This window comes from Ranitomeya imitator, chromosome 4, assembly GCF_032444005.1.
Source record: "Ranitomeya imitator isolate aRanImi1 chromosome 4, aRanImi1.pri, whole genome shotgun sequence".
NCBI lineage: Eukaryota > Metazoa > Chordata > Amphibia > Anura > Dendrobatidae > Ranitomeya > Ranitomeya imitator.
Window position 1 is genome coordinate 154,578,036 of NC_091285.1, and position 72,089 is coordinate 154,650,124.

Genomic DNA, 72,089 nt, shown 5'->3' on the forward strand with positions numbered 1-72,089 from the left:
AGAACGCTGGACACAGAGGCAGAATGCTGGACACAAGGGGCAGACTGTGAGACACAGGGGCAGAATGCTGGACACGAGGGGCAGAATGCTGGACACAAGGGGCAGACTGAGACACAGGGGCAGAATGCTGGACACGGGGGGCAGAATGCTGGACACAGGGGCAGAATGCTGGACACGGGGGGCAGGATGATGGACATGGGGAACAGACTGCTTGACATGGGGGGCAGAATGCTGGATAAGGGGGACAAACTGCTGGACACAGGGGACAAACTGCTGGACACCGGGGGCAGAATGCTGGACACAGGGGGAGAATGTTGGACACGGGGGGCAGAATGCTGGACACAGGGGGCAGAATGCTGGACACAGGGGCAGAATGCTGGACATGGGGAAAGACTGTGAGACATGGGGCAGAATGCTGGACACAGGGGCAGAATGCTGGACACGGGGGCAGAATGCTGGACACGGGGCAGAATGCTGGACATGGGGAAAGACTGTGAGACATGGGGGCAGAATGCTGGACACGGGCAGAATGCTGGACACGAGAGGCAGTATGCTGGACACGAGGGGCAGACTGTGAGACACGGGGGCAGTATGCTGGACACGAGGGGCAGAATTCTGGACATGAGGGGCAGAATGCTGGACTCGAGGGGCAGACTGTGAGACACGGGGGCAGAATGCTGGACATGAGGGGCAGAATGTGAGACATGGGGGCAGAATGCTGGACACAGGGGCAGAATGCTGGACACGGGGGGCAGACTGTGAGACATGGGGGGCAGAATGCTGGACACAGGGGCAGACTGTGAGACACGGGGGCAGAATGCTGGACATGAGGGGCAGAATGTGAGGTACGGGGGCAGAATGCTGGACACGGTCAGAATGCTGGACACAGGGGCAGAATGCTGGACACGGGGCAGAATGCTGGATACAAGGGGCAGACTGTGAGACACGGGGGCAGAACGCTGGACACAGGGGCAGAATGCTGGACACGAGGGGCAGACTATGAGACATGGGCAGAATTCTGGATACAGGGGAAGAATGCTGGACACATGGACAGAATGCTGGACACCAGGGCAGAATGGAGATACAGGGCATGACTGGAGACACTGGGGGCATGACTGGAGACAGATGGGGCATAATGGAGACACAAGGGGCATGATTGGAGACATGGGGGCATTATTGGAGACATGGGGGCATTATTGGAGCCATAGGGGCAGAATGGAGATACAGGCATGATTGGAGACACGGGGTAGAATGAAGATACACGGTATGATTGGAGACACGGTGCAGGATGAAGACATGGGGGCATGATTGGAGACAGATGGAGCAGGGTTGGAGACAGATCGTGCAGGATCATGGGACAGGATGGATACGATGGCGACAGATGGGGCAGGATGGGGAGATCATATGGGGCAGGATGGATACTCATGAGGGCAGGATGAGTGAACATATGGCTGAAGCCTGGAATGAGACACATGGGGCCAGGGTGGGGGATATTATTTTTACCATAGGGGCTAATTAAGGGATATTATTACTGCAGTGATGTATTTATTTTATTTTTTGAGGACACTGTTTTAAATGGGGGGGCGGTCCTGTTACTGTGTAGAGTAACTCTATGTCGCCTTTTTTTCTTCATGTGGTGTAATGTAGAAGTTGGAAAAAATTAAGTAATGTGTTCTGCAAGCGGAGCTCGCGATAACTGTGTTATTTCCTGCAGAGATAAGTCCTGGCTGGATGAAGTGATGGCGGTCTGTGCTGGATGAAGGATGAAGGCCTTCACTTAGAGACTTCACTGGTGAGTCGGTGTGTTACCTATACACTGACACTATACACTGTATACTATATACAGAGCTCCTGTGCATAATGTCACCGGTGATCACTAGTGTTGAGCATTCCGATACCGCAAGTATCGGGTATCGGCCGATATTTGCGGTATCGGAATTCCGATACTGAATTCCGATACTTCCCGCGTATCGGATACCGGAATCGGAAGTTCCCAGAATTCAAATTGAACGCAGCAGCCAATGAGGAATGAATGAAAGTGTGGGCACATCCTGTTTAGCATGGTGGGCATGTAAGTACTGGCAAGGCTTGGATTGGCTGCTGAAATGATGTCACTCTGCACTATAAAAAAGCGCTGCCGCCATTTTGCGCTCACTCTGCTGTGATTTCAGTTAGGGACAGGACGCTGTGTTCTAACTGAGGGCCAGTTGAGCTAGCTAATTGCTTTATTTTCCTTTCCAAAGGCTAATTTAGCAAAACGCTGTGTGTTCTTCACTGTTCACCTTGCTCTTGCCTTGCAGCGCTGTTTTAACAGCGTTCTGCAAGGTCTCTGTGTGTGTGTGTGTGCAGCTCACTCTGTAGTCTGTGTGCAGCCATATACCCGGTTGTATTCAGCTCAGGGGGGGTTCACACTGCCTCACACAGTTGTTCTTTTTTGCTCTTAGTGCAGCCTGCTGCACATTTTTTCTCAAATTTCCTATTAGTGTTTTTCCACCAGTCTCCAGCTCTATTGTGGAAAAACACTACATAGGATAACCTAGAGGGGGGTTTTTGGGCCTTGCAGCGCCGTTTACGGCTGTCTGCACGGTCTCCGTGTGAGCCCAGCTCGCCCTGTAGTCTGTGTGCAGCCATAGCCGGTTGGATTCAGCTCAGGGTTCGTTACTGGCTCATACCTTGAGAAAAATTTTCCTTTTTTTCAAATAGTGCAGCCTGTTTAAAATTTGAAAAAAAAAATTCCTATTAGTGTCTTTCCACTCGTATCCAGCTAAATAGTGGAAAAACACTATATAGGATAACCTAGAGGAGGGTTTTTTGGCCTTGCAGCGCCGTTTACGGCTGTCTGCACGGTCTCCGTGTGAGCCCAGCTCGCCCTGTAGTCTGTGTGCAGCCATAGCCGGTTGGATTCAGCTCAGGGTTCGTTACTGGCTCATACCTTGAGAAAAATTTTCCTTTTTTTCAAATAGTGCAGCCTGTTTAAAATTTGAAAAAAAAAATTCCTATTAGTGTCTTTCCACTCGTATCCAGCTAAATAGTGGAAAAACACTATATAGGATAACCTAGAGGAGGGTTTTTTGGCCTTGCAGCGCCGTTTACGGCTGTCTGCACGGTCTCCGTGTGAGCCCAGCTCGCCCTGTAGTCTGTGTGCAGCCATAGCCGGTTGGATTCAGCTCAGGGTTCGTTACTGGCTCATACCTTGAGAAAAATTTTCCTTTTTTTCAAATAGTGCAGCCTGTTTAAAATTTGAAAAAAAAAATTCCTATTAGTGTCTTTCCACTCGTATCCAGCTAAATAGTGGAAAAACACTATATAGGATAACCTAGAGGAGGGTTTTTTGGCCTTGCAGCGCCGTTTACGGCTGTCTGCACGGTCTCCGTGTGAGCCCAGCTCGCCCTGTAGTCTGTGTGCAGCCATAGCCGGTTGGATTCAGCTCAGGGTGCGTTACTGCCTCATACCTTGAAAAACAATTTCCTTTTTTTCAAATAGTGCAGCCAGTTTAAAATTTGAAAAAAAAAATTCCTATTAGTGTCTTTCCACTTGTATCCAGCTAAATAGTGGAAAAACACTATATAGGATAACCTAGAGGAGGGTTTCTTGGCCTTGCAGCGCCGTTTACGGCTGTCTGCACGGTCTCCGTGTGATTTAAACTAGCTCTGTAGCCCGATCTGCACCAAAAAAAAGGTTAAGTTCACCAAACACAACTTACACTTGTGTAGGCCACATTTGAAAAATAATAAAGTTTAGTCCACAATTTACAACATTAGTGTTTCTTACACCTGTTAGGAGGAGCATTACAGGAATAAGCACACTAAGGCCTTAGTACTTTTCTGCTTATCTTTATCTGTCAACCAAGATGAAGAGGGCAGGGAGTAAGGCACGTGGGCGTGGGCGCGGAGCAGGGAGAGGAGCAGGGAGAGGACGTGGTGATTCTGTGCCTGCTGCGGGCGCCGGTGACTCGTCGTCACTCAGTTTCAGCAGGGAACAGTCCTTCATGCGCAGCTTTGTCGGAGAGCGCCGTGCACCGCTGCTGCGTGAAGACCAAATTGAAGCCGTTGTCGGGTGGATGGCAGCTAACGCCTCGGCATCGACTTCAGTTAGTGCCACATCCTCTCAGGCACAGAGCACTGGAGAGCAGCCATCTGTCTCTTCACCACCTGCCAAATTGGCCAGGCAGTCAGAGAGCCCAGGACAGGAGCCGTCTCTACTTCTGTTCTCTGAATCTCTTGGCTTGGAAACAGGGGGCCAGCCAAGCAGCATTGGAGAAATGGAAGAAGAGGCAGTGTGCAGTGATGCCCAACACCTTTTTCTCTCTGACTCTGAAGAGGCAGGTGGGCCAGTGCCTCCGGTGACCACAGCGCAGTACGCATCTGATGATGAAACTCAGGTGCCGCTTTCTCGTGCGTACTGTGCTGCTGAGACTACCCAGGAGGAGCAGTTGGTGGCAGAGGGTAGTGGAGATGATGAGGTCCTTGACCCATCGTGGCGTGAGGAACAGGAAGGTGGTGGGAGCAGCTCAGAGGAAGAGCTTCCTCTTACGGGCCAAAGAGGGAGAGGGAGGGGGAAGACTGCGGAGCCTGTAGCCTCCACTTTGGCACCCGTTAGGAGCCTGTCTCTTTCCAAAGCCAAAAAGGGCGCTCCCAAGACTTGCAGTGCCTGGTCCTTTTTTGACACAGTTGCAGATGACATTTGTTTTGTCAAATGCAAGCTGTGTCATCATAAAGTAAAAAGAGGGAAAAATGTCAGCAACCTCAATACCACAAATATGTGGAAACATGTGCGGACCAGGCACGCGGTGGAGTTACAGAAACACACTGAAGATGTAGGCCAACCAACAGCGGCAGCTACCACCTCTTCAGCTCGTGTTGCCTCTTCCTCCAGCTCACGCACAGCTGGTTTGGCTTCCTCCCAGAGACCTTGTGTAATTCCACCCACAGCACCACCTTCCCAGTCATCCTCACACTCCCAGTCTACTCTACAGCCATCGGTAGTACAGGCATGGGAGAAAAGGCGGGCATTCTCGGCCAACCACCCCCGAGCACAGGCTCTGAATGCAGGCATTGCCAAACTGTTGTCCCTGGAAATGCTCTCGTTCAGGCTGGTGGAGACTGACAGCTTCCGTGACTTGATGGCATTGGCAGTCCCACAGTACAAGGTGCCCAGCCGCTTTTACTTCAGCAGGCAGGCTGTCCCTGCCCTGCACAGGCATGTTGAGGCAAACATAAAACATGCGCTACTGAACGCCGTCAGTAGCAAGGTCCACCTCACCACCGATGCGTGGACCAGTCAGCATGGACAGGGGCGATATGTTTCCCTCACTGCCCATTGGGTTAATGTTGTTGAGCCAGGTACAGATCGTGCGAGTGGCGCAGGACGTGTCCTGCCCACTCCAAGGATTGCAGGAATCCAGTCTGTACGCATCGACTCCTCCTCTTACACCAGTTCCTCTGATTCCTCTCTGCAGGATCCGTCACAGTCCACCCCCACATGGACCCGTGAACGTTTACCTATGACCGACATGAGCACAGCCGTGGCCAAACGTCAGCAGGCCGTCTTGAAACTAGTTTCATTGGGGCATCGAAGCCACACAGCGCAGGAGCTCTGGAATGCCATAAAGCAGGAGAGCGATGTGTGGTTACTGCCAGCGAATCTCCAGCCAGGCATGGTAGTGTGTGACAATGGCCGAAATCTGGTGGCAGCTTTGGCCCTTGGCAACCTCACTCACATCCCATGTCTGGCACATGTGCTCAATTTGGTTGTGCAGAGTTTTCTGAGGGACTATCCGGATCTTGATGCCCTGCTGCACAAGGTCCGCCTAGAGTGTGCTCACTTGCGGCGTTCCAGCTTGGCCAGATCCCGCATTGCTGCTCTGCAGCGCCGATTCCGCCTTCCGGAACACCGCATCATATGTGACCTACCTACCCGGTGGAATTCCACGTTACATATGTTGGAGCGGTTGTGTGAGCAGCAGCAAGCAGTTATGGAGTACCAGCTGCATCAGGCGCAAAGAAGTCGCAGTCAGCGCCGATCAGACTTCACAACCACAGAGTGGGCCACTATGAAGGACGTCTGCCAGGTTTTGCGTCCTTTTGATTATTCCACGCGGATGGCAAGTGCAGATGATGCACTAGTCAGCATGACTGTCCCCCTTATCTGCCTGCTTCAGCAAACTTTGCAAGGGTTAAGGGATGATGTGGTGGAAGAGGTGGAGGATGAGGAGTCACCTTTTCCATCAGCTTCTGGAGAGTCAGCGCCACGTGGTTCCTCACAAAGGGGTACGCAGGGGCCAATTTGTGAGGAGGATGAGGAGGAGTCAATGGAGGAGGAAGAGCTCCGTCCAGAGGAGGGAGCGACACAATTGTCCAGTGGTCAGTGTGTACAGCGAGGGTGGGGTGATGACGAGCGGGCAGAGATCATGTCTCAAGCAGGGGACAGCGTTTCTGGGCCGGTTGGCACTCTGCAGCACATGGTGGATTTCATGCTGCAGTGCCTGAGAAACGACCGCCGCATCGACCACATTCTCAACATGCCTGATTATTGGGTGTTCACCCTCCTCGATCCTCGCTACCGGGACAACGTCCAAAACCTCATCCCTGCGTTGACCCGGGAGCGTAAATTGCGGGAGTACCACGACACACTGGTGAATTCCATCATCTTCTCCTGTCCAACTGAGAGGAGTGCTGCTAGTGCTTTACAAAGCAGCTCAGTGCGTCGAGGCAGTGGGGGAGGCTCTGCCCAAAGAGGGAGCAGAAGCAGTGCCTCTGCCCAAGGCAAGCCCAGTATGGCACAACTCTGGCACACTTTTGTGTGCCCGCCCCAAATGTCTACACCATCACCGGCGGCTCCAGTCAGCAGGAGGCAACGGTTCCGTCAGATGGTGACAGACTACATGGCTTGCCCTCTTACTGTACTCCCAGACGGCTCTTCCCCGTTCAAGTTTTGGGTCTCTAAGCTGGATACATGGCCAGAGCTAAGCCAGTATGCATTGGAGGTGCTGGCTTGCCCTGCGGCTAGTGTCTTATCGGAACGTGTCTTTAGTGCCGCAGGTGGTGTACTAACAGACCGTCGCATGCGACTATCCTCCGATAACGTTGACCGGCTTACTTTCCTGAAAATGAACCAGGCCTGGATCTCGCAGGAATTTGCCACTCCTCTGCCTGATTAAGTAATTGGGTGTCATCCAGGTCTCCTGCTGTGTTCATCTTTCTACCACCTGAACTGCTATTCCTGGGCTCCAACACCGCCAGTTGCGGCTCAGAAGTGCAGGCTGCACAGTAAAAACATACGACCCAGTGTTATTGGGTTTCAGTAACGTCAGCTGATCCCCAGCTGTGTAGCCGGCAATGTGTCCTGCGACCGCCACGCTGGCACAACAACCTAAATGTAAGGGAACCTGTCCCCTCCCCCCCCCCCCGTCGTTTGTTACTGAAAGAGCCATCTTGTGCAGCAGTAATGCTGCACAAGGAAAAGGTAGCTCTTTTTTTTTAGCTCTTTGCACACGCAGAACTTAACACTTATAAAATGTGTTCACTGATACCGTTATACCGTCCCGGAGCTGGGACTTTCCTTCGTAATGTGACGCAGCACAGCCGTCATTCCTACCCCCTTGGTGCCATGCGCTGCCTCCTCAGCGTTGTTTTAAGCTGTCACGGAGCCTGCGCTGTTCTGTTATCCCTTGGGCATGCCCTATTTGCGCTGCCTGTCTTCTGACATAATTTGGTGTCAGGCTGGCTGCGCCTGTGCGGCCGCGGTGCCCGAGATCCCGCCTCGCAGTGTCTTCTGATTGAGTCACACTGCGGGCCTGGGATCCATGGGCATGCGCAGTGCATATCTTCCCCTCGGGCTCTCGCTCATTTCCCTCCGCCTTCTTTAGACTGTGCGCCGTCAGCTGATCCCTAGCATGCCACGGCCGTGACACCGCACAGTCTGAAGAAGAGGGAAGGAGGGGAGTGAGAGTCGAGGTTATGCACTGTGCATGCCCATGGTTCCAAGGCCCGCAGTGGGATTACGTTAGATGAGACTGCGAGGTGGGATCTGGAGCAGCGTGGACGCACAGGCACTGACAGCCTGACACCAAATTATGTCAGAAGACAGGCAGCGCTAATTGGGCATGGCCAAGGGCTAACAGAACAGCGCAGGCTCTGTGGCAGCTTAAAACAACGCTGAGGAGGCAGCGCACGGCATCAAGGGGATAGGAATGACAGCTGTGCTGTGTCCCATTACGAAGGAAATTCGCACCTCCGGAACGGTTTAACGGTATAAAGGGACACATTTTTAGTGTTTACTTCGGTGTTTGCAAGGAGCATAATTAAAAGAGCAACCTTTTCCTTTTGCATCCTTAGTGCTGCACAACATGGCTCTTTCAGCTACAAACGTCTTGGGGGGGGGGGGTTAAAGGTTTCCTTTCAACTTGCTCCAATCAGGCTTCGGCCTACACTCTGTTCCTCTGCTCCTCCTGCTGTCCCTGGGCTCTAACACCGCCAGTTGGTGCCTGGAAGTGCTGTGTGCACAGTCAACAGTCGCTCCTCTGTTATTGGGGTTCAGTAACGTCAGCTGATCCCCAGCTGTGTGTGCGGCAATACCTCCAATCTGCTCCTCCTGCTGTCCCTGGGCTCTAACACCGCCAGTTGGTGCCTGGAAGTGCTGTGTGCACAGTCAACAGTCGCTCCTCTGTTATTGGGGTTCAGTAACGTCAGCTGATCCCCAGCTGTGTATCCGGCAACGTGTCATGCGACCGCCACGCTGGCACAACTAAAATGTAAGGGGACCTGTCCCCCCCCCCCCCTAGGCGTTTGTTACTGAAAGAGCCACCATGTGCAGCACTAATACTGCACAAGGGAAAGGTCGCTCTTGAAATTATGCTCCTTGCAAACGCTGAACTACACACTCATGTAATGTGTCCCCTCACACCGTCCAACCGTCCCGGAGGTGGGACTTTCCTTTGTAATGTGACACAGCACAGCCGTCATTGCTACCCCCTTGGCACCGTGCGCTGCCTCCTTAGCGTTGTTTGATTCCGTCATGGACCCTGCGCTGTTATGTTATCCCTTGGCCATGCACAGTTTGCGCTGCCCGTCCTCTGACATCATTTGTTGTCGTCCTGGCTGCGCCTGTGCGTCCACGCTGCCCGAAATCACACCTCGCAGTGTCGTCTAATGTGATCCCACAGTGGGCCTGGTATCCATGGCCATGCGCAGTGCATATACTAGCCTCTCACTCCCCTTCTTCACGCTTCTTCAGACTAGGCGGCGTCAGCTGATCCCTAATAGCATGCCACGGCCGTGACGCCGCACAGTCTGAAGAAGCAGGAAGGAGGTGAGTGAGAGGCGATGATATGCACTGCGCATGCCCATGGATCCCTGGCCCGCAGTGGGACTACATTAGATGACACTGCAAGGTTGGATCTCGGGCAGCTTGGACGCACAGGCACTGCCAGCCTGACACCTACATGATGTCAGAAGACGGGCACCGCTAACTGTGCATGGCCAAGGGATAACATTACAGTGCGGGCTCCGTGACAGAACCAAACAACGTTGAGGAGGTGGTGCCCGGCACCAAGGGGGTTGGAATGACGGCTGTGCTGTGTCACATTACAAAGGAAAGTCCCACTTCCGGGATGGTTTGACGGTGTGAGGGGACACATTATATGAGTGTGTACTTCAGCGTTTGCAAGGAGCATAATTTTCGGAGCCACCATTTTCCATGTGCAGTATTACTGCTGTACAAGATGGCTCTTTCAGCAACAAATGCCTGGGGGGGGGGGGTTAAAGGTTCCCTTTCAACTTGCTCCACTGCAGGCTTCGGCCTACACTCTGCTCCTCTTTGATTCCCTGGGTTTCAACACTGTCAGTTGCCACCTGGAAGTGTTGTCTACACAGAAAAAAACACTAGGTGATGTGTCAGTGGGGTTCAGCACCGCCAGCTGTTCCCCTGCTGTGTAGTCGGCAACGTGTCCAGCACAAGCCACGCTGGCACAACAGAACAAAAGCTGCCACCAGTGCAGGCTTCGGCCTACACTCTGCTCCTCTCCTCCTCCTGCTGACCCTGGGCTCAAACACCGCTAGTTTTTGCCCGGAAGTGCTAGCTGCACAGAGAAAAACACCAGCCAATGTGTTAGTGGGGTTCAGCAACGCCAGCTGTTCCCCTGCTGTGTAGCCGGCAACGTGACCTGCAAACGCCATGCAGGCACAGGAACTGAAATTAAAAGGGAACCTGGCCCCACCCCCCCAGGTGTTTCTATGTATAACAGCCACCTAGTACAGCAGTACTGCTGCATTTGTACAAGGTGGCTGACTTTTTCTCCTTGCCCACGTGGAACTCAACACGTACAAAATGTGTCTCATTGAGACCATTCCACTGTCCCTGAGGTGTGACTTTCCTTTGTAATGATACGCAGCACCCCCCTTGGTAGCGTTTCCCGTCTTTTGTCATCATGGTTAGCTGGCTGCGCCTGTGCATCCGCCCTGCTAGAAACAACGCCCCTCGTTGTCATATTTATTTTGTCAGCGAGGGTGTGGTTTATGGGCACGAGCAGTGCATATGTTCGCCTGTCTTAACTCATCTCCTTCCGCCTTCTTCAGACTGTGCGGCCTCCTGGCCGTGGTAGGCGATAAGGGATCAGCTGAGGCCGCCCAGTCTGGAGCCGGTGTAAGGACATGTGTAAGCGGCAAACCTATTTACTGCACAAGGCCACGAATCCCAGCCACGTAGTGTGATTGTTTGAAAACACACTGTGGGTCTGGGATTCATGTCCATCGCTAACCGCAACGGTCGACATGAAATGAGGTCAGAAGACAGGAAGCGCTCACAGCGCATGGCCAAGGGATCACAATAGCGCAGACTCCTGTACAGCAAATAACAACGCTCAGGAATCTGCGCCCAGTACCTAGGTGCAAATTTTGACACCTGTGCTGCGTCTCGTTAAAAAGACAAGTCACGCCTCCACAACTGTTTGACAGTATAATGGGCTAAATAGTGTACGTGTTTTAGTCAGCGTGTGCAAGGAGCAAAACAAATAGAGCAACCTTTTACTTGTGCAGCATTAATGCTGCACAAGGTGTGGCTCTTGTACCTTGCAACACCTGAGGGGGGGGTTAAAGGTAACCTTTGAAATTGGTTCAACTAGGCTTCGGCCTACACTCTGCTCCTCTCCTCCTCCTGCTGACCCTGGGCTCAAACAACGCCAGTTTCTGCCCGGACATGCTAGCTGCACAGAGAAAAACACCAGCCAATGTGTTAGTGGGGTTCAGCACCGCCTGCTGTTCCCCCGCTGTGTAGCCGGCATCGTGTCCAGCACAAGCCACGCTGGCACAACCGACCAAAAGCTGCCACCAGTGCAGGCTTCGGCCTACACTTTGCTCCTCTCCTCCTCCTCCTGCTGACCCTGGGCTCTAACACCGCTAGTTTTTGCCCGGACATGCAATCTGCACAGAGAAAAACACCAGTCAATGTGTCAGTGGGGTTCAGCAACGCCAGCTGTTCCCCTGCTGTGTAGCTTGCAACGTGACCTGCAAACGCCACGCAGGCACATGAACTGAAATTGAAGGGAGCCTGCCCCCCACCCACAGGTGTTTCTATGTATATCAGCCACCTTGTACAGCAGTACTGCTGCATTTGTACGAGGTGGCTGACTTTTTCTCCTTGCCCACGTGGAACTCAACACGTACAAAATGTGTCTCATTAGAGACCATTACAATGTCCCTGAGGTGTGACTTTCCTTTGTAATGACACGCAGCACCACCCTTGTTAGCGCTGCCCGTCTTTTGACATCATTGGTTAGCTGGCTGCGCCTGTGCATCTCCCCTGCTCGAAACAACGGCCCTCGATGTCTTATTTTTTTGGACAGCGAGGGTGTGATTGATGGGCATGTGCAGTGCATATGTTTGCCTGTGTTCACTCATCTCCTTCCGCCTTCTTCAGACTGGGTGTCCTCATGGCCGCGGCAGGCGATAAGGGATCAGATGAGGCCGCCCAGTCTGAAGCAGGTGTAAGGACATGTGTGAGCGGCAAACATATTTAGTGCACCAGGGCACGAATCCCAGCACCGCAGTGTGATTTTTTAAAAACACACTGTGGGTCTGGGATTCATGTCCATCGCTAACCGCAACGGCCGACATGAAATGAGGTCAGAAGACAGGAAGCGCTCACAGCGCATGGCCAAGGGATCACAATAGCGCAGACTCCTGTACAGCAAATAACAACGCTCAGGAATCTGCGCCCAGTACCTAGGTGCAAATTTTGACACCTGTGCTGCGTCTCGTTAAAAAGACAAGTCACGCCTCCACAACTGTTTGACAGTATAATGGGCTAAATAGTGTACGTGTTTTAGTCAGCGTGTGCAAGGAGCAAAACAAATAGAGCAACCTTTTACTTGTGCAGCATTAATGCTGCACAAGGTGTGGCTCTTGTACCTTGCAACACCTGAGGGGGGGGTTAAAGGTAACCTTTGAAATTGGTTCAACTAGGCTTCGGCCTACACTCTGCTCCTCTCCTCCTCCTGCTGACCCTGGGCTCAAACAACGCCAGTTTCTGCCCGGACATGCTAGCTGCACAGAGAAAAACACCAGCCAATGTGTTAGTGGGGTTCAGCACCGCCTGCTGTTCCCCCGCTGTGTAGCCGGCATCGTGTCCAGCACAAGCCACGCTGGCACAACCGACCAAAAGCTGCCACCAGTGCAGGCTTCGGCCTACACTTTGCTCCTCTCCTCCTCCTCCTGCTGACCCTGGGCTCTAACACCGCTAGTTTTTGCCCGGACATGCAATCTGCACAGAGAAAAACACCAGTCAATGTGTCAGTGGGGTTCAGCAACGCCAGCTGTTCCCCTGCTGTGTAGCTTGCAACGTGACCTGCAAACGCCACGCAGGCACATGAACTGAAATTGAAGGGAGCCTGCCCCCCACCCACAGGTGTTTCTATGTATATCAGCCACCTTGTACAGCAGTACTGCTGCATTTGTACGAGGTGGCTGACTTTTTCTCCTTGCCCACGTGGAACTCAACACGTACAAAATGTGTCTCATTAGAGACCATTACAATGTCCCTGAGGTGTGACTTTCCTTTGTAATGACACGCAGCACCACCCTTGTTAGCGCTGCCCGTCTTTTGACATCATTGGTTAGCTGGCTGCGCCTGTGCATCTCCCCTGCTCGAAACAACGGCCCTCGGTGTCTTATTTTTTTGGACAGCGAGGGTGTGATTGATGGGCATGTGCAGTGCATATGTTTGCCTGTGTTCACTCATCTCCTTCCGCCTTCTTCAGACTGGGTGTCCTCATGGCCGCGGCAGGCGATAAGGGATCAGATGAGGCCGCCCAGTCTGAAGCAGGTGTAAGGACATGTGTGAGCGGCAAACATATTTAGTGCACCAGGGCACGAATCCCAGCACCGCAGTGTGATTTTTTAAAAACACACTGTGGGTCTGGGATTCATGTCCATCGCTAACCGCAACGGCCGACATGAAATGAGGTCAGAAGACAGGAAGCGCTCACAGCGCATGGCCAAGGGATCACAATAGCGCAGACTCCTGTACAGCAAATAACAACGCTCAGGAATCTGCGCCCAGTACCTAGGTGCAAATTTTGACACCTGTGCTGCGTCTCGTTAAAAAGACAAGTCACGCCTCCACAACTGTTTGACAGTATAATGGGCTAAATAGTGTACGTGTTTTAGTCAGCGTGTGCAAGGAGCAAAACAAATAGAGCAACCTTTTACTTGTGCAGCATTAATGCTGCACAAGGTGTGGCTCTTGTACCTTGCAACACCTGAGGGGGGGGTTAAAGGTAACCTTTGAAATTGGTTCAACTAGGCTTCGGCCTACACTCTGCTCCTCTACTCCTCCTGCTGACCCTGGGCTCAAACACCGCTAGTTTTTGCCCGGAAATGCTAGCTGCACAGAGAAAAACACCAGCCAATGTGTTAGTGGGGTTCAGCACCGCCAGCTGTTCCCCTGCTGTGTAGTCGGCAACGTGTCCAGCACAAGCCACGCTGGCACAACAGAACAAAAGCTGCCACCAGTGCAGGCTTCGGCCTACACTTTGCTCCTCTCCTCCTCCTCCTGCTGACCCTGGGCTCTAACACCGCTAGTTTTTGCCCGGACATGCAATCTGCACAGAGAAAAACACCAGTCAATGTGTCAGTGGGGTTCAGCAACGCCAGCTGTTCCCCTGCTGTGTAGCTTGCAACGTGACCTGCAAACGCCACGCAGGCACATGAACTGAAATTGAAGGGAGCCTGCCCCCCACCCCCCCAGGTGTTTCTATGTATAACAGCCACCTTGTACAGCAGTACTGCTGCATTTGTACAAGGTGGCTGACTTTTTCTCCTTGCACACGTGGAACTCAACAAGTACAAAATGTGTCTCATTACAGACCATTACAATGTCCCTGAGGTGTGACTTTCCTTTTTAATGACACGCAGCACCCCCATTGTTAGCGCTGCCCGTCTCCTGACATCATTGGTTGGCTGGCTGTGCCTGTGCGTCCCCCCTGCCCGACACAACGCCCCCCGTTGTCTCATATATTTTGACTGCGAGGGTGTGATTGATGGGCACGAGCAGTGCATATGTTCCCCTGTTTTCACTCCCCTCCTTCCGCCTTCTTCTGACTGTGCGGCCTCATGGCCGCGGCATGCGATAAGGGATCAGATGAGGCCGTCCAGTCTGAAGCAGGTGTAAGGACATGTGTGAGCGGCAAACATATTTACTGCACCAGGGCACGAATCCCAGCACCGCAGTGTGATTTTTTAAAAACACACTGTGGGTCTGGGATTCATGTCCATCGCTAACCGCAACGGCCAACATGAAATGAGGTCATAAGACAGGAAGCGCTCACAGCGCATGGCCAAAGGATCACAAGAGCGCAGACTCCTGTACAGCAACTAACAACGCTCAGGAAGCTGCGCCCATGCAAAAAGGTGTTTTCGACACCTGTGCTGCTTTTCTTTAAAAAGACAAGTCACGCCTCCACTACTGTTAAACAGTATAATGGGCTAAATAGTCTACGTGTTGCATTCAGCTTGTGCAAGTAGACAAATTAATAGAGCAACCTTTTACTTGTGCAGCATTAATGCTGCAGAAGGAGTGGCTCTTGTTCTTTGTAACACCTGAGGGGGGGTTAAAGGTAACCTTTGAAATTGGTGCAACTAGGCTTCGGCCTACACTCTGCTCCTCTCCTCCTCCTGCTGACCCTGGGCTGTAACAACGCTAGTTTTTGCCCGGAAATGCTAGCTGCACAGAGAAAAACACCAGCCAATGTGTTAGTGGGGTTCAGCAACGCCAGCTGTTCCCCCGCTGTGTAGCCGGCATCGTGTCCAGCACAAGCCACGCTGGCACAACCGACCAAAAGCTGCCACCAGTGCAGGCTTCGGCCTACACTTTGCTCCTCTCCTCCTCCTCCTGCTGACCCTGGGCTCAAACACCGCTAGTTTTTGCCCGGAAATGCTAGCTGCACAGAGAAAAACACCAGCCAATGTGTTAGTGGGGTTCAGCAACGCCAGCTGTTCCCCCGCTGTGTAGCCGGCATCGTGTCCAGCACAAGCCACGCTGGCACAACCGACCAAAAGCTGCCACCAGTGCAGGCTTCGGCCTACACTTTGCTCCTCTCCTCCTCCTCCTGCTGACCCTGGGCTCAAACACCGCTAGTTTTTGCCCGGAAATGCTAGCTGCACAGAGAAAAACACCAGCCAATGTGTTAGTGGGGTTCAGCACCGCCAGCTGTTCCCCTGCTGTGCAGCTTGCAACGTGACCTGCAAACGCCACGCAGGCACATGAACTGAAATTGAAGGGAGCCTGGCCCCCACCCCCAGGTGTTTCTATGTATAACAGCCACCTTGTACAGCAGTACTGCTGCATTTGTACAAGGTGGCTGATGTTTTCTCCTTGCCCACGTGGAACTCAACACGTACAAAATGTGTCTCTTTGAGACCATTCCACTGTCCCTGAGGTGTGACTTTCCTTTCTAATGATACGCAGCACCCCCCTTGGTAGCGCTTCCCGTCTTCTGACATCATTGGTTGGCTACTTGCGCCTGTTCGTCCGCCCTGCCTGAATAAAATGCTCCTCGTTGTCTTAATTATTTTGACTGCGAGGGTGTGATTGATGGGCACGAGCAGTGCATATCTTCGCCTGTCTTAACTCATCTCCTTCAGCCTTCTTCAGACTGTGCAGCCTCATGGCCGCGGCATGCAAGAAGGGATCAGCAGAGGCCGCCCAGTCTGAAGCAGGTGTAAGGACGTGTGTGAGCGGCCAAAATATTTACTGCTCAAGGCCACGAATCCCAGCACCGCAGTGTGGCTTTATGAAAAGACACTGTGGGTCTGGGATTTATGGCCATCGTTAACCGCACCGGCCAACATGAAATGATGTCATAAGATGGGCAGCGCTAACAGGGCATTGCCAAGGGATAACACAAGAGCGCAGACTCCTGTACAGCAAATAACAACGCTCAGGAAGCTGCTCCAAGCACCAAGGCGTTATTTTGGACACCTGTGCTGCGTCTCATCAAAAAACCAAGTCACGCATCCACTACAGTTTGACTGTAGAATGGGGTAAATTGTGTATGTCTTTCATTCAGCGTGTGCAAGTAGACAAATTAATAGAGCAACCTTTCACTTGTGCAGCATTAATACTGCACAAGGTGTGTCTCTTGTACTTTGTAACACCTGAGGGGGGGGTTAAAGGTTTCCTTTGAAATTGGTTCAACTAAGCTTCGGCCTACACTCTGCTCCTCTCCTCCTCCTCCTGCTTCAACACGGGCTCTAACATCGCTAGTTTTTGCCCGCAAGTGCTAGCTGCACAGAGAAAAACACACGCCATTGTGTTAGTGGGGTTCAGCAACGCCAGCTGTTCCCCCAGTGTGTAGCCGGCAAAGTGTCCTGCAAACGCAACGCAGACACAAAGCTGCCTCCAGTGCAGGCTTCGGCCTACACTCATCTCCCCCTGCTTACCCTTTGCTCCAACACCGCTAGTTGGGGCTCTAGGAAGACAATCTTTAATAGGCAAGGCAACGCATCCGGGTTCCAGCACCGCCAGCTGGTTCTCGGCAGTGTTCTTGTCACAGGTACTCCCTCGTGCCAAGCCTGGTTTCAGCACCGTCAGCTGTTTCCGGGTTGTGTCAACTTCACTGAGACGCCTATGCTTGCCCCGTCGTGGTGCGGTCGAGTTAGCCAACTCCAGGGTGCCTCCAGTTTAGGAGCTTCCTATGTGGGCTGCGTGAACTGGTAGTCAAGGCTGGTTCTGTAGTGCCAGTAGGCCCAGCTCCCCCTGTAGGACTGTTGGGGTTCGGTAACTGCGGCTGCCTCGCGGCCTAGCTGTTCTCTCCTCTCCTGTGGACCTTCGGGTCCACCACCTGGTTTCAGCACCGTCAGCTGGTTCCGGGCCGAGCCTTTGGCTTAGGTGCCTCCTCCTGGGTATCCGAGTTCCGCCAACGCCAGGCGGTCCTTGGTAGTGCTTTTAAGCGCGGGCACCTACAGCTTAGTAACCGGGTTCCAGCACCGTCAGCTGGTCCTCGGTCGTGCCATTGGCTCTTGCACACTGGGGCAACGCATCCGGGTTCCAGCACCGCCAGCTGGTTCTCGGCAGTGTTTTTGTCACAGGTACTCCCTCGTGCCAAGCCTGGTTTCAGCACCGTCAGCTGTTTCCGGGTTGTGTCAAGCTCACTGAGACACCTATGCTTGCCTCGTCGTGGTGCGGTCGGGTTAGCCAACTCCAGGGTGCCTCCAGTTTAGGAGCTTCCTATGTGGGCTGCGTGAACTGGTAGTCAAGGCTGGTTCTGTAGTGCCAGTAGGCCCAGCTCCCCCTGTAGGACTGTTGGGGTTCGGTAACTGCGGCTGCCTCGCGGCCTAGCTGTTCTCTCCTCTCCTGTGGGCCTTGGGGTCCACCACCTGGTTCCAGCACCGTCAGCTGGTTCCGGGCCGAGCCTTTGGCTTAGGTGCCTCCTCCTGGGTATCCGAGTTCCGCCAACGCCAGGCGGTCCTTGGTAGTGCTTTTAAGCGCGGGCACCTACAGCTTAGTAACCGGGTTCCAGCACCGTCAGCTGGTCCTCGGTCGTGCCATTGGCTCTTGCACACTGGGGCAACGCATCCGGGTTCCAGCACCGCCAGCTGGTTCTCGGCAGTGTTTTTGTCACAGGTACTCCCTCGTGCCAAGCCTGGTTTCAGCACCGTCAGCTGTTTCCGGGTTGTGTCAAGCTCACTGAGACACCTATGCTTGCCTCGTCGTGGTGCGGTCGGGTTAGCCAACTCCAGGGTGCCTCCAGTTTAGGAGCTTCCTATGTGGGCTGCGTGAACTGGTAGTCAAGGCTGGTTCTGTAGTGCCAGTAGGCCCAGCTCCCCCTGTAGGACTGTTGGGGTTCGGTAACTGCGGCTGCCTCGCGGCCTAGCTGTTCTCTCCTCTCCTGTGGACCTTCGGGTCCACCACCTGGTTCCAGCACCGTCAGCTGGTTCCGGGCCGAGCCTTTGGCTTAGGTGCCTCCTCCTGGGTATCCGAGTTCCGCCAACGCCAGGCGGTCCTTGGTAGTGCTTTTAAGCGCGGGCACCTACAGCTTAGTAACCGGGTTCCAGCACCGTCAGCTGGTCCTCGGTCGTGCCATTGGCTCTTGCACACTGGGGCAACGCATCCGGGTTCCAGCACCGCCAGCTGGTTCTCGGCAGTGTTTTTGTCACAGGTACTCCCTCGTGCCAAGCCTGGTTTCAGCACCGTCAGCTGTTTCCGGGTTGTGTCAAGCTCACTGAGACACCTATGCTTGCCTCGTCGTGGTGCGGTCGGGTTAGCCAACTCCAGGGTGCCTCCAGTTTAGGAGCTTCCTATGTGGGCTGCGTGAACTGGTAGTCAAGGCTGGTTCTGTAGTGCCAGTAGGCCCAGCTCCCCCTGTAGGACTGTTGGGGTTCGGTAACTGCGGCTGCCTCGCGGCCTAGCTGTTCTCTCCTCTCCTGTGGGCCTTGGGGTCCACCACCTGGTTCCAGCACCGTCAGCTGGTTCCGGGCCGAGCCTTTGGCTTAGGTGCCTCCTCCTGGGTATCCGAGTTCCGCCAACGCCAGGCGGTCCTTGGTAGTGCTTTTAAGCGCGGGCACCTACAGCTTAGTAACCGGGTTCCAGCACCGTCAGCTGGTCCTCGGTCGTGCCATTGGCTCTTGCACACTGGGGCAACGCATCCGGGTTCCAGCACCGCCAGCTGGTTCTCGGCAGTGTTTTTGTCACAGGTACTCCCTCGTGCCAAGCCTGGTTTCAGCACCGTCAGCTGTTTCCGGGTTGTGTCAAGCTCACTGAGACACCTATGCTTGCCTCGTCGTGGTGCGGTCGGGTTAGCCAACTCCAGGGTGCCTCCAGTTTAGGAGCTTCCTATGTGGGCTGCGTGAACTGGTAGTCAAGGCTGGTTCTGTAGTGCCAGTAGGCCCAGCTCCCCCTGTAGGACTGTTGGGGTTCGGTAACTGCGGCTGCCTCGCGGCCTAGCTGTTCTCTCCTCTCCTGTGGACCTTCGGGTCCACCACCTGGTTCCAGCACCGTCAGCTGGTTCCGGGCCGAGCCTTTGGCTTAGGTGCCTCCTCCTGGGTATCCGAGTTCCGCCAACGCCAGGCGGTCCTTGGTAGTGCTTTTAAGCGCGGGCACCTACAGCTTAGTAACCGGGTTCCAGCACCGTCAGCTGGTCCTCGGTCGTGCCATTGGCTCTTGCACACTGGGGCAACGCATCCGGGTTCCAGCACCGCCAGCTGGTTCTCGGCAGTGTTTTTGTCACAGGTACTCCCTCGTGCCAAGCCTGGTTTCAGCACCGTCAGCTGTTTCCGGGTTGTGTCAAGCTCACTGAGACACCTATGCTTGCCTCGTCGTGGTGCGGTCGGGTTAGCCAACTCCAGGGTGCCTCCAGTTTAGGAGCTTCCTATGTGGGCTGCGTGAACTGGTAGTCAAGGCTGGTTCTGTAGTGCCAGTAGGCCCAGCTCCCCCTGTAGGACTGTTGGGGTTCGGTAACTGCGGCTGCCTCGCGGCCTAGCTGTTCTCTCCTCTCCTGTGGGCCTTGGGGTCCACCACCTGGTTCCAGCACCGTCAGCTGGTTCCGGGCCGAGCCTTTGGCTTAGGTGCCTCCTCCTGGGTATCCGAGTTCCGCCAACGCCAGGCGGTCCTTGGTAGTGCTTTTAAGCGCGGGCACCTACAGCTTAGTAACCGGGTTCCAGCACCGTCAGCTGGTCCTCGGTCGTGCCATTGGCTCTTGCACACTGGGGCAACGCATCCGGGTTCCAGCACCGCCAGCTGGTTCTCAGCAGTGTTCTTGTCACAGGTACTCCCTCGTGCCAAGCCTGGTTTCAGCACCGTCAGCTGTTTCCGGGTTGTGTCAACTTCACTGAGACGCCTATGCTTGCCCCGTCGTGGTGCGGTCGAGTTAGCCAACTCCAGGGTGCCTCCAGTTTAGGAGCTTCCTATGTGGGCTGCGTGAACTGGTAGTCAAGGCTGGTTATGTAGTGCCAGTAGGCCCAGCTCCCCCTGTAGGACTGTTGGGGTTCGGTAACTGCGGCTGCCTCGCGGCCTAGCTGTTCTCTCCTCTCCTGTGGGCCTTGGGGTCCACCACCTGGTTCCAGCACCGTCAGCTGGTTCCGGGCCGAGCCTTTGGCTTAGGTGCCTCCTCCTGGGTATCCGAGTTCCGCCAACGCCAGGCGGTCCTTGGTAGTGCTTTTAAGCGCGGGCACCTACAGCTTAGTAACCGGGTTCCAGCACCGTCAGCTGGTCCTCGGTCGTGCCATTGGCTCTTGCACACTGGGGCAACGCATCCGGGTTCCAGCACCGCCAGCTGGTTCTCGGCAGTGTTTTTGTCACAGGTACTCCCTCGTGCCAAGCCTGGTTTCAGCACCGTCAGCTGTTTCCGGGTTGTGTCAAGCTCACTGAGACACCTATGCTTGCCTCGTCGTGGTGCGGTCGGGTTAGCCAACTCCAGGGTGCCTCCAGTTTAGGAGCTTCCTATGTGGGCTGCGTGAACTGGTAGTCAAGGCTGGTTCTGTAGTGCCAGTAGGCCCAGCTCCCCCTGTAGGACTGTTGGGGTTCGGTAACTGCGGCTGCCTCGCGGCCTAGCTGTTCTCTCCTCTCCTGTGGACCTTCGGGTCCACCACCTGGTTCCAGCACCGTCAGCTGGTTCCGGGCCGAGCCTTTGGCTTAGGTGCCTCCTCCTGGGTATCCGAGTTCCGCCAACGCCAGGCGGTCCTTGGTAGTGCTTTTAAGCGCGGGCACCTACAGCTTAGTAACCGGGTTCCAGCACCGTCAGCTGGTCCTCGGTCGTGCCATTGGCTCTTGCACACTGGGGCAACGCATCCGGGTTCCAGCACCGCCAGCTGGTTCTCGGCAGTGTTTTTGTCACAGGTACTCCCTCGTGCCAAGCCTGGTTTCAGCACCGTCAGCTGTTTCCGGGTTGTGTCAAGCTCACTGAGACACCTATGCTTGCCTCGTCGTGGTGCGGTCGGGTTAGCCAACTCCAGGGTGCCTCCAGTTTAGGAGCTTCCTATGTGGGCTGCGTGAACTGGTAGTCAAGGCTGGTTCTGTAGTGCCAGTAGGCCCAGCTCCCCCTGTAGGACTGTTGGGGTTCGGTAACTGCGGCTGCCTCGCGGCCTAGCTGTTCTCTCCTCTCCTGTGGACCTTCGGGTCCACCACCTGGTTCCAGCACCGTCAGCTGGTTCCGGGCCGAGCCTTTGGCTTAGGTGCCTCCTCCTGGGTATCCGAGTTCCGCCAACGCCAGGCGGTCCTTGGTAGTGCTTTTAAGCGCGGGCACCTACAGCTTAGTAACCGGGTTCCAGCACCGTCAGCTGGTCCTCGGTCGTGCCATTGGCTCTTGCACACTGGGGCAACGCATCCGGGTTCCAGCACCGCCAGCTGGTTCTCAGCAGTGTTCTTGTCACAGGTACTCCCTCGTGCCAAGCCTGGTTTCAGCACCGTCAGCTGTTTCCGGGTTGTGTCAACTTCACTGAGACGCCTATGCTTGCCCCGTCGTGGTGCGGTCGAGTTAGCCAACTCCAGGGTGCCTCCAGTTTAGGAGCTTCCTATGTGGGCTGCGTGAACTGGTAGTCAAGGCTGGTTATGTAGTGCCAGTAGGCCCAGCTCCCCCTGTAGGACTGTTGGGGTTCGGTAACTGCGGCTGCCTCGCGGCCTAGCTGTTCTCTCCTCTCCTGTGGGCCTTCGGGTCCACCACCTGGTTCCAGCACCGTCAGCTGGTTCTCGGCAGTGTCTTTTGCTCTTGTACCTTCTGCTCCCCATCCTGGTTCCAGTACCGTCAGCTGGTTCCGGGCAGAGCCTTTGGCTTAGGTGCCTCCTTCTGGGTATCCAAGTTCCACCAACGTCAGGTGGTCCTTGGTAGTGCTTTCAGGCACGGGTACCTCCTGCTTAGTAACCGGGTTCCAGTAACGTCAGCTGGTCCTCGGTAGTTCCATTGGCTCTTGGACCTTCGGCTACCCATCCGGGTTCCAGTACCGTCAGCTGGTTCTCGGCAGTGTCTTTTGCTCTTGTACCTTCTGCTCCCCATCCTGGTTCCAGTAACGTCAGCTGGTTCCGGGCAGAGCCTTTGGCTTAGGTGCCTCCTTCTGGGTATCCGAGTTCCGTCAACGTCAGGCGGTCCTTGGTAGTGCTTTTTAGCACGGGTACCTCCTGCTTAGTAACCGGGTTCCAGTAACGTCAGCTGGTCCTCGGTAGTTCCATAGGCTCTTGAACCTTCGGGTAGCCATCCGAGTTCCAGTTCCATCAGCTGGTTCTTGGCATTTTCTCAGCCTTCTTGTACCTTCTGCTACATTTCCAAGTTGAAGACCCTAACGTCGACGACCCGGAAGACCACCACGATGACGACGACACGGAAGACCACCCCGATGACGACGACGACGACGGCGGAGATGACGACACTGGAGACGACGACCCTGGAGACGACAACATGGAAGACCGAGAAGCAGAAGAACAAGAGGCTGCAGAACAAAGAGCAGAAGAACATTAAGCATAAGACTTAATATCAGAGCAAAAGATATTATCTAAATTATATGCAGAAGAAGACTAAGCAGTGTATGGGGGTGAGTCCGTTCCTCCTCGTGGTGCCCCTGGATAAAGCCTGATGCTGCAGGCCAAACTGAACGCGGACAAATGTAACTTTTGTGACTGGCAGAACGGAAGGTGTAATCTTCAAACTTTTATAGATAACAACTACGGGAATGCCTGTCACAAATGAGAATATGATGAAGAAGTAGAATAGGAAGAATAATAACAGTGGAATAAAAAGAATATGTAGAATAAGAAGAATAATAATAGTTGAATAAAATGAATATGAAGAATGTAATAAAAAAAAAAAAATAGGTAGAAGATGAAGAAGAAGATGAATAAGGTGAAGAAGTTGATGTCAAAGATGCTGATGATGATGAAGATGAAAGTGTGGGAAAAGAAAAAAAAAAAGAAAAAAAAGAAGGGGAAGGGCGTGGAATAGTGAAACATCAATATCTGACAAAATAAAAAAAAAATTTACATAGTCAATATCTTTGTCACTCCGAACGTCTTAAAAAAAAACAAAAAACATGCTATTCTATTTGATTGGGATAAACCTCTATGACTTTAATGTCTCCGCCACCTCCCCAAATACATCCGGCATTATTCTTAGTTGTTTTCCTTCATGTAGAATGAACCTACAAGGAAAGAAAGGGTTTATTTTAATTCCGATATTTTGGTCCCATTGACTTGCATTGGGATCGGGTATCGGTATCGGCGATATCCGATATTTTTTGAATATCGGCCGATCCAAACCGATACCGATACTTTCCGATATCGGAAGGTATCGCTCAACACTAGTGATCACTGTATAACCTGTACACAGACACTGCATACTAAGTACACATCTCCTGTGTATAATGGCAATGATGGTGATATTAGTATTGTGTTTTTTTTTTTATTACTGATCAGTATTGTATTCAGTCACTATGTGGTGGTAATATGGGGTCTGGTCATCGTGCGGTGGTATTTGTTCCTTGTATGTGATATTATTTGGTCACTTTGTGGTGGTAATATGTGGTCTGGTCATGGTGCGGTGGTATTTGTTCTTTGTATGTGATATTATTCGGTCACTGGTGGTAATATGTGGTCTGGTCATGGTGTTGTATTTGTTTCTTGTATGTGATATTATTGGTCATTTTAAAAATTGAAAAATATACCTAAATTGTATTGCATATTTTAACAAATATTTAGTAGGTTACAGCAGAGTAGGGCCCAGCCAAAAGTGTCTACCGTGTTATGGTGGTGGTGGCTTAAAAAATCCTTTGGTCATAACAAAAGCTGCTGGCTATATGTGTGATCTGGTGATGGGAACTGTTAATGTGTGATAGGTGAGAAGTAGAGTTTTTCCAAGAGAGAGCGGTGAGACTGTGGACAGTTCGAAGGGTGGAGGCGGGGCTGGGGTGGAGCCTAGGAGGAGTCTCAAGGGGGCCCGAAAAATTTTGCCAGTATGGGGCCCCAAAATTTCTAGTGGCAGCCCTGTTGCTACCATTTTAAATATAAGAACAGACAGCAACAGCTATAATAGAATACTAATGCTATGGACTCAATCCAGTTTCTGAACAGTGATTCAAGAACATTGCTTTTACGAAATCAACAAATATATTCTCTATGGGATAAGATGACATGCACACAGTCTTCAGCTACTGCTGTCTCAAAGTAAAAATATCAGTGGTGGTTTATGAAAGCTAGCCATGCTTCGTTATAAACTTTAGTTTTTATAGGCACATATGCTACTTCTGATTATTACCCAATTCTTTAAAGCAAAATTGTAACAAATGACAAATGTGTCCATTGGGCTCCTTCGTTGTTCTCTGAGCCTAGCTTATTTTCACTGATTTTCCTTTCATGTCAAAGCCTCATTAACGTGTAGCTTAATGTGACTAATGAAAACTCTTGTACACATATTATTGACCCATATAAAGTGCAATATATTTTCAAAACAATCTTATCAATTTGTTTCACACAAAGAAATTAGATAAACGTGCATAGTGTGTTTAATTCCAGCAGTATAATATTATGTTTCAATTGTTAAATCGTTATGAGACGTCCAGATTCATAAAGATTTACCAGCTCAGGATAAGGAATCCAATATAATGTAATTAGGGTAAAATGATATATCAATAATTTATACATCTAATTAATTAAGACAAATTTATTATGCTGTTAATGGTTACAAATACAAAATATTTTCCTTCTCTCATAGAAATCTGTGGCAACAGTTAGACTAGATAATGTCTCCATACTTCACATCTCTATGCTCAATTAATAAAGAGTATCTCACTATACAAACTGCAGGTTCTATTGTACACTCCTCAACATTATGATTGGAACTTCAAGAAGGAAAAGTTGCAAAGTTATGGAAATAAAAAGTTTGAAAAGCATAGTCATGATATGCAGATGGTCATAGAATCTTAGAATAATTGAATGTTTGAGTTATAGTGGAAAAAGCTTATTTGGAGGCTCTTCCCTCTAGTAGCTGGAATCCCAAAAAGACCTTGATTCTGGAACAACCTCCGAGTGCCTCTGAATAGGCTTTTTCCACTATATTTCCAGTTAGAGCAGTGAATGGAACAGGACTAACACTTCTCCACCCTATTCGGATGAGTAGCAAGCCACAAAGTTGGAATCCAATGCTTAACAAAATCATGTCATTCATAGAGTTGTGCCTAGTCTGCACAACCCCCATACAGGTGAGCATATACAAACATATCACCCTTGTCATTTTAAAGTTTTGTACTGCTCTTAGGTAGTGCTCTTGTTTTCTCTTCCCCCCTCTTCAGCTTCCTGATTTCATACAGAATGTTTGAGTTGGAAGGGACCCCAAGGGTCATTGTGCCCAACCTCTTGTTCAATGCAGGATTCATTAAACCATCTCAGATAGATGTTTGTCCAGCCTTTGTTTGAAGACTTCAGTTGAAGGAGAACTCACCACCTCTCGTGGCAGCCTGTTACTCTCATTGATCACCCTCACTGTAAAAAAGTTTTTTCTAATGTGTAATATGATTCTTCTCCTTTCAGTTTCACTCCATTACTTCTCGTGTCTCCTTGTGCAAATGAGAAAAATCCCTCTACACTGTGATATTCCTTCATATATATTTGCAGACAGCTATTAAATCTCCTCTAAGGGTATGTTTCCATGTGCAGGAAACGCTGCATGTTTGACGCTGCATAGAGCCGCAGCGTCAGACACGCAGCGTCCAGATGTTACAGCATAGTGGAGGGGATTGAATGAAATTCCGTCTCCACTATGAGTGGTAACACGCACGCGGCGGCCCTGCGACTCCGGACATGCTGCGCATCTTTTCAGATCGCAGCATGTCCGTATATCTTGCGGCGACGCTGCGTCGCCGCAAGATATAGCACAGGGCCCTATGCGATGGGTGCGATGATGCCGGATGTGTGCTATGAACACATCCAGCATCATCGCGTCCCAGAAGGGGGCGGGGCTTACCGCAGAGCGGCAAAGCTGCTCCGACGATACCGCCTGCCATCCTGAAAGTGGACACATACCCTTAGCCTTCTTTTTTGCCAGCTAAACTTCCCAGATCCTTTAACCATTCCTCGTAAGCCATATTTTGCAGTCTGATCATAATCCTTCATATGATCTAGACTCTATGCTTCTCCTATCTCATCCTAGAACTGTATGTGCCTTTATTGCTGCTGCATCACTGTTAGGGCTGGCGGAACACACCAAATAATATAATGAGTGATAAGAGGTACGTTCGCAGCCTGGGGTCCACCGTGCAGAGATGGAACCTGCTGATGAGTAATGGCGGACACAATATGGCGGTATAATGTGTTCACACACGGGTTAGTTTCACCCAGTATGAAAAGGGAGACAAACCCTGTTGCTTCACAGAGCTGTCGAACAACAGAGTGAGCACTAGAGTGAGGTCACAGAACTCTACCCCAAGGACAGGGGGAAGAGTCCCTCTAGACCACTAGTGCTGGGCGCCGCCACCACGGTGCCAGGGTAAAACGAACTATTATTTACCGCACGAGACTGAGTACAGCGCCGCACTGGTGGACGCCACTAACCACCCTGTCTAGGGCCAGGAAAGCGCACTGATTGCGCATGGCGCCACACTGGCGGTCGCTACTGGACAGACACTGTAAGGATTGTGCTCTTGTGCTTGGATAGCACTGTCTGGCACTAGATTACTCCATCATTCGCGAACAGTCAACAACTCTAGGGATGGGAATGATTCTGAGCTTTCTTCCATTGACAGGCATACATCCACACACACATTAGTAAGTTTACAGTATACTAGCGCATAGCCGTGCAGCCATGTGAACCTTTTATAGAGGAAGCTCTCCGGGACCTTCCTAGTGGTCCAATAGGAGCTGCTATAGGATCTGAGCATGTAACCCCGACCTCCAATGAGAGGTCGTCCCTTGGGCATGCTCAGAAGAAGAAAACCAGGACTTTGTCCCAGGGACACCTGCTCACTGCTGATCCATACTGGTTACAATGGCAGAGCCTGGAAGGACAGCAGTAGCCAGCCGCACAGTATCAGCTTGAGCCAGATGCTGGGACCGACTGTTATAGCTAGCGGAATGCACCAAATAATTAGAGAAAAGGAATAAGGTGTGTTCGCAGCCTGGGGTCCACCGTGCAGAGATAGAACCTGCTCCTAAGCAATGACGGACTATATGGCAGTACAATGAGAATACACACAAGGGTTAGCTTCACCCTGTGTGAAAGAAGCGAACCCTGTTGTGTCACAGGGCCGCAGTACCGCACATAAGGGAAATAATAATAAAGTAGCATGAGAGTGCACGTGGTGCCGCACTGACGGACGCCACTAACCACCCAGACTTGGGTTGGGAAAGCACGGTGATAGCGCATGGCGCCGCACTGGCAGTCACAGCAATAGACGCTGTTTGTGTACTATGTTGGTGAAGTCGGGCGATAGATTACAATCATCCTCCTTACGTGAGCATTCAAACACAAGGGAGGGATGATTAAAGAGCGACTTTCACTCACAACACACACACATAAACAAGAGTATACTAGCGCATGGCCGTGTGGCCATGCGAACCTTTTATAGCTGCAGCAAGTTCAGGACCTTCCTAGAGGACCAATGAGAACTGCTACAGTAACTGAGCAACTTCAGGACCTTCCTAAAGGACCAATAGGAGCTACTGCAGTACCTGAGCATGTGACCCCAGACCTCCACTGAGAGCTCTTACTTTGGGCATGCTCATAAGGGGAAAAGCAGGACTTAGTCTCAGAGACGTCTGCTCGCCGCTGATCAGTACAGGCTACAATGGCAGAGCCTGGAAAGGCAGCAGTAACCCTTTGCACAGAACCAGACTGAGCGAGACGCTGGGACCGACGTCGCCGCTGAGCAGGCTCCACTGCGGCTGATGCAGGATGAGAGACCGCAGCAGACAAGGTTCGAGATTCCCCTTGTGCAGCGGCGGGAACTCGACTCCTAAAATTACTCCCCTCCTAGGGCCTCCCCCTCCTTGGGCCTCGCTACGCTCAAAGGCTGCAATGAGCAGCAGAGCCCGAATGTGCTCTACAGGTTCCCAGGTTCTGTCCTCAGTACCGTGGTTTTTTTCAGTCCACCAGATAATATTTTTTGCCACGTACTACCTGGCACCCCACGATAGAATTCACCTCGTACTCATCCGTGGACGAACCCGATGTCCCAGCAGATGACTCAGAAAACTGGGACATAGCCAAACAGTAGACCACAGGGTTAACCTGTTCCAGAACCTTTAAAGGACCAATGTAGCAAGGCACAAGCTTAGTGGACTCAACTCGCAGCCTGATGTTATGGGCGGAGAGCCACAGTAAGTCGCCAGGAGCGAAGGTCGGAGCGGGGCGCCGGTGAGCATCGGCAGAAATCCTCATTCTTTCCTTGTAAGCCCGAATGGTATCCTGTGTGCAGTCCCAAATGTCACGTGCCTCCACTGCCCAGTCTGCCACCCTGGAATCTTGAAGACGCAAAAGAGCATAGTAGAACCAAAAACACGCAGTTTCAAAAAATCACAGTAATCCGCAAGTGTTAGTAAAAAAAATGTAAAAAACAGCGTATTTAGTTGATACGTTTTTTTGCAGAAAATGCATACTAAGCTGCTCCACCAAACGTGAAGATATACCCATATCAGAGCAGTCCTAACTGATGTATGCAATCCCTATCTGATGTATTTAAAAACCTGATCATCTGTATATTACCTATGTGAACAGGGCTCAGAGAGGAAAAGTCCATGTGGACATGTTGAGTGGAACAGCTTTTGTGCAGATAGCCCAAGAGGAGTGGAGGGTAACTCCCTAGTCTTGTAGACACAAGAGAACAATTATGGAAACAGGAACACATGGGCTACTTGCACAGTGAACAAGTCTGTAGGAACATGTTCACACACCACCAAGAAACTTGAAGACACAAAAGATCATAGTAGAACCAAAAACACTCAGTTTCAAAAAATCACAGTAATCCACAAGTGCTAGCAAAAAGATGTAAAAGATTCCACCCTGGAATCTGTGGATGACACGGGCATGGGCATAGGGACACGCGGATGCTGGCCGTAATTAAGAAGAAAAGGAGTCTGCCCCGTGGGATCGGCTACGGCGTTGTTCAGAGCAAATTCTGCCCAAGGTAGCAAAGATGCCCAGTTATCCTGCCTAGCAGAGACAAAATGTCGCAAGTATGTCACCAGAGTCTAGTTGGCCCTCTCTACCAACCCATTTGTCTCGGATTGATATGCAGAGGAGAGATTTAGTTCTATGCTGAGTAAACAGCAGAGCTCTCTCCAAAACCGAGACGCGAACTGTGGACCCTGGTGACTGATAATTTTATCAGGCATGCCATGTAAATGGAAAATATGTTTAATGAACAACACCGCCAAGGCCCGTGCAGAAGCTAACTGTGGAAGAGGCACCAAGTGCACCATCTTAGAGAAATGATTGGTGACAACCCAGATAACGGTGCCATTACGAGACTTGGGTAAGCCCACCACGAAGTCCATCCCGACCATCTCCCAGGGCCCGTCTGCCACCGGCAGGGGGTAAGGTTGCCCAGCAGGCCGTTGCCGAGGGAACCAATTCTTGGCGCAGGAGACACACGTCCGAATATAGTCCCCGACGTCACGGGCCATATGCGGCCACCAGTACGTCCTCGCAAAAAGCTCAGATGTCCTCTTGGTCCCAAAATGTCCACCCATCCTGGACGAGTGAGCCCAAGAGAGAACCTCCGGTGGCAAATTAGATGGAACAAAAGTCTTGCCAGGGGGCACAGACTCTAGCGAAACCAGAGCCACAGTTCTCAGGCTCTCAGAAGGGACAATAAGCCAAGGCTCCTCCTCCTCCTCCTCAGATGACACTACGGAGCGAGAGAGAGCATCGGCAAGAATGTTCTTCTCCCTGGAGAGAAAATGGAGAGTAAAATGGAACAGGGAGAAGAACAGGGACCATCTAGCCTGGCAAGAATTCAGCCGCTGAGGCGTCTGTAAGTACACCAAGTTCTTGTGGTCTGTGAACACTTGGAAGGGAAAGCAAGCTCCCTCCAAGAGGTGTCTCCTCTCCACTCTGAGAAAGCTAACTTCATGGCTAGTAACTCCCTGTCCCCGATGGAATAATTCCTCTCCACTGGTGAAAAGGTCTTAGGGTACGTTCACACTAGCGTTGCGCCGCCCTGCGTCGGCGACGCAACGCGCGACGCATCGAAAAACGCGCGCAAACGCGCGCAAAAACGCGCGCGTTTTGCGACGCGTGCGTCGTTTTTGACCAAAATCGGACGCACAGAAAATGCAACTTGTAGCGTTTTCGTGCGTCCGACGCCAGCGTCGGAAACGACGCACACGGCGAAAAACGCAAACAAAAAGACGCACGCGTCCCCTATGTTAAACATAGGGGCGCGTCGCCGCTGCGTCGCCGCTGCGTCGACGACACAACAGCGGCGCAACGCTAATGTGAACAGTGTCTTAGAGAAGAAATAGCAAGGATACTTCTGACCTTGAACATTCTTTTGGAAGAGGACTGCTCCAGCACCAACGAATGAGGCATCCACCTCCATAATAAATGGCTCATCTACATCGGGGCAATGCAGGATGGGAGCACTAGCGAAGTGTGACTTAATCGAGAGAAAGGACTTCCTACGACCACAACTTGGGATTTGCTCCCTTCTTGGTGAGGGCAACCAAGGGAGCTACCAAAGTTGAGAAGTGTGGGATGAACTGGCGATAGTAATTAATGAACCCCATAAAGCGCTGCACCGCTTTAAGAGAATGGGGTGCTTGCCAGTCCATCACAGCCTGTAGCTTGGCAGGATCCATAGCCAGTCCCTGGGCAGAGATGATATAGCCAAGGAAAGGCAAGGACTCCTGCTCAAACGCACACTTCTTCAACTTGGCATAGAGGGAGTTTGCCAGTAAGAGGTCGAAGATTTTGCAAACATCTCTCCGATGGGAGTCAATATCTGGAGAGTAGATGAGAATATCATCCAGATAGACTATGACCAAGGTGGTGAGCATCTCCCAGAAGATGTCTTTCACAAAGTCTTGGAAAACGGCTGGGGCACTACAGAGCCCAAAGGGCATCACCAGATATTCATAGTGCCCATCCCTGGTGTTAAAAGCTGTCTTCCATTTGTCCCCCTCACAGATGCGAATCAGGTTGTAAGCACCCCGCAGATCTAACTTAGTAAATACCCTTGCTCCCTGTAGCCTATCAAAAGCTCAGATATCAGGGGTAGTGGGTATTTATTCTTAATGGTGATGGTGTTAAGACCCCTGTAGTCTATGCATGGACGTAGTTCTTCATTCTTCTTCTGCACGAAGAAGAACCCAGCCCCTGCAGGTGACACTGACTTCCTAATGAATCCTCTTCCCAGATTCTCTTGAATGTACTGGGACATTGCCTCCATCTCTGGGAGAGATAACGGATAGACTCGACCCCGGGGAAGGCTCAGCACCAGGCAAGAGGTCAATAGGACAGTCATAGGGGTGGTGAGGCGGAAGGGTCTCCGCAGCCCTTTTGGAGAACACGTCCGCATAGGACCAATAGTGCTTGGGGAGAGAGGAAAGATCTGTGGGTACCTCTGTAGAAGCAACCTGAACGCACTCCCTCTGACATCTACCCTCACATGATTTACTCCATCCTAAAATTTTCCCTGCCATGGTATTCCCAACAGGACCTCATCAATCCCCTCAGGAATGACTAATAGGGAGATAATCTCCTGATGTGATGGAGACATTGTAAGAGTGAATGGTCTGATGTGTAATCTGTGAGGGTAGTGTCGACCCATTTACCACTCGAAGGGTCACAGGTTTGGCGAGCATCACCAGGGGTATTGCGTCTTCTGTAGTGCTAGCTATCAATTCTAGATTTGCATCATCTGTAAATTTTATTAGTTTACCTTCATTTCCATTATCTAGATCATTTATAAGACTGTTGAAGAACACTGGGGCCAGGACAGAGCCTTGTGGTACCCCACTTGAAACATTTTTCCAATTGGATGTAAAACCATTTATTACCACTCTTTGAGTTTGATCACTGAGCCAGTTATGAATCCACCTAACCGTAGCCTTGTCAATCCCATACTTGGTAATTTTTTCTGTCAGGATAGTATTAGATACTTTATCAAATGCTGTTCTGAAGTCGAGATACACTATATATATTGCATTTCCCTGATTCACCCAGTCATTTCCATCATAAAGGAAATTAGATTAGTCTGGCATGACTTGCTTGCTACAAACCCATGCTGGCTTTGCTTAATTACTGTATTATTATCCAAATACTTACATACAGTTTAATAATTTGTTCAAATATCTTTCCTGGTATAGAAGTAAGGCTCTAAAATATAACTTTCCTAATAATTCTGCACACAGTGTAGATACAGCATCTGTGTGTTTATTTTCAGCTCCTGTCCGATAGGCAATCTTGTACCGGTATTTTGCCAAGTGGACCACCCATCTTTGTTCCAGGGCTCCCAATTTTCCATTTTCCAGATGACCCAAAGGGATTTTGTCAGTTCACACCCAGATTTCGGACCCCGACAGATATTCAGCAAGCTTTTGAATCATCGCCCACACCAGCGCCAGCAGCTCCAGTTTAAAGAAGCTGTATTTGTTGGGGTTCCGCTCTGAGTCGTGGAGAGATAGGCTTGATTAGGCAATCACTCGTTCTTTCCCCTCTTGCATTTGAGAAAGCACACCCCCCAGACCATGGAGACTGCCATCGGTGTGTAGAATGTAAGGTTGCGAGAAGTCGGCATGGCCAAGATTGGAGCTTCAGCTAGAGCCATATTCAAGGCCTGGAAGGCCTTTCCCTGGCTACTCCCCCACTGAATGGTCTGATTCTTCCTCCTTTACGGTACCCCCTTGAGTAATTCCAACAGTGGATTGGTGATGCAGGTGAAATTCTTCACAAACCTTCGGTAGTACCCAGTAAGCCCCAGAAAGGCCCGAACATCTTTCTCTGTCTTTGGGGTGGGCCAGTTTTGTACTGCCACTATCTATTCCTGAGCAGGCCTTACTCCGTCAGTGGATATGATGTGTCTCAAATACTCGATTTGTTTGCGGAAGAGGTGGCATTTTTGAGGCTTCACTTTCAGGCCATGTTTCTGCAGCAAACTCAGCATTTGTTCAAATCGCCAAAGATGTACTTCAAAGGTGGCCGTGTAGACAATGATGTCACCATACACCTTTCCATTAAATGCTGAAACATCCCGGGAGTGCTAGTCTGGCCAAATGGCATCCGATTGAACTCAAACAATCCCAAAGGCAGAATGAACGCTGTTGTCGGCTGGTCCCGCTCAGCCATGGGCACCTGTCAATATCCACTGGCCAGGTCTAGAGATTAGAAATACTTTGCCTTTACCAAGGCAGATAGTGACTGCTCAATTCTGGGTAAGGGGTGCGAATTTCACACTGTGCAGGTGTTCAGTCACCTATAGTTGACACAGAAATGCAGGGTCCATCTTTCCTCCGAACCAGCATGATGGGAGCCACCCACGGACTCTGGCTCTCCCGGATGAGTCCACTCTGCAACATGTGCGCCACCTCCTGGTATATCTGGGGTGGAATCTGGCAGCATCTCTCCTGGATTGGGGCGGCACGTCCCGTAGGTATCTCATGGGTGATAGCAGTAGTGCACCTGAAGTCATCCTCGTGACAGGCGAAGACATCCTGGTAATGCTCCAGCATGGCTTCCACCTGTTGCACTTGCTGTGGGGAGAGTCCTAACAGTTTGGCATGCATCCGTTCCAAGATCCGGTGCCCTTCTCTGGTACTTCCAGGCAGATGCCCTGGGGTCATGGTGACAGCTACAGTCCACAGATCTCCAGGTTTCACTGCTAACTGGACAGTCTCTGGTGGCACCAGTTCGTCCGGCAGACCCAGCACCTGTGGCACTTCACTTCTGGACGAGAGGGTCAAATTGTCTTCCCCTAGGTTGACACACCACACCACTACGTTACCATCACGAACAGTGGCCATTGTCCGAGCAACGAGGAGTCCCGTTGGTATCTGATCTACTGTGGCTCATTCAATCTGGACTTCCACCTTTTCAAGCAGTGTGCAGGCTCGTACGGGTAGTATGAGTACCATCTGACAGCGGTAAAACGAGCTTGGTAGCAGCAGGAATGACCACTTTTCCTAGGATCTTTCCGTCACTTGACGTCTGTTTCGCCTGGGCAAACCGAATCAATTGCTGAAACACTTTCCTTTGAGAGGTCCAGGGACTCCACTGGTCAAGAAAGGCATCTGGTGGATCACTGATCAGAAGAGTTCCAAGATCTTTCAGCACATTTATCCCCATCACCGGAGGGCCATCAACAGGGTCGTCGGCGAGCAACACTATTCCTTTTCGGCCTAAATCTTTGCCGCATACGGTAACTTGCATCCAGACCACTCCTGTGACCAGGATGGGTAATTGGTTGGCCGCCTTCAGCTTAATTATTGGGACCCATTCGGGCTGTGTGGCCCCAGAGAAATGACACCTGAAGTATGCTCCAAGCATAGTTGTGACCTGGTAACCGGTGTCACCTAAGCAGCATATGGCTCAGCCATCCATATGAGTAGTGTTGAGCGATACCTTCCGATATCAGGAAATATCGTATCGGATTGGATCGGACCAATACCCCAAAAATATCGGGTATTGCCGATTCAGATACCGGAACCAATGCAAGTCAATGGGACACAAATATCGGAATTAAAATAAACCTTTCTTTCCTTGTAGGTTAATTCTGCATGAATGAAAACAACTAAGAATAATGTAGAATGTATTGGGGGAGGTGGTGGAGACATTAAAGGCATAGAGGTTTAGCCCAATCAAATGGAATAGCAGGAATTAATTTTTTTTAAGACGTTCGGAGTTACAAAGATATTGACTATGTTAAGCTTTTTTATATTTTGTCAGATGTTTATATTTCACTACTTCCATGCTCTTCACCTTCATTTTTATTTCTCCCATACTTTCTCCTTCATCATCCTCAGCAGCAGCATCTTTTTCATCAACTTGTTCTTCACCTTATTCATCTTCTTCTTCACCTCCTTCCTATTATTCTTTTTTTTACATTCTTCTTATTCTTCTTATTCAACAATTATTCTTCTTCATATTCTACTTCTTCATCTTCTTCATATTCTACTTCTTCTTCATCAAATTCTTATTTGTGACAGGCATTCTTATAGTTGATATCTATAAAAGTTTGAAGATTACACCTTCCGTTCTGCCTATCACAAAAGATTTACAACAGGATTTGTCCGCGTTCAGTTTTGCCTGCAGCAGCAGGTTTTTTCCAGGGGCACCACGAGGAGGAATGGACTCACCCCCATACACTGCTTAGTCTTCTTCTGCTTATAATTTAGATAATATCTTTTGCTCTGATTTTTAGTCTTATGCTTAATGTACTTCTGCTTTTTGCTCTACAGCTTCTTGTTCTTCTGCTTCTTGGTCTTCTGTCTCTTGTTCTTCTGTATCTTGGTGGTTGTCTTCTTGCTCTTTGTCCTTTTGGTCATCTTCTTCAGGGTCATCTTCTTGGTCTTCTTCAGGGTGGTCTTCAGGGTCGTTGTCTCCAGGGTTGTCATCTTCGTGGTCATCGTCTCCGGGGTAGTCGTCTTCATGGGGGAAGGTTTTCAGGATCGTCGTCTCCAGGGTCGTTGTCTCCGGGGTCGTCGTCTTCTTCGTGGTGGTCTTCGGGGTCGTCATCTCCAGGGTCGTCGTCTCCAGGGTCGTCGTCTTCTTCAGGGTGGTCTTCAGGGTAATCGTCTTTAGGGTCGTCGTCAGGGAGATCCACAGTGATTACCAAAAACCATTTCTAAAAGCTTGGACTTGCAAATGTAGCAGAAGGTACAAGAAGGCTGAGGAACTGCCGAGAACCAGCTGACGGTACTGGAACCCGGTTACTAAGCAGGAGGTACCCATGCCAGAAAGCACTACCAAGGACCACCAGACGTTGGTGGAACTCAGATACCGAGAAGGAGGCACCTAAGCCAAAGGCTCTGCCTGGAACCAGCTGACGGTACTGGAACCAAGGGGGACCTATTCAAGATTGACTTCCAAAGAACCAGCTAATGGTGCTGGAACTTAGATAGACAGCAGAAGGTTCACTTGAAACAAAAATTGCAGGGCCGCGAGCCGGCCGGAGTTACCGAAAACCCACAGTCCTACAGGAGGAGCTTGTCCTATTGGCACTACAGAACCAGCCTTGATTGCCAGATCCCGCAGCCCACATAGGAAGCATATAAAGTGCAGGCACCATAGAGTCGGCTAACCCGACCGCCACCCGACAGGACAACGTATTGGAGGCAAAGTGACCTTGACACTACTTGGAAACAGTTGGCGTGCTGGAACCAGGCTAGGCAGGAGGGAGTACCCGTGCCAAAGACACTGCCGAGAACCAGCTGACGGTACTGGAACCCGGATGGGTAGCAGAAGGTACAAAAGCCAATGGAAAAACCGAGGACCAGCTGATGGTACTGGAACCCGGTTACTAAGCAGGAGGTACCCGTGCCAGAAAGCATTACCAAGGACCACCAGACCCTGGTGGAACTCGGATACTGAGAAGGAGGCACCAAAGCCAAAGGCTCTGCCTGAAACCAGCTGATGGTACTGGAACCAGGATGGGTAGCCGAAGGTACAAGAGCCAAAGACACTGCCGAGAACCGTCTGACGGTACTGGAACCCGGATGGGTAGCCGAAGGTACAAGAGCCAATGGAACAACCGAGGACCAGCTGATGGTACTGGAACACAGTTACTAAGCAGGAGGTACCCGTGCCAGAAAGCACTACCAAGGACCACCAGATGTTGGTGGAACTCAGATACAGAGAAGGAGGCTCCTAAGACAAAGGCTCTGCCTGGAACCAGCTGACGGTACTGGAACCAGGCTCGGCAGGAGGGAGTACCCGTGCCAAAGACACTTCTGAGCAGCAATTGGCGGTGTTGGAGCCCAGGGTGGAGCCCAGGTGAATGTGGAGGGCAGAAGAAATAACTACTAGAAACAGAGTGTAGGCAGAGGCCTAATTGGAGCAAGTTTAAAACCTGTAGTATTGTGATTGTGGAGGGAGCAGGAGAAATTGCCGCACACAAAGCAGGTGATCAGCTGACGTTACTGAACCACAATAACACGGGAGCATGTGTTGACTGTGTAGACGGCACTTCTGAGCAGCAACTGGCGGTGTTGGAGCCCAGGGTAAATACTAGAAACAGAGTGTAGGCAGAGGCCTAATTGGAGCAAGTTTAATATCTGTAGTATTGTGATTGTGGAGGGAGCAGGAGAAATTGCCGCACACACAGCAGGGGATCAGCTGACGTTACTGAACCCCAATAACACTGGAGCTGACTAGAGTTGACTGTGCAGACGGCACTTCTGAGCAGCAACTGGCGGTGTTGGAGCCCAGGGATTACAGGAGAAACAGAGTGTAGGCAGAGGCCTAATTGGAGCAAGTTTAATATCTGTAGTAGTGTGGATGTGGAGGGAGCAGGAGAAATTGCCGCACACAAAGCAGGTGATCAGCTGATGTTACTGAACCCCAATAACACTGGATCATGTATTGACTGTGCAGACAGCACTTCTGAGCAGCAACTGGCGGTGTTGGAGCCCAGGGTAAATACTAGAAACAGAGTGTAGGCAGAGGCCTAATTGGAGCAAGTTTAATATCTGTAGTCATGTGAATGTAGAGGGAGCAGGAAAAATTGCCGCACACACAGCAGGGGATCAGCTGACGTTACTGAACCCCTATAACACTGGACCACCATGTGTTGACTGTGCAGATGGCACTTCTGAGCAGCAACTGGCGGTCTTGGAGCCCAGGGATTACAGGAGAAACAGAGTGTAGGCAGAGGCCTAATTGGAGCAAGTTTAATATCTGTAGTGGTGTGAATGTGGAGGGAGCAGGAGAAATTGCCACACACACAGCAGGGGATCAGCTGACGTTACTGAACCCCAATAACACTGGAGCATGTGTTGACTGTGCAGACTGCACTTTTGAGCAGCAACTGGCGGTGTTGGGGCCCAGGGATTACAGGAGAAACAGAGTGTAGGCAGAGGCCTAATTGGAGCAAGTTTAATATCTGTAGCAGTGTGAATGTGGAGGGAGCAGGAGAAATTGCCGCACACATAGCAGGGGTTCAGCTGACATTACTGAACCCCAATAACACTAGAGCAGATGTTGACTGTGCAGACGGCACTTCTGAGCAGCAACTGGCGGTGTTGGAGCCGAGGGTAAATACTAGAAGCAGAATGTAGGCAGAGGCCTAATTGGAGCAAGTTTAATATCTGTAGGAGTGTGAATGTGGAGAGAGCAGGAGAAATTGCCACACACACAGCAGGGGATCAGCTGACGTTACTGAACCCCAATAACATGGCAGCAAGTGTTGACTGTGCAGATGACACTTCTGAGCAGCAAATAGCAGTGTTTGAGCCCAGGGTCAATGCTAGAAATAGAGTGTAGCCAAAGGCCTAATTGGAGAAAGTTTAATATCTGTAGTAGTGTGAGTGTGGATGGAGCAGGAGAAATTGCCGCATACACAGCAGGGGATCAGCTGACATTACTGGACCCCAAAAACACAGGAGCAAGTGTTGACTGTGCAGACGGCACTTTTGAGCAGCAACTGGCAGTGTTGGAGCCCAGGGTCAATGCTAGAAACAGAGTGTAGCCAGAGGCCTAATTGGAGCAAGTTTAATATCTGTAGTAGTGTGAGTGTGGACGGAGAAGGAGAAATTGCCAGATACCCAGCAGGGGATCAGCTGACGTTACTTAATCCCAATAACACGGCAGCAAGTGTTGACTGTGCAGACGGCACTTCTGAGCAGCAATTGGCGGTGTTGGAGCCCAGGGATTACAGTTCAGGTGGTAGAAACATGAACACAACAGGAGACCTGGATACTGTTGAAAACCAATTATTTAATCTGGAAGAGGACTGGCAAAATCCTGCGATATCCAGGCCTTTTTCATTTTCAGAAAAGTAAGCCGGTCAATGTTATCGGAGGATGGTCGCATGCGACGGTCTGTTAGTACACCACCTGTGACACTAAAGACGTGTTCTGATAATACACTAGCAGCAGGGCAAGCCAGCACCCGGCCATGGAGCCCACTAGTTTAACAGCTGCTGGGTAAGCAGCCTTCCACACTTCGTGCTCCCTTGGGCATAGTGTCCAATGTCTCCACATCTGAAACAGGTCGCCTGTCTCTCTGTCTTGGGCTGTCTCACAACTTGACGAGTTGCAGAAGGCAAGCGGGACTCAGGGCTAGTCCTGTCTCTGGATGGATCCGGGTCCACTGGAGCGGTTCTTCTGAAATCAGACCACTGTTCCCGCATTCCCTGTATCTCCTTCCAGGTCTCTCCAACCCATCCTGGTTCAGCTGCAGGCAAAGCGGGTACCTCCCACTCCGAACCTTCCCTGCGGAGGCTGCCGTCCCCTGCTCTTGCTCGCATGCACGTGCCTCCGCCCCAATTTCTATAAAGGACATGCGAGAATTAATACGCAAGCAGGGCCTGCTTAAGCAATGAGCATCTAAGATCGGCTATCAGTTGGTCTCTTAGTACCACATCAGGAGGCCCCATACCCACATCATTCCGCTTGGTGATTGCTGAGTGGATCTCTTGCAAGGCATTCATATATTGGGTCACATACTCCCCCTCACTCTGCACTCGACTGAACAAGCGCATGTGCAATTCCCCAATATCCGTGGGATCCCCATGCATCTCCTCTAGAATTTGCAGAACCTTAGTAAAGGTGCTCCACTTGTGGGGGCCGAAACATCACAGAACATCTGACTTCCCCATCCATAGCCATCACAGCAATCTCTGCCTGCATAGCGGGTGTCATGGGGTGCATTCTCAGCATTCCCTTGACTCGCTCGCTCCAGTCCCACAGCAGTGAATTGCACCCTGAGAATTTTGGGAGATTACTGAGCATGGCCCCCAATGGCAAGCTGGCCCTTGGGGCACCCATGGCCGCTTGATCTGCTGTCTCTGCACTTGTAGACTGCATCCTGCCAACTACGCCAAGTGTAAGCAGGTTGTGGGATGCAGTGAGTCATGAGATGCAGAACAAGGTTTAACAATTTAATTTAACAGTGGGATACTCCACGCATGGAGGCAAACGGTTAAATGAGGGACTAAACAGTTAAATTGAAATGGATATGCAGAGTTAATGAACAATGAATGTGGTATTCAAATACTTTCAAATATTTATCTGGTCAGATGTTCCTCCGGCTGCAGATGATGCTTGGAAGTCAGTAGTGCCAACAACGGCCGACGCGGGACTTGTCCAATTTGGTCCTCCAGGCAACGGTAGTCCGTTTTCAGGCAGCAGTGGTTGGTCTCCAGTACTGTTGTGAGTTCTGTGGCAGAGCTCCCTCCTGTGGTCACAAGTGGTACTTCGGCTGGTTTTCTCTGTGAGCTTCCGTTGGTGGAGGAAAGTGGTACTGCGGCTTCTGAGTTTCCTTCCTCAGGTGATGTGGTGAAGTCGTTGGGTGCTGCTCTATTTAACTCCACCTAGTGCTTTGATCCTGGCCTCCAGTCTATGTTCTAGTATTGGACCTGTTTCCTCCTGGATCGTTCCTGTGGCCTGCTGCTCTGCATAGCTAAGTTCCTCTTTGCTATTTGTTTGCTGTTTTTTTTCTGTCCAGCTTGTCAATTTGCTTTTTACTGCTTGCTGGAAGCTCTGGGACGCAGAGGGTGTACCTCCGTGCCGTTAGTTCGGTACGGAGGGTCTTTTTGCCCCCTTTGCGTGGTGTTTGTAGGGTTTTGTGTTGACCGCAAAGTTACCTTTCCTATCCTCGCTCTGTTCAGAAAGTTGGGCCTCACTTTGCTAAATCTATTTCATCTCTACGTTTGTCTTTTCATCTTAACTCACAGTCATTATGTGTGGGGGCTGCCTTTTCCTTTGGGGTATTTCTCTGAGGCAAGGTAGGCTTATTTTCTATCTTCAGGCTAGCTAGTTTCTCAGGCTGTGCCGAGTTGCATAGGGAGCGTTAGGCGCAATCCACGGCTGCCTTTAGTGTGGTTTGAGTGGATTAGGGATTGCGGTCAACAGAGTTCCCACGTCTCAGAGCTCGTTCTTGTTTTTTGGGTTATTGCCAGGTCACTGTATGTGCGCTGACCTCTATGTCCATTGTGGTACTGAATTACCTTTCACAACAGTACTGGAGGCCTAAAGTACTAATGATTCCCAATAGAGGGAAAAAAGAAGTTCTGAGACCTTTTTTTTTTCTTTGCACTGTGTTTTGCCTTTTTTTTCCCCTAGACATTTGGGTGGTTCAGGACACAGGTGTAGCAATGGACATTAAAGGTCTGTCTTCATGTGTGGATCAGCTCACGGCAACAGTACAAAGTATTCAAGACTTTGTGGTTCAGAATTCTATGTTAGAACCGAGAATTTCTATTCCTGATTTGTTTTTTGGAGATAGAACTAAATTTCTGAGTTTCAAAAATAATTGTAAACTATTTCTGGCTTTGAAACCTCGCTCCTCTGGTGACCCAGTTCAACAAGTTAGGATCGTTATTTCTTTTTTCCATGGCGACCCTCAGGACTGGGCATTTTCTCTTGCGTCAGGAGATTCTGCATTAAGTAATATCGATGCATTTTTCCTGGCGCTCGGATTGCTGTACGATGAGCCTAATTCTGTGGATCAGGCAGAGAAGAATTTGCTGGCTCTATGTCAGGGTCAGGATGAAATAGAGGTATATTGTCAGAAATTTAGAAAGTGGTCCGTACTCACTCAGTGGAATGAAGGTGCGCTCGCAGCTATTTTCAGAAAAGGTCTCTCTGAAGCCCTTAAGGATGTCATGGTGGGATTTCCTATGCCTGCTGGTCTGAATGAGTCTATGTTTTTGGCCATTCAGATCGGTCGACGCTTGCGCGAGCGTAAATCTGTGCACCATTTGGCGGTATTACCTGAGCTTAAACCTGAGCCTATGCAGTGCGATAGGACTTTGACCAGAGTTGAACGGCAAGAACACAGACGTCTCAATGGGCTGTGTTTCTACTGTGGTGATTCCACTCATGCTATCTCTGATTGTCCTAAGCGCACTAAGCGGTTCGCTAGGTCTGCCACCATTGGTACGGTACAGTCAAAATTTCTTTTGTCTGTTACCTTGATCTGCTCTTTGTCATCATATTCTGTCATGGCATTTGTGGACTCAGGCGCTGCTCTGAATTTAATGGACTTGGAGTATGCTAGGCGTTGTGGGTTTTTCTTGGAGCCCTTGCAGTGTCCTATTCCATTGAGAGGAATTGATGCTACGCCTTTGGCCAAGAATAAGCCTCAGTACTGGATCCAGCTGACCATGTGCATGGCTCCTGCACATCAGGAGGTTATTCGCTTTCTGGTGTTGCATAATCTGCATGATGTGGTCGTGTTGGGGTTGCCATGGCTACAAGTCCATAATCCAGTATTAGATTGGAAATCCATGTCTGTGTCCAGCTGGGGTTGTCAGGGGGTACATGGTGATGTCCCATTTCTGACTATTTCGTCATCCACCCCTTCTGAGGTTCCTGAGTTCTTGTCTGATTACCGGGATTTATTTGATGAGACCAAGTCCGATACCCTACCTCCGCATAGGGATTGTGATTGTGCTATCGATTTGATTCCTGGTAGTAAATTCCCAAAAGGTCGACTGTTTAATTTATCTGTGCCTGAGCACGCCGCTATGCGGAGTTATGTGAAGGAGTCTTTGGAGAAGGGGCATATTCGCCCGTCATCGTCGCCATTAGGAGCAGGGTTCTTTTTTGTAGCCAAGAAGGATGGTTCACTGAGACCTTGTATAGATTACCGCCTTCTAAATAAGATCACGGTTAAATTTCAGTACCCCTTGCCATTGTTATCTGATTTGTTTGCTCGGATTAAGGGGGCTAGTTGGTTCACCAAGATAGATCTTCGTGGTGCGTATAATCTTGTGCGTATTAAGCGAGGCGAGGAGTGGAAAACTGCATTTAATACGCCCGAGGGCCATTTTGAGCATCTAGTAATGCCATTCGGACTTGCCAATGCTCCATCAGTGTTTCAGTCCTTTATGCATGACATCTTCCGAGAGTACCTGGATAAATTCCTGATTGTGTACTTAGATGACATTTTGATCTTCTCGGATGATTGGGAGTCTCATGTGAAGCAGGTCAGAACGGTGTTTCAGGTCCTGCGTGCTAATTCTTTGTTTGTGAAGGGATCAAAGTGTCTCTTTGGTGTTCAGAAGGTTTCATTTTTGGGGTTCATCTTTTCCCCTTCTACTATCGAGATGGACCCTGTTAAGGTCCAAGCCATCCATAATTGGACTCAGCCGACATCTCTGAAAAGTCTGCAAAAGTTCCTGGGCTTTGCTAATTTTTATCGTCGCTTCATCTGCAATTTTTCTAGTATTGCTAAACCATTGACTGATTTGACCAAGAAAGGTGCTGATTTGGTCAATTGGTCTTCTGCTGCGGTGGAAGCTTTTCAAGAGTTGAAGCGACGTTTTTCTTCTGCCCCTGTGTTGTGTCAACCAGATGTTTCGCTTCCGTTCCAGGTCGAGGTTGATGCTTCTGAGATTGGAGCAGGGGCTGTTTTGTCACAGAGAAGTTCTGATTGCTCGGTGATGAAACCATGCGCCTTCTTTTCCAGGAAGTTTTCGCCTGCTGAGCGAAATTATGATGTGGGCAATCGAGAGTTGCTGGCCATGAAGTGGGCATTCGAGGAGTGGCGTCATTGGCTTGAAGGAGCTAAGCATCGCGTGGTGGTCTTGACTGATCATAAGAACTTGACTTATCTCGAGTCCGCCAAGCGGTTAAATCCTAGACAAGCTCGTTGGTCGTTGTTTTTTGCCCGTTTTGACTTTGTGATTTCATACCTTCCGGGCTCTAAAAATGTGAAGGCGGATGCTCTGTCTAGGAGTTTTGTGCCCGACTCTCCGGGTGTATCTGAGCCGGCGGGTATCCTCAAAGAGGGAGTAATTGTGTCTGCCATCTCCCCTGATTTGCGGCGGGTGCTGCAAAAATTTCAGGCTAATAAACCTGATCGTTGCCCAGCGGAGAAACTGTCCCTGATAGGTGGACGAATAAAGTTATCTCTGAGGTTCATTGTTCGGTGTTGGCTGGTCATCCTGGAATCTTTGGTACCAGAGAGTTAGTGGCTAGATCCTTTTGGTGGCCATCTCTGTCGCGGGATGTGCGTACTTTTGTGCAGTCCTGTGGGATTTGTGCTCGGGCTAAGCCCTGCTGTTCTCGTGCCAGTGGGTTGCTTTTGCCCTTGCCGGTCCCGAAGAGGCCTTGGACACATATCTCTATGGATATTATTTCAGATCTTCCCGTCTCTCAAAAGATGTCAGTCATTTGGGTGGTCTGTGATCGCTTCTCTAAGATGGTCCATTTGGTACCCTTGTCTAAATTGCCTTCCTCCTCTGATTTGGTGCCATTGTTTTTCCAGTATGTGGTTCGTTTACATGGCATTCCAGAGAATATCGTTTCTGACAGAGGTTCCCAGTTTGTTTCGAGGTTTTGGCGAGCCTTTTGTGGTAGGATGGGCATTGACTTGTCTTTTTCCTCGGCTTTCCATCCTCAGACTAATGGCCAGACCGAACGAACCAATCAGACCTTGGAAACATATCTGAGATGCTTTGTTTCTGCTGATCAGGATGACTGGGTGTCCTTTTTGCCTTTGGCTGAGTTCGCCCTTAATAATCGGGCCAGCTCGGCTACCTTGGTTTCACCGTTTTTCTGCAACTCTGGGTTCCATCCTCGTTTCTCTTCAGGGCAGGTTGGGTCTTCGGACTGTCCTGGTGTGGATACTGTGGTGGACAGGTTGCAGCAGATTTGGACTCATGTAGTGGACAATTTGACTTTGTCCCAGGAGAAGGCTCAACGTTTCGCTAATCGCAGACGCTGTGTGGGTCCCCGACTTTGGGTTGGGGACTTGGTTTAGTTATCTTCTCGTCATATTCCTATGAAGGTTTCCTCTCCTAAGTTTAAACCTCATTTTATTGGTCCGTATAGGATTTCTGAGGTTCTTAATCCTGTGTCTTTTCGTCTGACCCTTCCAGATTCTTTTTCCATACATAACGTATTCCATAGGTCATTGTTGCGGAGATACGTGGCACCTATGGTTCCATCTGTTGATCCTCCTGCCCCGGTTTTGGTGGAGGGGGAGTTGGAGTATATTGTGGAGAAGATTTTGGATTCTCGTGTTTCAAGGCGGAAACTCCAGTATCTGGTTAGGTGGAAGGGTTATGCTCAGGAAGATAATTCCTGGGTCTTTGCCTCTGATGTCCATGCTCCCGATCTTGTTCGTGCCTTTCATATGGCTCATCCTGGTCGTCCTGGGAGCTCTGGTGAGGGTTCGGTGACCCCTCCTCAAGGGGGGGGTACTGTTGTGAATTCTGTGGCAGAGCTCCCTCCTGTGGTCACAAGTGGTACTTCGGCTGGTTTCCTCTGTGAGCTTCCGTTGGTGGAGGAAAGTGGTACTGCGGCTTCTGAGTTTCCTTCCTCAGGTGATGTGGTGAAGTCGTTGGGTGCTGCTCTATTTAACTCCACCTAGTGCTTTGATCCTGGCCTCCAGTCTATGTTCTAGTATTGGACCTGTTTCCTCCTGGATCGTTCCTGTGGCCTGCTGCTCTGCATAGCTAAGTTCCTCTTTGCTATTTGTTTGCTGTTTTTTTTCTGTCCAGCTTGTCAATTTGCATTTTACTGCTTGCTGGAAGCTCTGGGACGCAGAGGGTGTACCTCCGTGCCGTTAGTTCGGTACGAGGGTCTTTTTGCCCCCTTTGCGTGGTGTTTGTAGGGTTTTGTGTTGACCGCAAAGTTACCTTTCCTATCCTCGCTCTGTTCAGAAAGTTGGGCCTCACTTTGCTAAATCTATTTCATCTCTACGTTTGTCTTTTCATCTTAACTCACAGTCATTATATGTGGGGGCTGCCTTTTCCTTTGGGGTATTTCTCTGAGGCAAGGTAGGCTTATTTTCTATCTTCAGGCTAGCTAGTTTCTCAGGCTGTGCCGAGTTGCATAGGGAGCGTTAGGCGCAATCCACGGCTGCCTTTAGTGTGGTTTGAGTGGATTAGGGATTGCGGTCAACAGAGTTCCCACGTCTCAGAGCTCGTTCTTGTTTTTTGGGTTATTGCCAGGTCACTGTATGTGCGCTGACCTCTATGTCCATTGTGGTACTGAATTACCTTTCACAACACAGTACCTTACGCTGAGCCCCTAGTCCAAAATTGAATGCGGCCAATGCAATCAAGGCCGCAGTACTGTCAGGGTCCCTGTCAAGCTGTGTAGCATTGTCTGGCAACGAGAGCAGCGGCATACAGCCCTGCACCCTTCTCTTGCCCTCAGGCATACGTGCAGCGATCAGCTGTACAGGGCTCTCGGCTCTCTACCTGTTACTGCGTGGGCCCTGGTGGTGTTCTGGTGTCGGGTCGGCCGTGTGTCACTACGGCCTGGCTGTGCACACCATGGAGCATGCTGCACACGCACCTCGCCTTTGTCACTGCTGGTGGGACACTGGCTGATGCTGCCGCGCTTTCACTTTTAACTGCACCCCCGGCTTTCGGGTCAGGGCACCTGTCTGAGCCTTTTTGCCTTCCAGCAGGACAACATGGGATGCAGCCTCGACAGTTCCGGACCTAGTTTAGTACAGGTACCCACAGTCCGGGTTTTCCTCCTTAGGCTACTTTCACACATCAGGTTTTTTGTTTCAGGCACTATCTGGCTAAAGTTTAAAAAAACGGATCCGTTGCAAATAGTGTAAAAACTGATGCAACGGATGCGTTTTTTTGCCGGATCCGGTTTTTAGTTTTAATATGGAGTTTACATTGAGTGACTGCCTGGTAAAGGAGAGAGAGAGAGAGAGACCAGAATGGAAAATCTGCTTGATTTCAATGGAAAATGCTTTGAAAAACGGATCTGGAGGGCGGATTCAGTGTTTTGCATGTCTGTTTCACGCGTTTTAAGCTGGTTCCGTCACTGTGCGCTTTTTTCGTCGGACAAAAAAACATTCCTCTGGATGTTTTTTCCGTCCGCCAAAAACGACTATTTGGACGGATCCGGAAAAAAACGGATGAAATGTCTGGCTATCAGGCGCAATCCGGTACTAATACAACTCTAGGAGAAAAAAACGGATCCACGGTAAAAAACGGATCCGTTTTTTTCAAAGCTTGCCGGATTTTGCCTGAAACTAAAAACCTGATGTGTGAAAGTAGCCTTACACGTGCACCAGAGGAAGGTGTTGTAATTGCGAAAGTAGCAGGTACAGAATGACCACGTCCTCTCCTGCAATCAGCTACACCACCACCACCATCACCAACTACACCAGCAGCACCACGGCCAAAGCCACATCCCTTATTTATTGCTATCCTCATTTGAATTTGATTTTGTAAACACTTCTCGAAAAAAGATGGTGGAAGAGTACCGTATATACTCGAGTATAAGCCGAGATTTTCAGCCCATTTTTGGGGGCTGAAAGTCCCCCTCTCGGCTTATACTCGAGTCATATACCAGGAGGTCAGCCGGGGAGGGGGAGCAGGGGCTGTGTAGTTATACTTACCTGCTGCGGCGCGGTCCCTGCAGTCCCTGGCTTCCCCGGCACTGCAGATTCTCCCTGTACTGAGTGGTCACATGGCACCGCTCATTACAGAAATGAATATGCGGCTCCACCTCCCATAGGGGAGGAGCCGCATATTCATTGCTGTAAATGATCGGTAACTGTGACCGCTCAATTACAGGAAGAAGCTGCAGCGCCGGGGAAGCCAGGGACTGCAGGGACCGTGCCAGGAGCAGGTAAGTATACGGGGAGCGCAGCGCTGCGCGATATTTACCTGCTCCTCGCTCCGGTGCTGCTCCGTCTGCAGCATCCTCTGGCTGTGACGCTCAGGTTAGAGGGTGCGGTGACGTAGTAAGTGCGCGCCCTCTGCTGAGCGTCAGTGCTGGAGACGGAGCCGCACGAGGAGCAGGTAAATATTGAAAGCGCCGGCGTCCTGAGCAAGAGAGGTGAGTATGTGATTTTTTTTTTTATTGCAGCACCAGCAGCATTCTATATGGCACAGCATTATATATGGAGCATCTATTGGGCCATAATCAACGGTACAGAGCAATATATATGGGGCACAGCTTTATAAGGAGCATCTATGGGGCCATAATCAACGGTGCAGAGCAATATATATGGGGCACAGCTTTATAAGGAGCATCTATGGGGCCATAATGAAAGGTGCAGAGCATTATATATGCGGCACAGCTTTATAAGGAGCATTTATGGGGCCATAATCAACGGTGCAGAGCAATATATATGGGGCACAGCTTTATAAGGAGCATCAATGGGGCCATAATCAACGGTGCAGAGCAATATATATGGCACAGCTTTCTATGGAGCATCTATGGGGCCATAATGAACGGTATAGAGCATTCCATATGGCACAGCTTTATGTGGAGCATCTATGGGGCCATAATGAACGGTGCAGAGCATTCTATATAGCACAGTTGTACAGGGTGGAGCGCGGTAATTTGCTTTTTTGCACTGCATGCTGTGGCGGCACTGTCGGTCGAAGAGAGGGGAGAGTGGGTGTGGCTTACAGTGGCTGATGGGAGATTTGTATTCCTCTGCCTTTCAGTTGCCATCATGCAGTGGACACGTGAGGAGAGGTCATTTTGTGTTGAAGCGTATTTTTCAAATGCCCACTCGATCATTGCAGTGCAGCGTGCTTTTCGTTTACAATTCGCTGTTCCTCCACGCGGACGTTTTCCTGGACGGCAATCAATTGTAAATTGGGTGAATGCATTCAGAACAGCAGGGAATGTGTCATGTGTACGAAGGGGACCTGAGAGAAGGATTACAACACCACAAAACATCGAGAGAGTTAGAGCAGCAGTACTGCAATCTCCGAAACGCTCTGCTCGGAAGCAATCATTTGCTCTTGGCACTTCAAGACGTTCTCTCCACCGGATTCTTCATGATGAACTGAATTTTCACCCGTATAAAATGTGCGTGGTCCAACATTTGTCAGCATGGGACTATTTGACACGGCGGACCTCTTGTGAAGACATGTTAGCAACGATACCCCGTGACGCAATTTGTGTTTTTTTCTGATGAGGCACATTTTCACCTCAGTGGGTGTGTAAACAAACAAAATATGCGTTACTGGAGTGAAACAAACCCCAGAGAAGTTCACGAGAGACCTCTGCATTCGAACCGCGTCACTGTGTGGTGCGCCATATCACGAGTAGGCATCATTGGTCCTTACTTTTTTCAGGATAATGGTCGTGCCATAACTGTGAACTCCGAACGGTACTTGTCTATGATACAGGATTATTTTCAGCTGGCTCTTGAGGCAATGGAACTAGAGGATACATGGTTCCAACAGGATGGTGCCACTGCACACACAGCGAGGGTTACCATGAATTGTTTGAGGCAAATGTTTCCTGGACGGCTTATCTCTTTGAGGGGAGATGTGAACTGGCCAGCACGCTCACCAGATTTAGCCCCATGCGATTTTTTCCTTTGGGGTTACCTGAAGTCTAAGGTGTATATCAACCGTCCCAACACCTTGGAAGACCTAAGGAACAATATTGAAGCTGAAATTGGCAGAATACCAGTGGACATGCTTGTTAGAGTTCATGAAAACTTCAGAAAACGTATGCAGCAGTGTGTGGATAGCGAAGGTCGACATTTGCCAGATACACTATTTAAAACCATGTAATTTAAAAATTCCATTACTGTTCAGTATAATTAAAATATAAAATAAATTTTTCTAATGATCATAATTTTTTTATTTCATTCCCAAATCAGCAAATTACCGCGCTCCACCCTGTATATGGAGCATCTATGGGGCAATAATGAACGGTATGGAGCATCTTTTTATTTCTGAAATTTACCAGTAGCTGCTGCATTCCCTACCCTAGGCTTATACTCGAGTCAATAAGTTTTCCCAGTTTTTTGTGGCAAAATTAGGGGGGTCGGCTTATATTCGAGTATATACGGTAGATTTATTTATTTGCAACGGTACTACAAAAAACACAGCGGTCCTGAAAACTTATGTCTTTGGCCTAAAATTGTCAAGTTGATGGCTGATGCCAATTTTTTATTTCCCAGACTCATAAAAATCACACATCAGCCCTGAAAAATTAGTTTTGGGGCCTAGATATGGTAATGACACAGCTGATGTGATATATTGATTTGCAAAACTCCTAGAAAACAGAGACCAGAACTGAGAAAGATTTTTTTTTTTTTTTAGTGTGGGGGGTGTAGGGGGCCTAGAAATGGCAACAAAACAGCTGATGCAAAATAGATTGACTTGCAAATGTACTACAAAACACACACCATGCCTGAAAAAGTACTTTTGGGGCCTAAAAAAAATGGCAACTAGAAGGCTGATAAGATATCTTGATTTGCAAAAGTACTAGACAATACACTTCAGGCCTATTTTTGGGGCCTACAGATGATGAGCGACGAGATGGCTAATGTGATATATTGATTTGCAAAAGTGCTAGAAAACAGGCATCATGCCTTAAAAATGATATTGCTCCATACAGTATATAATGGCCCCATATAGTGCTCTGTACAGTATGTAATGCCTCATATATTGTTCTATACAGTATAGTCACCTTATATATTGCTCCGTATGGTAGAATAGTTCCCATATATTGCTCCATACAGTGTAATGGGCCCCATATATTGCTCTATACAGTATAACCGGCCACATATTTTGCTACATACTGTATAATGGACCCCAAATATTGTTCCATACAGTATATAATAGCCCCATTTATTGCTCAATACTGTATAATGGGCCAATATAATACAGTCTAATGGCTCTATGTTGTGCCCCATACAGTACATTTGCCCTGTATATTAATCTATACAGTATAATGCCTCCATATATTGCTCCATACAGTATATAAAAGCCCCATGCATTACTCCATACTGTTTAATGGGCCTGTTATATTGTTCATTACAGTATAAAGGGCAATATGTATTGCTCCATACAGTATAATGGGCCCCACATAATGTTCCATACAGTATAATGGGCCCCACATACTGTTCAATTCAGTATAATGGGTCACATGTATTGCTCCATACAGAATAAAGGCCTGACATATTGCTCCATACAGTATAATGGGCCCCATATACTGCTCCTTTCACTATAATAGGCCCTATGTATTGCTCCATACAGTAGAATGGTCCCACTCAATGATATATACAGTACAGTGGCCCCATATATTGCTCAACATGGAATAATGGACCCATATATTTCTCCATACAGTATAATGGGCCCATATATTGCTCCATACAGTATAATGGGCCCCATATAATCCTCCAAACAGTATAATGGGTCCCATATATTGCTCCATACAATATAATGAGCCCCATGTATTGCTCCATACAGTATAATGAACCCCATATAAAGTATATAATAGCCCTATATATTTCTCAATACAGTACATAATGGCCCGATATATTGCTCCATACAGTATATAATGGCCCTATATATTGCTCCATACAGTATATCATGGCCCCATATAATGCTGTGTGCAGTATATAATGGCTCATATACTGTTCTATATGGTATAATGGATTTACATATTGCTCCATACAGTATAATGGGTCCCATATATTGCTCCATACAGTGTAATAGGCCCTATATATTGTTCCATGCAGCATATGGGCAGCACAATGGCTCAGTGGTTAGCCTTGCAGCGCTGGAGTCCTAGGTTCAAATCCCACCAAGGACAACATCTGCAAGGAGTTTGTATGTTCTCCCTGTGTTTGTATGGGTTTCCTCCGTGTTCTCCGGTTTCCTGCCACATTCCAAAGACATACTGATAGGGAATTTAGATTTATGAGCCCCATCGGGGACAGCAATGATAATGTGTGCAAACTGTAAAGCTCTTCGGAATATGTTAGCACTATATAAAAATAAAGATTATTATTTATATAATGGCCCCATATGTTGACTTGTACAGTATGATTGGCCTCATATTATGCTCCATACAGTATATTAGGCCCCATCTAATGCTACATACATAAAAAAATCAAATACTCACCTCTCTGTTCCCCACAGCTTTGGTCACCTCAGCATCTTCTGACTCTCTAGTGCTAAGCACACAGGGCATGCTGTAGGGACGTTATCGCGTCCCCTGCTCTTGACGTCACAGAGAGTCAGAAGTTGCTGAAGACACTAAAGCTGCCGGAAATGATGAGAGGTGATTACTTAAGGGAGGGGCCTTGCCAGCACTGGCACCGGGATCCCCCGACTCACGTGACCCATAGCGAATTGGTGTTCACAACGGCGAGTTGGCCCCTCTTGTTTATCCAGGGCCCTGGTATTTGCCTGAGTGCACTGGTTGGTGATGCTAGCTCTGTTTATATTAATCATTCCATCCATTCTAGTCTTGGCAGTGTGTTTAGAGTTGTCATGAACCAGCGCCCCAGTCTCAAGTCTTTTGCAGCCTTTATCAGGTTTTCTTCCACGATTGCCCTGTATTTAGCTCAATCCATCCTCCCATTAACTCTGACTAGCTTCCATGTCCCTGCTGAAGAAAATCATCTCTACAGCATGATTCTGCCACCACCATGTTTGACAGTGGGGATGGTGCTTTCAGGATGATGTGCAGTGTTAGTTTTCTGCCACACATAGTATTTTGAGTTTGGCCCAAAAAATTCTACATTGGTGTCATCTGACCAGAGCACATTCTTATACATGCTAGCTATGTCACCTACAGGTGCTTCTCACAAAATTAGAATATCATCAAAAAGTTAATTTATTTTATTTCTTCAATACAAAAAGTGAAACACATATATTATATAGAGTCATTACAAAGTGATCTATTTCAAGTGTTTTTTCTTTTAATGTTGATGATTATGGCTTACAGCCAATGAAAAACCAAAAGTCATTATCTTAGTAAATTAGAATAGTTGACAAAAAACACCTGCAAAGGCTTCTTAAGCTTAAGTTTAAAAAGGTCCTTAGTCTGTTTCAGTAGGCTCCACAATCATGGGGAAGACTGCTGACTTGGCAAATGTCCAGAAGGCAATCATTGACACACTCTACAAGGAGGATAAGCCACAAAAGGTCATTGCTAAAGAAGCTGGCTGTTCACAGAGTGCTGTATCCAAGGATATTAATGGAAAGTTGAGTTTAAGGAAAAAGTGTATATGGTTAATCTGTAGGTAAATAGCCTCAGAAAGTTGACCGGACACCATATTGAAAGTGTGGCTCCTGGGAGCCACCAGATTTCAGTCATACAGTTGTGCCCTGTACAATCACTACTCTCGGCAGTGTGAGCAGCAGCTTTAAGCAAATTCTGACACTTGGATTGACAGCTGGTTCCTCAGTGCATCAGTGCAGAGCTGGTTGTCAATCAAAGTGCTAGGGCGTACTTACAGCTACCAGTCATAGTGCTGTGAGTGGTGACTGTAGCCTGGGCAGGCATGCATGTATTACTGAAAAACGGTGGGTCCCAGGAGAAATGTAGTTCACTTTTGCCCAGGAGACATGATTTCAGCATGGCAGCTGCAGCTTGCAGGGAACCAGGAACCCACCACTGCCAATCCCTGAATGTAATATTTCTTTGGGAAACGAGTGACGGGAGCAGTGAGTCACTGGTTTACTGTGAGTTATCAGCTGCTCCTTAATTTGCTTGGATTCTTCAATACTTTTTTTATCTTTTTATTGCTACAATAGTAGCAATAGTATTCTAGTTTGTTTCTTGCACAGAGTATGCATGTTCCATTTGGGTGGCGTACTTGGTTTTCAGGATTTGAGCTGCACCACTTCATATTTCCCATGAACACTTGACATATGCCTTTTTTTTACTCTTTTTCTTGTAAATCACTATTACAGGGGTGTCAAACTGCATTCCTCGAGGGCTGCAAACAGGTCATGTTTTCAGGATTTCCTTGTACTGCACAGGTGATAATTTAATCACCTACACAAATAATGAGTTGGTGATTAAATTATCACCTGTGCAGTACAAGGAAATCCTGAAAATATGACCTGTTCGCAGCCCTCGAGGAATGCAGTTTGACACCCCTGCACTATTACATACTAAGATTATGCAGTGTATTTAACTATTTGATAATGAGGGGTATTTCTCATCTTTTTCCAGTTAAATTGTTGCTTGAAGTTGGATGCAATAGTGTAATGGGAGTGCCTGAATTGAGAATACCAAAGGGAAGTGTGATGGCTGTTGATGTGAACAAATTCCACTGGCTGGGCTTACCTTGGAGGGGCGTGACCAAGTGTCTAGCTGGTCTTCACTTGCTTGGGAGTGGAGGGAAGGCCGAACAGATGAATAAAGTGATCCATTTTGGGGAACCGATCTACCACGACCCAGATGGTGCTATAACCCTGAAAGAGGGGCAGGACCTTGATGAAATCCATGGCTTAGTGTTGCCAGGGGGCAGAAGGAACTGGAAGTGGCTGAAGGAGATCGGCAGGCTTGTTCCTGGGAGGGATGTCTTTTAACTGAACAGGAGCTGCTTCAACAATCCTAGCTGGGTTAAAGGTGTGATGCACTTACTCTTCAGAATCAGAACCGTCAAAAGGTAGAGAGAAAGCATTCGCTTTAACATTCTTCTACGCAGGAGGGAAGTGCACCTTAAAGACAAAACAGGCGAGGATGAGAGCCCACCTGGCTTGACTGTTGGACTATAATCAATACACATCAACAGATGAAATAAATCACAGTGCATATGTCCTGTCAATCAAATCAAGATAAAATGTAATTACTATGATTTCTGTTTCTGGCTTTCTTCCACTTGTGGATTCTTTATGGGAGAATGTTAGCCATGAGGAGAGTGTTTGTTTCTGATTGTAATTGTTAGTCTGGAAATCTTGTTAAGTTAACTTTGGTCCATATCTGCAATCAGGTCTGCAGGTAAGATGTCCTCCAGCCTTTACCCTAAACCAGCAATAATTGCAATGGATGCAAATTAAATCAATTTTCATTTCTCAAGGAATCCAGGGAGAGCTCACATTATTTGCTCCCTGTAATATCCCACTAAATTATGATTTTCTTTTATTGAACATAGGTATATAATTATAAACGGGGACTGAGTAATAGGAAGGCTACGTTTGGGCATGTTAGATGTGATTACTCCCATCACACAAGCTAGGAGATACATTAACACTAGATTATAATAGCATGGTCAAGTAAGAATGAGAAAACGGAACCTGTAAAAAGTATAATGCTGTGATTGCAAGTCACAGCGCATAAGTGATTACAACACCGACATCTTCCAAGTGGCCTTTATCGGTGCATTTTGGAAAATGTGACAGTTTTAAGACATATCTTTTTGTAGTAATGGCCAATGTTTTGTGTTTAGAGTTGGTTAAAACTTAAAAGCACAGTTCCAAAAATGAGATTTTGTGAATATCTGCCTAAAAATTAGGCATTTATTTTACCGGCAAATACAATACAATATATATAACTGAAATTATTTGTTGAGAAAATCTTAATAATTAAGCGTTGAACATAGTCTTGTAGTCAGGTGTCTACAGTATGTGTGAACTTAATCTAGAGCACTATGGACCCAATTCATCAAGATATTTTCACTTGAATACTGTTGTGCAATATGAAGTTGACCAAAAAAACTGTGACTTTTTGCATTTTGGTCAGCTCCAGCAAAGCGGGCAGAGCTTGGTTGTGGTAAAGCCCAGCTGATAAATTCATCAGAATAACCTACACCAGAAATTATAATCTAGTTATTGTTACTTGAGTAACATTTACGGTGAGGTGCACAGAGGTTCACGCCAGTCACTGGTGTGTCAGATGTCACAGACTGTTGCTCAGCATCTGGCTGCAGAAGGTCTCTGCTTTTGGCATTGCAGCCACTTAATCATTCTGACTCTTGGACCCAGTGGCAACCTCCCTTCAGCTCTAGTTGACACACCTGGAACTGGGTGTTTATAAATCCCCAGTCTGCTACAGAGAGTCACCAGTGATATTCATAATTTTTCCCTTGTAAAGGCTTGGAGCTATAGCAGTCTGCTATCTTCCTCTCTGGAGTTGTTTGAGGATGTTTGGTGTTACATCTCTGAGTCTGCTCAAGCTAACTTCATTCCCCATGTCTTTCTACCTTTTTGTCTTTAGTTTACAGTGGGGAACTAACCAGTGGCCCTTCTATATCCAGGGCTTAGCTCTAGGGAGATACAGGGCTTAAGTTTCCTGCTCAGCGATTGGTGAGGAACCAATTTAGGGATGGTAGGTCAGGTAGAGTGTTATTGGATGTGCCTAGGTGTCTCCACTCACCCTTTCCCTAGTGTCTGGTCTTCCTTCTCCTCATCCCTTCATATTGCACTTAGTCTTTCAGACACTGTATGTGACAACGCAAGTAATAAGATGCACCTAATTCCTAATGAATTTGGCACATCTTACTCTTATCCATCATTAAGACTGACATACAAAATTGCAGTATTAACAAATCAGGCCCTATATCTCCTTATGGGTAAAAGATTGAAGGCTACTGTATGTCTTAGAGGATGTTAGTGGTAGGGAGCAAGGAAAACTGCCCGCTGCTAAAGAGAAATGAATATTCACTGTGCTGGCAGTGAAAATTCATTTATCTTATAGCGCGCACAGTTAGAGCCACAGCCTACATACCTTCCCTGTGCCCTCTCCCTCCATCTCCTTCTGGTGCCAGTCTTCTAGCTGAGGGATCGCATCTCTCCCGCTCATTAAGGTAATGAATAGTGTTGAGCGATACCGTCCGATACTTGAAAGTATCGGTATCGGATAGTATCGGCCGATACCCAAAAAATATCGGATATCGCCGATACCGATATCCGATACCAATACAAGTCAATGGGACATCAAGTATCGGAAGGTATTCTCATGGTTCCCAGGGTCTGAAGGAGAGGAAACTCTCCTTCAGGCCCTGGGATCCATAGGGATGTGTAAAATAAATAATTAAAATAAAAAATATTGATATGCTCACCTCTCCGGCGGCCCATGGACATCACGCTGCTAACCGGGAGGCTTCTTTGTTTAAAATGCGCGCTTTTAGGACCTGCGAATGACGTCCTGGCTTCTTATTGGTCGCGTGCCGCCCATGTGACCGGCACGCGACCAATCAGAAGCCGCCACTTCATTCGCAGGTCCTCAATTCCTAGAATTAGGAGTTTTTGTGAATGAGAATGACGTCGCGGCTTCTGATTGGTCGCGTGCCGGTCACATGGGCGGCACGCGACCAATCAGAAGCCGCGACGTCATTCTCATTCACTAAACTCCTAATTCTAGGAATTGAGGACCTGCGAATGACGTCACGGCTTCTGATTGGTCGCGTGGCGGTCACATGGGCGGCACGCGACCAATCAGAAGCCGGGACGTCATTCGCAGGTCCTAAAGGCGTGCATTTTAAACAAAGAAGCCTCCCGGTTAGCAGCGTGATGTCCAGGGGCCGCCGGAGAGGTGAGCATATCAATATTTTTTATTTTAATTCTTTATTTTACACATTTCTATTGATCCGATACCGATACCCGATATCACAAAAATATCGGATCTCGGTATCGGAATTCCGATACCACAAGTATCGGCCGATACCCGATACTTGCGGTATCGGAATGCTCAACGCTAGTAATGAATATCCAACCCTCTCTACTCCCATAGACGAGGAGTGAATATTCATTGCTTTAATGAGTGGGGACACGTGATCCCTCAGCCAGAAGAGCTGCTGGCACTGGAACGAGATGCAGCGAGGGCGCACAGGGAAGGTAAGAAGGATGTTTTTTTTATAGGAATCATGCATACAAGGATGGGGATAAGGAGCCATGCATACAAGGACAGGGAGCCATGCATACAAGGATGGAATAAGGAACCATGCATACAAGGACAGGGATGGGGGCCATGCATACAAGGACAGAGATGGGGAGCCATGCATACCAGGATAGGGATGTTAGGGGTTGAGTTCCCGCTTCTGCACAGGGGGAATCTCGAGCCACCTCCGCTGCGGTCTCCCATTCTTGTCCAGCCGCAGTGGAGTCTGCTCAGCAAAGACGTCGGTCCCAGCGTCTTGCTCATTCTCACTCTGTACTGAGAGTTACTGCTGCTTCTCCAGTCTCTGCCATTAAAGTCAGTGCTGGTCAGCAGCGAGCGGACTTCTCTGGGACTAAGTCCTTGTCTGCACGTACTGAGCATGCCCAGGGTAAGGTCTCCCGTTGGAGATCGAGGGTCATGTGCTCAGGCTCTGCAGCACATTCCATTGGTCCTCTTGGCAGGTCTTGGAAGGGCAAAAGTGCTGTAGCCACTTCCTGTGCTGCAACTATATAAACTGCGCATGACCGCAAGGCCATGCGCTAGTATTGTCTTACAATTGTTATGTGTGTATGTTGTGAGTGCAAGTCGTCCTTGGATACCCCTACCCTATTGAATGTCTGTTCGCGGAAGGTGTATGGTTGCTATCTAGCGCCCGACTTATCCTACAGCACTAATCACACATTACAGCGTCCAGTTGCTGTGACCGCCAGTACGGCGCCGTGCACTTCCACTGTGCTTTCCTTACCCAAGCCTGGGTGGTTAGTGGCGTTCGTCAGTGCGGCACCGCATGCACTCTTGTGCCTAAATACTGTTATTCAGTTTCCTTACACACCCAGTTGTGGTGTTGTGCCAGCAAGGGTCTAATCGGACTTCAGTCCCAGTTGGGGTTGAGTTCGCTGACTACTTGCTCGCACTTTAGGTGCGGTACCGCGGTCCTGTGACTTAACAGGATTGCTTCTTTCACGCTGGGTGAGGTTAACCCACGCGTGTATACTTTAGTGTACCGCCATATAGTCTGCAATTGCTAGCAGCAGGTTTTCACCTGCACGGTGGACCCCGGACTGCGAACGCATCTATATCATCTGTCTTGGTGCGTTCCGCCAGTCCTAACATAATACTAGCGCCAGGGTCTGGCTAGTAAAATAGTGGACGACCAGCGTTTACAGAGGTACATCCAGCAGCTGGAGGGAAGGTTGGCGGCTCTTGAGCGTACCCCTGGATGTCACTGCTGTAGCTGTGCAGGCTGCAAGTGTAGCCGCAGCCAGTTTGTCCGCTGCCACCCCTGCTCCGACTTTATCCCGTCTCCCGCTTCCTGACAAGTTTGCTGGCGACAGTAAACATTGTCGCGGATTCGTGAGCCAGTGCTCTATACATCTTGAGCTCCTGGCATCACGTTTTCCTACGGAGCGGGCGAGAGTGGGATTTATCCTATCTCTCTTGTCGGGCAGGGCGTTGGAGTGGGCAACGCCACTCTGGGAGCGAGATGATCGTGTGGTACAGAGTGCTCCTCTCTTCTTGGACACTCTGAAGCAGGTCTTTTTAGGGCCTCGGGTTACCCACGACACCGCACTCCAATTGTTGTCTATTACACAGTGTACGTCCGTGGTCAGCCAGTTTGCCATCCAGTTCCGGACTCTAGCTTCAGAGTTAGAGTGGCCAGACAAAGTTCTTATTCCGGTGTTCTGGAGGGGACTGGCAGACCATGTGAAGGACGCCTTGGCCACTAGGGAGATACCGGCCACACTGGAGCAACTTATTTCTGTGTCTACCCGCATCGACCTCCGTTTTCACGAGCGGAGGTTGGAGCGGACCCAGTGTAGGCAGAGGATTCGGCTGGCTCCAACTTTCGCCAGACCTCTGGAATCCCCTGTCTTGACGTCAGATTCCCATGAGGCCATGGAGGTTTCTCGAGCGGGACCTAAATCTCTAGTCGCTCGAGTACCCGTGGTTTGTAATAACTGTCAACAACATGGACATTACGCCAATAAATGTCCGCGGCGGTCGGGAAACCATCGCGTCTAGTAACCATTGGGGGAGGTTCACTAGACACAGGAGCATTCTCCTCCAAACTGTCCTTTAAAGGGACAATCCTGTTAGGCTCCTCCACTCTAACAGTCGAGCTTTGTGTGGATTCAGGAGCAGAGGGAAACTTCATGTCCTCTGCTTTTGCTACACGTCATGCTATACCACTAGTCATGCTCGCCAAACCAATAATGGTTAGAGTTGTGAATGGGGCGACACTCCCACTGCAAATCACACACCAGACAGTTCCGTTCTTGCTGTCCATATCTCCTTCCCACCAGGAGATTATTTCCCTTCTTGTCCTTCCTGAGGGAATGGATGAGATTTTGCTGGGAATACCCTGGCTCCGTTTCCACTCCCCACATATTGAGTGGTCCTCAGGGAGAATATTGGGTTGGAGTAAGTCTTGTTTGGGCAGGTGTGTGAGTGAGTGTGTACAGGTCTCTACTACCGAGGTACCCGCAGATCTTTCATCACTTCCCAGGTATTATTGGTGTTATGCAGACGTGTTCTCTAAAAAGGCTGCTGAGACTCTACCGCCCCATCGCCCTTACGACTGTCCTATCGACCTCTTGCCTGGAGCCGAACCTCCTCGGGGAAGGGTATATCCCCTCTCTCTCCCTGAGACGGAGGCTATGTCTCAATACATTCAGGAGAATTTGGCAAGAGGGTTTATAAGGAAGTCAGTGTCTCCGGCAGGGGCGGTATTCTTCTTCGTGCAAAAGAAGAACGGGGAGTTACGTCCTTGCATCGATTACAGGGGTCTCAATGCTATCACTATTAAGAACAAATACCCGTTGCCCCTGATATCGGAGCTCTTTGATAGATTAAGGGGAGCTAAAATATTCACCAAATTTGATCTGCGGGGTGCCTACAATCTGATTCGCATCCGTGAGGGGGACGAGTGGAAAACGGCTTTCAATACCAGGGATGGGCACTATGAGTACCTGGTGATGCCTTTCGGGCTCTGTAATGCCCCAGCCGTTTTTCAGGACTTTGTCAACGATATCTTCCGGGATATGCTTTCTACCTCGGTCGTAGTCTATCTGGATGATATTCTCATCTTCTCTCCAGATATTGACTCCCACCGGAGAGATGTTGGCAGAGTCTTCGAACTCTTACGGGCGAATTCCTTATATGCACAGTTGGAGAAGTGTGTGTTTGAGCAGGAGTCCTTGCCTTTCCTGGGCTATATCATCTCGGCCCAGGGATTGGCTATGGATCCTGCCAAACTACAAGCAGTGATGGACTGGCAGGAACCCCATTCTCTTAAAGCGGTGCAGCGCTTTATGGGGTTCATAAATTACTATCGCCAGTTCATTCCCCACTTCTCAACTTTGGTAGCTCCCTTGGTATCCCTCACCAAGAAGGGAGCGAATCCCAAATCGTGGTCCGAAGGGGTCTCCAAAGCCTTCACTTCTATAAAGTCCCATTTTGCTAGCGCTCCCATCTTACATCGTCCCGATGTGGGTAAGCCATTCCTTTTGGAGGTGGATGCCTCATCCGTTGGTGCTGGAGCAGTCCTCTATCAAAAGGATGCTCAGGGTCGGAAGCACCCATGCTTCTTTTTCTAAAAGACCTTCACACCAGCGGAGAGAAATTACTCCATCGGAGATAGGGAGTTGCTGGCAATGAAGTTGGCCTTTTCGGAGTGGAGACATCTCTTGGAGGGTGCTCGGTTCCCATTCCAAGTTTTCACGGATCACAAGAATTTGGTCTATTTACAAACAGCCCAGCGGCTGAATTCTCGTCAGGCCAGATGTTCCTTGTTTTTCTCCCGGTTCCACTTTACCCTACATTATCTCTCCGGGGAGAAGAACATTCGTGCTGACGCTCTCTCTCGCTCCTTCGTGTCAGCTGAGGAGGAGGAGGACGAGCCTCGGCTCATTGTCCCTTCGGAGAGTCTGAGAACTGTAGCTCCGGTTTTGCTAGAGTCTGTGCCCCCGGGCAAGACTTTTGTTCCCATCAATTTGCGTCCGGAGGTTCTCTCTTGGGCTCATTCGTCCAGAGTGGGTGGACACTTTGGGGCAAAAAGGACATCTGAGTTACTGGCGAGAATGTACTGGTGGCCACATATGGTTCGTGACGTCGGAGACTACGTTCAGGCATGTGTCTCTTGTGCCAAGAATAAGTCTTCCCGACAACGGCCAGCTGGTTTGTTATACCCTCTGCCGGTAGCAGACAGGCCCTGGGAGATGGTCGGGATGGATTTTGTTGTGGGTCTGCCCAAGTCTCGTGGCTGTACCATTATTTGGGTAATCACCGACCATTTTTCTAAAATGGTGCATTTGGTGCCGCTTCCCCGGTTACCTTCTGCACGGGCCTCGGCAGCGTTGTTTGTCAAACACATCTTTCGTCTTCACGGTATGCCAGACAAAATTGTCAGTGACCGAGGTCCCCAGTTTGCGTCTCGGTTCTGGAGAGAGCTTTGTCATCTTCTCAGTATGGAGTTGAATCTCTCTTCGGCTTATCATCCCGAGACGAATGGGTTGGTAGAGAGAGCCAACCAGACCTTGGTCACATATCTGCGACATTTTGTTTCTGCTAAGCAGGATGACTGGGCATCTTTGCTACCATGGGCGGAGTTTGCTCTTAACAATGCTGTCGCTGATTCCACTGGACAGACTCCATTCCTCCTTAACTATGGTCAGCATCCGCGTGTTCCTGTGCCCATGCCCGTGTCTTCCACCGATTCCAGGGTGGCAGACTGGGCTGTGGAGGCACGGGACATTTGGGATCGCACTCAGGATGCCATTCAGGCTTCCAAGGAGAGAATGAGGTCCTCCGCCGACGCACATCGGCGCCCCGCTCCAACCTTTGCTCCTGGCGACTTAGTGTGGCTCTCCGCCCGTAACATCAGGCTGCGAGTTGAGTCTACCAAGTTTGCACCTCGCTACTTAGGTCCTTTTAAGGTCCTCGAACAGGTTAATCCTGTGGTTTACCATCTGGCCCTTCCTCCACGCCTAGGTATCACCGACACCTTTCATGTGTCCCTCCTTAAGCCCGTCTACATGTCCTGGTTTTCTGAGTCATCTACTGGGACGTCGGGTTCGTCTACGGACGATTACGAGGTGAACGCTATCTTGGGGTACAAGGTGGTTCATGGCAAAAAATTTTATTTGGTGGACTGGAGGGGTTACGGTCCTGAGGATAGATCCTGGGAGCCTGCTGAGCACATTCGGGCTCCGCAGCTCATTGCTGCCTTCGAACGTAGCGAGGCCCAAGGAGGGGGGGGCCCTAGGAGGGGGGGTGATGTTAGGGGTCGAGTTCCCGCTTCTGCACAAGTGGAATCTCGAGCCACCTCCGCTGCGGTCTCCCATTCTTGTCCAGCCGCAGTGGAGTCTGCTCAGCAAAGACGTCGGTCCCAGCGTCTTGCTCATTCTCACTCTGTACTGAGAGTTACTGCTGCTTCTCCAGTCTCTGCCATTAAAGTCAGTGCTGGTCAGCAGCGAGCGGACTTCTCTGGGACTAAGTCCTTGTCTGCATGCCCAGGGTAAAGTCTCCCATTGGAGATCGAGGGTCATGTGCTCAGGCTCTGCAGCACATTCCATTGGTCCTCTTGGCAGGTCTTGGAAGGGCAAAAGTGCTGTAGCCACTTCCTGTGCTGCAACTATATAAACTGCGCATGACCGCACGGCCATGCGCTAGTATTGTCTCACAATTGTTATGTGTGTATGTTGTGAGTGCAAGTCGTCCTTGGATACCCCTACCCTATTGAATGTCTGTTCGCGGAAGGTGTATGGTTGCTATCTAGCGCCCGACTTATCCTACAGCACTAATCACACATTACAGCGTCCAGTTGCTGTGACCGCCAGTACGGCGCCGTGCACTTCCACTGTGCTTTCCTTACCCAAGCCTGGGTGGTTAGTGGCGTTCGTCAGTGCGGCACCGCATGCACTCTTGTGCCTTAATATTGTTATTCTGTTTCCTTACACACCCAGTTGTGGTGTTGTGCCAGCAAGGGTCTAATCGCACTTCAATCCCAGTTGGGGTTGAGTTCGCTGACTACTTGCTCGCACTTTAGGTGCGGTACCGCGGTCCTGTGACTTAACAGGATTGCTTATTTCACGCTGGGTGAGGTTAACCCACGCGTGTATACTTTAGTGTACCGCCATATAGTCTGCAATTGCTAGCAGCAGGTTTTCACCTGCACGGTGGACCCCGGACTGCGAACGCATCTATATCATCTGTCTTGGTGCGTTCCGCCAGTCCTAACAAGGGATTAGGGGAGAATGCATACCCGGCATATACTCGTCAAAAAGTTTTTCCAGTTTTTCATGGCAAAATTAGGTGCCTCGCATTATACTCGGGTCGACTTATACTCGAGTATATACGGTAATCCCTATTGCTTATTTAATTGAGCAAGGAAAAATTTTTTGAAAACGGTGCCCATTGCGCCGCTGAAGTTGCAGCAATCGGTGTATACAGAGATCTGATAGCAGCTTGCTGGAGAAGAATAAAAAGGTTTTCTCCTCCAAGATGGCGCCACCCGCACCTGCTCAATAGCTATCAGCGATCTCTGAGAGACCGGCGCCAATTTCAAATTGACTTTTTTTTCCTCGCTCAATTAAATAAGCAAAAGAGATTAAGTGCACAGTAAACATGCAATTATGCTGCAGCGCAGGTGCCATGGCTGGTACCTGCCTGCAGATGAGTTTTTTTTTTAAATTCAGTATGTCATGGTATTCATTATGAAAACTAGGGGGCAGGTCACTGAGGGCTCAGTGACCTGTCAGCAGTCTGCATTATAAATATCTGATCAGAGCACCACACACATGAACCCCGCCTTAGGGCACAAGAATCTCATTAACAGAAAACTAAAAAATAAAGATTAAAAAACAACCACAAGACGGATTTCATCAACCAAGGTATCATATTAGTCAGTATAACGGCACCGACCTGACACTGTGTTTAGGTTACTATGCACAATTCTGCTGACAGGTTCCTTTTAACCCTTTCACGACATGCGCCGTACTATTACTGCACATGCCGTGTCACCCCCTTTGATGTGGGCTCCGGCGGTGAGCCCACATCAAAGTCGCGACATGTCAGCTGTTTTGTACAGCTGACATGTGCGCGCAATAGCGGCGGGTGAAATCGCTATTCACCCGCCGCTATTAACCTGTTAAATGCCGCTGTCAAACACAGACAGCGGCATTTAACCGACACGTCCGGCCGGAAATGATGTCATCGCCGACCCCCGTCACATGATCGGGGGTCGGCGATGCATCAGGTAGGTAACCATAGAGGTCCTTGAGACCTCTATGGTTACTGATGCCGGCCTGCTGTGAGCACCCCCTGTGGTCAGCGCTCACAGCACACCTGCATTTCAGCTACATAGCAGCGATCAGGCTATGCCAGCTTCTAGCCTCCCATGGAGGCTATTGAAGCATGGCACAAGTAAAAAAAAATGTTTTTAAAAATATGAATAAAATATAAAAAATATAAAAGTTTAAATCACCCCCCTTTCGCCCTATCCTAAATAAAACAATAAAAAAAAAAAAAACCTACACGTATTTGGTATCGCCGCGTTCAGAATCGCCCGATCTATCAATAAAAAAAGCATTGACCTGATCGTAAACAGCGTGGCGAGAAAAAAATCCGAAATGCCAGAATTACGTTTTTTTGGTCAACGTGACATTGCATTAAAATCAAAAGAACGTATCTACACCAAAATGGTATCATTAAAAACATCAGCTCAGCATGCAAAAAATAAGCCCTCACCCGACCCCAGATCACGAAAAATGGAGACGCTTCGGGTATCGGAAAATGGCACTTAAAAATAACCTAGACATGTTAGATGTCTATGAACTCGTAATGACCTAGAGAATCACAATGGCAGGTTAGTTTTAGCATTTAATGAACCTAGCAAAAAAGCCAAACAAAAAACAAGTGTGGGATTGCACTTTTTTTGCAATTTCACCACACTTGGAATTTTTTTCCCATTTTCTAGTAAAAGACATGGTAAAACCAATGGTGTCATTCAAAAGTGCAACTTGTCCCGCAAAAAATGAGCCCTCACATGACCATATTGACGGAAAAATAAAAAAGTTATGGCTCTGGGAAGGAGGGAAGTGAAAAATGAAAACGCAAAAACGAAAAAGGGCCGCGACTTAAAGGGGTTAAGGACTGTGGAAATCATATCAACATATACTACAAACAAAGGGATGCAGCTGAATATGAATTGTATGCGAATTTTTATGCATGTTTGGGGTTTTTTTCTGGGAGAGGGGAAGAGGTTTACAATGGAGGTGAATACATTTGGTTTTGCTTGCAATCATTGCCTCACATATATCTTTCAGTCTTTTTATTTTTTGGGGTGTGTTTTTACCTAGTTTCAAAAGGTGGTAGTATGCAATTGGCCAAACTGCGCAATTTTCATGTACCGTTTATAGTTTTCATCAGTACAGCGGCTGCTGTTTGAATATTATACAATTTTAAGGGAGGCATGCAACTTCTATGCCATTAACTTTTTTCGAACACTACTTACTACTGTAACCATATGCCTGTGGTAAGTACGGTATATATTTTTTTATTAGCTGCATGAAACACTTAATTCTGTTACTGGATATACAGTATATATAAACACGAAGTATTTCCACCAGATCATATACAATATGTTCCCAACTCCAAACAATCAATAGCACAACAAAATATTCACGTGATAAACAGGATTATGAGCATAAAAGATCTTTCAGTGGCAGAATAGACCCCAAGATGAGACCAAGCCTCATACCCGAAGTCCATCGGCTTCTTCAACCTCAGCAAGCAGCACATTTTCAACCCATGAACTGGAGCACCATAGTTTCAGACATATACCCATACTAGATTTGGAGGTAAAAAAGAGAATCAAGGGAGACAGGGAGCGGGCTCCAGTAATAAAAGAAAGGATCACCTTAAGGTAATCAATTTGTCTTCTCATATTTTGTCCCCTGAACATATGTCTCTACTTGAAAAGGGGTCTAACATTCTTTCCTCCACAACATCTAGACCCCTTCATGACAGTGAAAGATGTCCACCCTTTTGCAAGGAAATTAATTCTAAAGAGATTCCATGACAAAACCCTTCAAACTTCTTCTTGATGACAAATGTTATAGGAAATTAACACATATCCCTCTCCAGCAGTATCAAAATGAACTTGTCAATATCCTCATGAAGGCATATACAGAGGAAATAATTCCCAAAAAATTACTTGAAACCATTGAAACACTCAAACCCAAGTTACCAACATTTTACCTGTTACCCAAATTGCATAAGAAGAACCCTAAAGACCCAACTGGGCGCCCTATCGTATCCGGTAAGGAAGGCTTTAATGAAATTATATGTAAAATAATTGATTACTATTTGAAACCCATGGTAACTAGGGTTGAGCGACCTTGACCTTTTTAGAGTCGAGTCGTGTTTCGCGAAACCCGACTATCTTAGAAGTCGAGTCGAGTGGAATCGGCCGATTATCGCAAAAAGTCGGGTATCGCCCGAAACACGAAACCCAATGCAAGTCAATGGGGGAGCATAGTCGGCAGTGAGTGGAGGCCAGGAAAACACCTACACTGCCCATTTTAATGGCAAAAACATCCATTCTGTTTACTGAAGCTTGTCAATTGTAATTTAGCTTATAATAATTGGAAGGCATTTGAAATTGGGGGTCATTTGGCTAACGCTGTGGGGGGTAGGGCTGGTTCAAGTAATTAGTGGGCCCAGGAAATCTGGAACGCGTCACGGCAGTGGAGCAGGGAGAGGAAAGTATTTCAACTTTGCAAGTGCTGTGATCCTGAGCAAGCAGGGGGGGCCCACTCGTTGGCACTGGCACTGGCACAGGGCCCCTCAAAGTACAGCGGTGTGTTTGCACGGCGGGGGCGCCTCCCACCGGCAGCAACACTTTTGCGTACTATGAGAGGCCCTGTGCCAGTGACGTCGCCAACTAGTATTCCTCCCCCCACCTGATGAAGGAACCTGCACTTTCATCTGCACCTTCCTCTTTGTCCCCGTGTAAGGTGGTATGGTATGCGGGAAGAGGAACCTGACTTTCAGCAGGGTCACAATCTTGCTGTGTAGCGTGCACGGGGAATTTAGCGTTATGGGTCAATGTACCAGCAGACTCATCTATCACTGGCTGGGCAATGGGCAGGATGAGGAGGAAACACAGATATAGGCCCAAAGAATAAAGTGGGCTAAATGCAGTTCAAAATTGGTAACACAGGACTAACCAGGGGGCATTGCAGTGGAGGACAACTGGAATGAGAGGCTGACACAGAGAGTAGGCCCAAATCAGTAAGTAGTAAAAATGCAGTTCAAAATTGGCAACCGTAGTAAACAGGCGGCACAGCTTTGTTCAGTGGAGGAGAACAGCAAGGAGTGGCAGACACCGATAGTAGGCCCCAACCCAACTAGTAGGCCAAATGCAGTCTAACATTAACAACTACTTAACGAGAGCCTGAAAATGGAATTTCAGGACAGGAAACCAGGAGAACAGCAAGGAGTGGCAGACACCGATAGTAGGCCCCAACCCAACTAGTACGCCAAATGCAGTTGTTCCATTTAACCACAATTTAATGAGAGCCTGAAGATAGAAGCTCAGGAAAGGCAACCTGGAGAACACCTTGTAGTGTAACACACCATCTCTCTACACCCCATACCCAATTTGTAGGCCTAATGCAGTGTAGTTTCCAACAACTACTAAACGAGAGCAGGAAGATCGAAGCAATGGCGAGGAAACCTGGGGAACACCTTGGAGTGGAACACACCATCTCTCTACACCCCATACCCAATTTGTAGGCCTAAAGCACTGTAGTTTCCAACAACTACTAAACGAGAGCAGGAAGATCGCAGCAATGGCGAGGAAACCTGGGGAACACCTTGGAGTGGAACACACCATCTCTACACCCCAGACCCAACTTGTAGGCCGAATGCAGTGTTGTTTTCAACAACTACTTAAGAAGAGCCTGAAGATCAAAGCTCAGAAAAGGCAACCCGGGGAACACCTTGGAGCGGCAGACACTGGTAGTAGGCTGTAAACCCCAAATTTTGGTCAATGGAGTTTATGAAATGTTCCAGGGGTACACAGGCAGCATTGGTGTGGTAAGCGGAGGACAATTTATATTTGGGACTGCAGACAGACTTTGTAGGCTGTCCCCTGTGGACCATGCATCCACAACATTAACCCAGTGCGCCGTAATGGACATCTAACCTTTCGTGGACATGCCTACTGGTCCATGCATCTGTTGTCAGGTGCACCTTTCTACTATTAGATAGCCAGAGAGCATGGACAATGCAGATTTTTACATTATGCTGTAGTGCTGGGATGGCTTTTCTTGCAAAAGAAGTGACGACTGGGTAGCTCTTACTGTGGTACAGCGTAGTCCATCTGGGCTTTATAATTGTAAAATAGAGAAAAAAAATTGGCTGTATGCACTTTAAAATAGGTTACAGGGGTACACGGGCGGCAGTGGTCTGGTCAGTGTAGTTGTAGTAGAAAGAAGGGACCGCAGACAGGCTTCGAAGGCCTAACATAACAAATTGGACAGGCTGTAGGCACTTTTACATTGGTTCCAGGGGTACACGGGCAGCAGTACAATGGTCAGTAGAGGCCAAGTGGAAGGAGGGACCGCAGACAGGCTTCGAAGGCCTAACATAAAAAAATAGGGCTGTTGGCAATTTAAAATTGGTTCCAGGGGTACACGGGCAGCAGTACAATGGTCAGTGGAGGCCTAGTGGAAGGAGGGACCGCAGACAGGCTTCGAAGGCCTAACATAACAAAAATAGGGGTGCAGGCAATTTAACATTGGTTCCAGGGGTACACGGGCAGCAGTGGTCTGGTCAGTGTAGTAGTAGTAGAAAGAAGGGACTGCAGACAGGCTTCGAAGGCCTAACATAACAAAATTGGGCTGTTGGCAATTTAAAATTGGTTCCAGGGGTACACGGGCAGCAGTACAATGGTCAGTGGAGGCCTAGTGGAAGGAGGGACCGCAGACAGGCTTTTAAGGCCTAACATAACAAAAATAGGGGTGCAGGCAATTTAACATTGGTTCCAGGGGTACACGGGCAGCAGTGGTCTGGTCAGTGTAGTAGTAGTAGAAAGAAGGGACTGCAGACAGGCTTCGAAGGCCTAACATAACAAAATTGGGCTGTTGGCAATTTTAAATTGGTTCCAGGGGTACACGGGCAGCAGTGGTGTGGTCAGTGGAGGCCTAGTGGAAGGAGTGACCGCAGACAGGCATCGAAGGCCTAAAATAATAACACATGGCTGTAGGCAATTTTAAATTGGTTCCAGGGGTACACGGGCAGCAGTGGTGTGGTCAGTGGAGGCCTAGTGGAAGGAGGGACCGCAGACAGGCTTCGAAGGCCTAACATAACAAAAATAGGGGTGCAGGCAATTTAACATTGGTTCCAGGGGTACACGGGCAGCAGGGGTCTGGTCAGTGTAGTAGTAGTAGAAAGAAGGGACTGCAGACAGGCTTTGAAGGCCTAACATAACAAAATTGGGCTGTTGGCAATTTAAAATTGGTTCCAGGGGTACACGGGCAGCAGTACAATGGTCAGTGGAGGCCTAGTGGAAGGAGGGACCGCAGACAGGCTTCGAAGGCCTAACATAACAAAAATGTCAATACAATGGTATTGTCAGTGCCAGGCATTGAAGGATGTCAGCGCATAGACTAAACATTGGTGGAGCTGTGAGAGATAATTTTGCAAGTGGTAGAGCACTGTTTGAGCTGGGGCGGGGGGGAACTGTCTTGTGGCCGGCGGTACAGGCCCAGGGCCCCTCATATTACAACGGTGGGTCTGACGTTGGGTACGCACCACCACCGCCAGAGACACTTTATTGTACTATGAGGGACCCAGTGGCAGTGCCGTCGACCAAAAGCGGGCACACCCACCTCATCAGAAAAAAAACAGCACTCTCACGGGTGCTGGCGCCAAGTGGCGATACCACGGCCCCGTGGGGGGAGTTTGGCCATTTAGGGAGGTGTAAACATGTCGTATGCTGGACAATCAGGTGCAGCAAATTACGATATTGGAAAAGTCATTCATAATAGTCCACAGGCAAGACCTTTTCATAGGAAAGCTAGGTGTCAGCCGGGCAAGGTGGGGCAAAAGATTTCGATATCCAGTTGTGGTTCATTTTAATGAAGGTTAGATCATCTACATTTTGGGTAGCCAGACGAGTCCTTTTTTCTGTTAGTATTGAACCTGCAGCACTGAATACTCTTTCTGATAGGACACTAGCTGCCGGGCAAGCAAGCTCCTGCAATGCATATTCTGCCAATTCTGGCCAGGTGTCTAATTTGGATGCCCAGTAATCAAATGGGAATGACGGTTGAGGGAGAACGTCGATAAGGGATGAAAAATAGTTTGTAACCATACTGGACAAATGTTGTCTCCTGTCACTTTGAATTGATGCTGCAGTACCTGTCCTGTCTGCGGTCATAGCAAAATCACTCCACAACCTGGTCAGAAAACCCCTCTGGCCAACGCCACTTCTGATTTCTGCCCCTCTAACACCACTGGTCTGCTGGCCCTTGCAGCTCGTGTGAGAACGATCACGGGCGCTGTGTGCAGGGAATGCCAGAAGCAAACAGTCAACAAGAGTTGATTGTTTGGTTGCTAATATTATTTCCAAGTTCTCATGTGGCATTATATTTTGCAATTTGCCTTTATAGCGAGGATCAAGGAGGCAGGCCAACCAGTAATCGTTATCGTTCATTATTATTATTATTATTATTATTTATTGTTATAGCGCCATTTATTCCATGGCGCTTTACATGTGAGGAGGGGTATACATAATGAAAACAAGTACAATAATTTGAACAATACAAGTCATAACTGGTTCAGGAGGAATGAGGACCCTGCCCGCGAGGGCTCACAATCTACAAGGGATGGGTGAGAATACAGTAGGTGAGGGTAGAGATGGTCATGCAGCGGTTTGG